The following is a 58,927-nucleotide window of genomic DNA, read 5'->3' on the forward strand; positions in this document are numbered from 1 at the left end:
GCAATTAACAGATTGCCCCTGGAAGTCGGCTTCTTACAGAAACACAGCTACCCTGTCATCAAATGTCGCGGCACGCCACTGCTAGATAGTGTGCCATTTTAACATCAAAACTTGAAGAGTGGTTAATGTGATTTATTTTTTCCAGTGCATAGTAAATATCATCTTCAAATTTTTTAAGATTTTCTTCTCTGTCTGTACTTATATTAGAACTCAAGCTTAATTTTGCGGGTAAGAAGAGTTTTATAAAAAAAGAAAAAAACTAGCAGATGAGCCAGATGTTGCTCGGGCAAAAAGTAACGATAACGAAGATTAAGATTATTAGATTATGACCGATTTTACCCGTTTTCATCAGATGCAAGAATTAGGTCCCCCCTCTTCCGAGACTAATTAGAATTTTTAGATGGGTCTAAAAATATGTTCAATTTTTCGCAAAAAAAAAAAACAAAAAACCGTATCTAAAATAGTACAGTAGAAATGGAGCTATTCAGGGTAATTCTTGACAGTCTCCCTTTCCTCCCCGCAAGAGGAATTTCAAAATATCCTTTCTTAGTGTACAGTACATTCTTATGAGTAGGTTATCCTGTGTACCAAATTTCAATTTTCAACTCGTAACCGTTTGAACTCTGAGCTTATTTTTATTACCCATCTCGATTACATTATAAGATTGTGAATGCTAATAACGAGTAAAATATCCATTAAGTCCGACTACAGTGGAGATATGACACATGATCCCTTTTATGTATCTGCCCTGTCGATCTTTAATTGAGAACCAAAATTTAATAGCATTAATGCCCTTTATACACACGCTACTGTGCCAAATTTTGTTTCTTAAACTTCACTCATTCTGAGATATTGTTTAATAGTTCAGAACAGAATAAAGAAATTAAACAAATTAGACGCCAACGCGCGTGGACTCGCGAATTTTTCCCTTTATTTGACATTTTTTGGGTTTGATTTGCAAAAAACTAGAGATTTGCAAAAAACTCGGAGGGTCAAATGTGACACGATTCAAACACTTTTTCGTTTTTTACATACATAACAAGTTGGGAAAGTAAAAAGGACTCGAAGTCGGGAGGATTTTTGAATACTCCGACTTCGATTTAAACACCAAAACTCCACTCTCCCTGAGATAAACCAAAGTAATTCTAATAGTTTTTCCGTACTATATTTACGTTACTAATAGTGTATTAATTGGTTTACCTGTCATGTCTGTGAATACCAATAGTACTATAGACAATGGACTATATAAATTATTCAAATCTGTTAGCGAAATCTATCAGGGTTTCCGCTAACAGGATCACATGATAAAATGTTTACGTCGCGATTAATCACACGGGTGGAGACTTTCATGTGCCTTATTCGGAATGGGGGGTCGTCTCTCGAAATTTACTATCCAAGAAGTTATCTTCCGAGTAAGTATTCTCGCGATCTAACTCCTTTATTTTGTTCACTTATATTATCAATTAACTTTTATATAAAAGTAAAATTATAAAAAACAATGGAGTCAAACTATTTTACTTCTTACGTAATTGTATAATACACGAAAAAATATATTTTTCTTTCTTCTCTGACTTACGGATATCTTATAACTTCAAAAAAATTGTAAAACATTGCATCAACAATGAATAAAAAACAATTAAAGTTAAAAAAGGTAAAACGGAGATCAACTTGCAAAGAAAACTTATTTACGTTAATAAACCTCCTAAATGCATTTCGCCTATAGAATGCCTCTTCAGTAGATTTAATCATACACAGTTCATGCACCGACAGAAACTTATTAAAAGAAACCACTTATATAATTTACAAAAAATTCCCAGCATTCCGCTGTCAACACTCCCGTATTCAGATTTACATTGTTGTTTTGCATAATTATAGCAAAATGTCCGTTTACTTTTTGTTTTACGTTGTCTTTTTCCCTTAATTCTCTTAATTTGACAATTATTAATAATTGTCCTAAGCGGTAGCATATAATAGACCCTTTCTCCTCCCCAAATAATGTTACGTTAGGTAACTGAGGCCCTAAGCTATAGACTTATATAACATAAGGGCCTAATCTATCTGCTAATCCGTTCTCAAGATTTATTGTTTAAATGAGTTCTTTAATTTAACTCATAGAATTGAAAGTTTATTATACATTTGGTCGTTTGTATACGGTTGCTTGTCAACGGTAAACTTCTCAAACTGTTTTGCAAATTTTGCAGAGTCGTAGCTATTAATAAGAGGTTGTCTCTATAATAGAAGACTGTTTCTCTTGGTGAATGGACATGACGAAAATGGAAGACATTTTAGTCTCTACTGCGTATTTTTTAATGTGTAAAAATCGTCAGCCATTTTAAAAAGATTTAATAGTTTTTATCTTAAAATTTTATAAATATTTACCTTAGTATAAGTCTTCCTTTTGTTGAATCTTCCTTACTATATTCTTTAAAATATTGTAAAAAAGGTAATAAAATTCGTATTGTTGAGGTATTTATTATTCGGCTACAGCTTTAATAATATCATAAAACTAAAAAGATTTATTCGATATTTTAGATGAATGAAGCAAGTTAATATATACTTCATAACATTGATTTATATAAAATCAAAATTAATAATATACAAATTTCAAAGAAAAATGGAAATCTTTAATAATTTTAATAAAGAAATATTTTATATTTGAAATAGATGAAACGTATTCTAAAAATTCAATTTTAACAGTTAACAGCCTATTAATTTTAACTATTAACAGCCCCTGTTCTTCAATATTTATAAAAAAATCAACGGGGAAAAAATGAAGAAAATAAAAATGTTATTAAAGATAACGTTTGTAATTTTCCTGATGTAATCACAAGATCATTCAAGTCTAAACAATGAAAGTCTAACAACAATAAATAATGTCCTTTAACTCTTCAAGGCTGAATAAATTTGGAAATTTAGATATAATATTATTTGATGTTTGTAAATTTTAAATGTGAAAAAATAACGAAAAATGAAATATACATAAAAATTTTAAAATTAACTCACTGTTCCTCTCATTAATTTCAGAATATTATCATATTAAAACTCATCCGACTTCACGAAATATAGGGTGTCTGAAAACGTACTATTTCGGTAACATTAGAATTTCCTTTCTTTTTTTTTTTTCTTTTGCTATGAAGGCATAAGGATATTGTGAGAATCGTAGTCGCGATTTTGCGTAAATTCAAGAAAATTTTAAAGCCTATTTCTCTGTTGCGATTGTTAAGAAAACATCGCAGAAAACGGATTGAAACCTTTACTATCAACAATCGGGAGAGAATTATAACATTTGAGTGTTAAACTAAACAAGCTATTGTTAATTAAAGGAGGAAAAGGTAGACTGTCGAACGAGTAATTAGAAGAAAGGTACTGTACAAGTCTCGAGCCATATATGGACGACATTATAACGTCATTGAGGAAGACCTCTAAACCTCTAACCTCACACCTGCAGATTCGTCACCAAACAGTCGATCACCTGTTCATTTTCCCAGGCTAGATCGGATAAAAAGGAGGCAGGAACTTAAGTCGGGTGGACTTGATCAGGCGCCATTATCCAGGCGAATACCTTCAGCCCGCGTGTTCTCATCGACCGTTCCAGGATGGCGATCACAAGACGAACTCCTTGTTTCGTGAAGTTTTCACGAACGAAAGAGAAAACTTCTGTCTTATCATATCCGAAACAGTCTAAAGAGGAATTTAGAAGACGACCATAGCAGACGACGGCTAGACTCGCCATTATCCAGGCCGAGACAGCGGCACGGTTCGTCCCTCATACTCCAGCACCGAAGCTACCTGGAACCTTTCCTTACCACGTCGCCTCACCGGAAGTAGAAAATTTTATTCCTCGCTTTCAGAGGTATTTAGTTAGAAAGTTTGTAAACTCTCTCTCCGCGTTCGATACTAGTTTATAGGGAACCGGACCGCGCCTCGCAAAGCGACGCATTTACCAGTAACATTTAGTTGTGTATTTTGTAACTCTTGTAACTCTAGATTTAGCTCTTTATATTAAAATTTGTATTTGTTAACTTGGCTACCTGTCGTTATTCAGCCTATCGACTTACTCGCGACCTCCCTACTCGACAAATAGCCTTCATGTTTTGAACTCGGTGAACCGAATCGATCGGACTAATCGCGAGTTAGGACGCGACTTCGAACTATCTTAACTGGTGTCAGCTCCTGACAGGGGACAGAAATCTCTCGACTTCCTTTTCTCCGATCATCCAGCCATCCAAAAGACATAGAGATCGGGTTTTACCAACCCGTGCCGATTAAGTAGTCATTACGGATCGCCCCCTTGGCCCCCGGCTCATCTCACAATATGTACAGTACTTCTAGTACAAATTTGTGTATTTGAAAACGGTAATTGGTTTTACGAATTTTGTGTAACTTACATTAAAGTTTCTGGAATAAAGTTTCCATTACACACCATTATTATCACTGATGATGAACCTGGAAGAACAAGAAAGAACGAGTGTAGTGGTGACATGCAATATAAAAGAAGAAAATGCGAGAAAATTACAGACCTAATGTATTTAATATCAGTGCTGAATAATTTCCAGCTCTGTAGAGACTACAAGCCAACCAATGCCGTATGTTATCGGGCTAGATATCGGTTATATATAGAGTCTATATAGACGATATCTAGCCCAATAACATACGGCATTGGTTGACCTATAGTTTATAATGTATCGGGTTGTAGTATTGTTGTTTGTTTCTCTGTAGAGACATTGATGGGCGACATGTGGAGATTGATAAATAAATAAAACTAAAAGAGAAATCTCTTTGAAATAAATATATTTTTTATTAATAATCTCCATAGCGTTAAAAAGATAAAGAGAAATTTCTCAATGTAAGCATTATTCATCTTTTTAACGTTATGGAGATTAATAAACAAGAAAAATCTATTTATTTATATTATAATATAATAATAATAATTATTATTATTAATAACAATACCATTCTTACACTGGTATAGATGACAAAACTTATTGTTTGATTGTGACTTGCTACAGATGTTATTAACTGCTCAGAGTTATTCAATTATATTCTGAAATGTTTGTTTATCAATTAATACCTTCGATGCTCTTTTGTATCTTAAACAACAGACAATTTTATGCAATAGGGTTTTGGAATTTTAATTTACTTGTTAGAGGAAAAAGTTTTTGAAAATTATAAACCGGTTCGAAAATAGAGTTTAAAAGAAATATGTTTTTAATATTGAAACTCATTCTTGTCATTCGACCTTCGTATTAGCACATAATAGAAAATCTGCTGTGTAAAGATATCTTGAGGTAAGAGTCGTTAAATTTTGATAGATTTAAGATTAGAGTAATTTCGTCAATTCCTGTTATTAATCCAACATATACTCAGCAATGTTAATGGAAAATTCTAATTTACTGCCTTTAAATATGCAACATAAACTTTTTTCGTACACATTTTTCTTCCAGTACCGGCTCTCATAATTATAAATAATTAATATTTAAATTAATAACATATAATTATATTGGCTCTTTTAGATCTTACTGCAGATCCCTTATATAACTGCCTTTTATAAACTTTTGTATGCAATAGCTTTGTAAGTTTGCTCACCATTATGTAGTGTGGTTATTATGTATTCAGTATATACTGCACACACATTGTATATAGTCTATTATGTACTATATACACGTTGATTGTCACATACACACTCGAAAATTAAATTTTAATTTGAAAATTTATGAGTTCCACAATATTGTGACATTCTGACAGGTAATCAGATAATTAAATTAATTACTTAAACTGAAGAGAAGTGAAACCCCCCACTTTCTTTTCTCTTTCCCACTTCGATTTTATGATATCTATGTGAAGATTCGAGCGCGATTCTGCGTAAAATTAAGAAAAATCTTAAGCCTGTTTCTCCGTTGCGATCGTAAGAAAACATCGCGCAGAAAATGGATTGAATATCAACGGTACGATCAACAACTGGCTGAGAAATACAACATCCGAGTCTAAACGATAAACAACACAGTGTTAAAAGAGGAGAAAGTTGATTGTCAAAGTCTAAATAGACAGAAGCGTACAAGTCTCGAACCAAATATAGACATGACAGCTACAGATGGACGACATCATAACGTCAGCAAAGGTAACCCTTCACCTCACACCTGCAGATTCTTCATCCAAACAGTCGATCACCTGACTATTTTTCTCAAGCTAATTTGATGAAAGGTGGGGGAAAACTCAAGTCGGTGTGGACTCTTATCATCAAACGCCACATATACAACAAACTCCACCAAGGCTCCCAACACACCTTCTAGGACGGTAATTACAAGACTGACTCCATGACGCAAGAGAAGACTTCCGTCCCGCCATATTCAGAATAGCCTAAAGCAGACTTTTCCATAGAAGACGATGGCTCGAATCGCCTTAAAGAAAAGAAAACTCTGTCCCCGGCTCAACCTCTACAAAAACAGAGAACTGCATCTTTCTCTGAGGTATTTTTGAATGAACAATTGTAAGCTCTCTCCGGAAACGCGACTCGCGTTACGCATAATAATTCGTCGTGAAAATTAGTAGCTTTTGTTACGTTTAAACTTGTCTACCTGTCGTTAATCGGAAACCTGTCACCCTATTGACTTACTCGCGACCTCCCCACACCACTAATTGCCCTCTAAAACCATCGACAGACAAGGAGATCGGATCGCGCCGATCCGTTGCCGAGTAAGTGTCACTAGGGATCGCCTCAGTGCCCTCCCCCCACTAATCTCACATGACATGTGAGATTCACAATTTTTAGGGTTATTTTAACGCATTTTAATAGAAATTTTAAGTAAACATCTATCGCGATAGGTAGAAAAAACATCGCATCAAACACCGATTAAATGACCACTCTACTACCAACAAATGAATGAGTTGCGAATGAGTTGAAGTTAACAGTCAGTTGCGAAACGATAACATCGGATTATAAAAGAAATGAAAAGCGACTCCATGACGTCAACGAAAGTCGTTGCCGAGCTCGCACACCTGCAAAAGTAACCTTCCTATTCTAAACAACTGATGATCACATGACCAAGTTCACATGAAAATAGTATAAAAGGTGGAGACACCCGAAGTTCCGAGCTTTTGTCCTCAGGAAGTAATATCTTTCATAGTGGCCATTCTAGTCTCCCAGACATCCATCCAACTTACCTGATCCAGTCCCAGGAGAAGACCCGGTGGGAAGACATTCATCGGCTTCGAACTCTCCATACGATAGAACGAACGTCACATCGACCAACAACCAATATTCGAGGTATTAATATATATTTGTAAACTCTCTCTCTCTCTCTCTGCAGTAAAGAAATTAGGCACGCCCACGCAGCATAAGACAAGGAATAGTCGCACCAATATTGTATGGTCCAATGTTTGTATTTTATCGCTATAATTTAGCTATTTTGTATAGTCCTTATGTATAGCATAGATTTACAGCTTATTAAACTTTTGTTATCTGTTAACCAATCAACCTGTCTTATTCGAGTAACTGTCATCTATCGATTTACCCACCACACTCACCACTCGAAGTTAGCCCTCCTACTCATCTAAATTGTCAAAAATCGCAAGTTAGCACGCAAATTAGATTCTTCTGAACCACCCTAACTGGTGTCGGTCCTAACAGGACAGGACATTTTGTTCTAATTCATTTACATTTGTTAAGACAAAAAATAAAGCATTACCTTTTCTTTCGTTTCATTCTTTTAATACTTAATTTTAATAACTAACAGAACTTATTTACTACTGTACAGCCAGACGAAACTCTGACGACTAACAACTTTTTAAGTGTTGCCAGATATAAATGTACAATAATTAATACGCCTCTTACATTTATATTGTAACACAAAAAATGTTAAATACAAGAAAAGTAACAGCTAACTTGACAACTCTATTAACAACTTATCTTAATCTCACACATTTTATATTCTATTCTTTTACATTTAGCATTTCTCTATATTTAATGAATTTGACATTTCCTAATGCCTTTGTAAATATATCAGCAATATTATTTTCTGACTCTACTTTTACAAATTTCAAATTTTCCTTTCTTAACATTCTCATGCACAAAATGATAATGAACTTCAATATGTTCTGAGTTTTTTTTGTAAAGTTTCCATATTTAGCAATGGCTACTACACCTGAGTTGTCTTCATATACCTTAATTGGTTTACAAACTTTAATGAAAATCTCATTTATTAGACGAATTAGAAAATTTATTTCTGATACGGCTTCTGATAATGCAATATACTCGGCAAATGTAGAAGACTTTGTTACACTATTCTGCTTTTTGGATTTCCAAACAATCTAATTATAAATCCTGTGGTAGATTTCCTGTCTAGAATATCTTCTGCCCAGTCAGAATCCACAAAACAACCTAACATACCAGTATTATTATTCTTATAATATTTTAATTTAAGGTCTTGTCAAATACAAGTACTTCATGTTTAAAGTGTTTCTCATCGTAAGAATTTTGAAATCGGCTCAGATACTTTACACCAAAAGATATATCTGGTCTAGTACCAATGTACAGAAGTGCACCTATCAAATTTCTATACTTTACAACCTCATTTAAATTAAACTTTTCCAGTTTTTAATTTATTTCCATAGGTGTCTTATACAATTTTGAATTTTCAATATTATAATGTTTAGCTACAGACTCAATATAAGATTTCTGACTTAAGGTTAAAATATTATCTTGCTCATAGTCATATTCAATATCAATACCAATGTAGTTTTGGTTAATGTTACCTTCGGATCCAAAATGGTGGCCGGGGAAATTTTTCCCTACTTCGGACACTGCGACGGGGAAAAAATTTTTCCCTAGAGTCGAGACGTCGACGACGTGGGGATTTTTTCCCCGTTCGGTTTCTACCCTGCGTTCGACGTTGCCGAGTATCCTGTAACCTCAGAAACGGAGACGGTAGTGTGTAAATTTGCGACGGTAGAGGGAGCCTTTTCGTGACGTTGTGCGAGAGTAAAATCGGCGGGAAATTCGTAGGGGTGTTACGAACGAATATGCAAATGCATGATCTGCGACGTGATTTCTGTTCATTTTTGGGCAATTTTATGCAAATCGACTAGTTTCCTGTTGGAATCGTTTACTGCTGTGTTGCGACGAATTGCGTATTGGATTAATTGCTGTGTTTTTTTTTCGTAACGATATTTCATTTGCACACAAATTGCTATCGGTGAATATTTATTATTATTAATTCCTCCAGTATTATAGTATTGTTATTTCTTTTATTACAATTTAATCCTAAAAGTTAGAGAACCAAGTAATCAGAAATTAAGGAAAGACCGTGTTTTTTTCCTCTCCTTACCTCCCCGCGTTTAGTTTATTGCCAATTGTCCGATAATGACTAGTTTTGCCGATTTGAGTTGCAACGACAAATTTTGGTCGAGATGCACTTCCTGTGATTTCTACAAGTTAATGGAAGACGACTTTTCGGAGCTAGGTTTGCCTCCCCGTATCGATAACGCATCGAATTTTGCTGTAAAATTAAGCATACAGCCGACCGAGTCCGTTTGCATTCATTGCGATGAAGATAAGAAATGCTTCATATGTCAGGTGAACGACAGATCAGAAAACACTGTGAATTGGATCGTTTGTAAATACGTGAATTCCGGCAGTACGATAATAACGGACGAATGGAAAGGATATATGCACATTGACGACATAGAAGGAGTAGCGGTCGAACATAGAACAGTCAACCATTCGAAAAATTTCGTCGACCCCCAAACAGGAGATCATACTCAGAATATCGAACAATCGAAAAGTGAGTAAAAAACTCCTCTTTTTGTTGTTTTTTTATTGTTTATTTCGGTTAAAAAATCCGCGGAGTCTGCAGAGAAATTCAAGATGGCGGCCGGAACCGCGGCCATCTTGAATGCAGGGGAAAATTTTTTCCCCGTCGCAGTCTTCGAAGTAGGGAAAAATTTCCCCGGCCGCCATTTTGGATCCTAGGGTAACATTAACCGTAGTTTTTTTACTCTACCTAAATCCTTCATTCTAAACTTATTAGATAACTTGCTTTTAATATCAACAATAACTTGTTTATCATTACAGCAAACCAAAAGGTCATCAACAAATAATAAAATGTAAATTGTCAAGTCATTCTCCTTTTTAACATACAGGCAATAATCATATTTACTCCTGTAAAAATCAAGAGTAGTCAGAAAGTCATTAAAACATTCATACCATGCAAGAGGACTTTCCCTTAATCCATTTAATGACTTATACAATTTATAAACTCTATCAGTGCCATATTCATAACCAATTGGCTGTTTTACATAAACTTCAGACAAAACTTTACCATTTAGAAATGCTGTTTCTACATCCATTTGATGAATATTTAAAGAATTTTGACAGCAGTAAGACAGTAACAACTTTAAAGTCGGCATTTTAGCAACAGGAGAATAAATGTCATCAATACAATCAGTTTGTTGAAAACCTCTTACCACTAACCTGGCTTTATATTCACTTTCACTCTTCTTTCTGTATATCCATTTCACATCAATTACCCTTTTGTCCTTGGGAGGCTTGCTTACAAGTGTCCATGTATTATTTATCACAAGACTGTCCATCTCAGAATTCATTGCTGCTTTCCATTTCTCTGAATCATCACATGTCATCGCCCCCTGAAAATTTTCTGGAACAGTAGCATCACAGTAATTTACACTTATACTGTAATAACCAAATTTATCATCAAAGCGGAGTGAAAGTTTAATTTGTCTTCCAGATCTTCTTCCTTTCGTTTTTTCTTCATCATCTTTTATGTCATTATTACTATTTTCTTCATGTGTATTGTCTTTTTCCAAGTCTTTTGTCATATCCTTTTCTTTCTGGTTTGTACTAGTAGAATCTTCTCCTTCCTTTTCCTTTGCTTGGTCTGAATCCTTTTGTCTTTCTTCCTTATCTTCATTCTTTCCCTCTTTCTCATTTTTAAATCCACACAAGTTTACATTTTCTTCTATTATGTCACAATGTCTAGCCATTATAACTCTGCTATTCATCAATACTCTATATCCAGTATCTGTATATCTAATCAAAATCCCAACCTCTGCTTTCTTGTCTTATTTAGATTTTCGTTTTTCTTCTGGAATTCTTACAAATACTTTACTTCCATATAATTTTAAATCTTTTACTGATGGCTTCCTTTTGAAAAATAATTCATATGGCGTTTTTCTCTCAATGGTATTAGTTAAGGGACAAACTCCCAAGCACCAATGACCAAAAGAACAAAAAAACGAAAATTTTTAACTTAGTTTGCATCGTTGCCCGATCCTGGAACATCATCCTATGTAAATTAGACAGTGCGGAGCTACACTGGATGAACAATTAAAAGCGGAACAGCCAGGACCAAAAGGAGAGAGAGCTTCAGGTGACCAAGGTGGTAAACGTCAGTGATAAGTTCGAGGAAATTGTGTTTGGCTGTACATTATTTATAGCTTGAGGAGGAGATAAAACGTTTTCTTTATTATGAGAAAGCTGTACAAGATTTTGATATTGTCTGTGGTTTGTGGAAATTATTAGTTTTAAATAAAGTCCTGGTCTGGTACTTGCCTCATTATTATGTAACCTATTGTTGTTTCCGAAAACGGTGAGTTACATAACTGGCGCCCGAACAGGGACCTTATGGGTCATAAGCAAGTTTTTTTTTGAGTTTATTTCAGATCGAACCGTTAGTGTATTTGTTTTGTATGGACGAGAAAATAATGTCTGAGGAAGATTTCATTACTCGTGAAGAGTTCAGGACTTTACAAAACCAGCTGACAACGTTATCGCAGCAAGTCGCTGCACTGACGCAAAGTATGGCAAGTATCTCTTCTGCCTTATCTTTTAAGCAGGCGGAGCCGCCAGCCGAGAACCGACCCGATCCCAGGGAAGTGAGCCAAACCAGTCCGGGGGGAAGCATTCCCAATAGGCCGCCAACAGGTACATCTACTCCCCTCCCACCAGTGACACCAAATACCTCGGTGGTGATTGTCAATGCTCAACCTACGCCATCTAAAACATTTAACGGGACATCTGAATACCCGGCGGCCGACTTTATCCAAGATATGGAACAATATTTTTTCGTTAATCAGGTCTCAGCTAATCGTTGGGTTGATACAGCCGCCTTCTTATTAGAGGGTTCTCCAGCTAAATGGTGGAGAAACGATGGACGGAAAAGAGTAGGTAATAGCTGGCCTCTCTTTTCCCATTTACTTAAAGAATTGTATTCTCCTCTTACAGACGAAGTCGCTCTAGCAAAGAAATTATTCAGCCAATCGTATGATGGTATGTCTGGTGTCGAACAGTACATTTGGGACACTGTTCAGCTGTACCGTGCGTGGAAACCCTACTCCAGGGACGAAGAAATCGTCCAATGTATAACGACTCAAATGCCTTTAAATTTACGTGAGTATCTAGAAATTAGACATTGTTATTCTATTAATGACTTAGTGCGAACTGCCAAGGAGTACGAATTTCGGAGAAAGCCGACCAGTCACCGATCTGCGGAACGAACCGATAATTCGAGAGAAAGTTTACCTGAACGCGCACTAACTCAACCCCTTAGTGCGGAAAGAAAGCCTCAGACGACCCATAGAGTTCCGGTACGATGTTATACTTGTGGAATTACTGGGCATTATTCAAGGAACTGCCCCCAAAATAAGCGAGCCGGATACCAAACAGTTCCGAAAACGTCTGACCCTATACAGGACCAAGGTAAAAGGGGAACCCGGAAGTTAAACTAATACCGAGGCCAAGAAGGGGGGCTTGGTCCTCGAGGTATGAAAAATCCTCTCAACTGGGGCTAATACTAAAAACTAAAACAAACTTACCAGGACTAACATTGATTATTAACGATATAATGACTAGTGCTAGAATTGACACTGGTGCGGACCATTCGTTAATAAGTGCGGACATATGGCGCCAAATTATTCGAAAATCCCCGGGGATAATTCTTCGCCCAGGCCCTGATATTAAATTAGCCATAAAGGGCAGGTATTATAAAACAAAGGGCAGATTTGTGGCCAACCTTCGATTAAATGGCACCTTATTGTCCCATGAACTCGTTGTGATTGACGGACTTTTACTTCCATGCCTGCTCGGAAGAGACTTCCTACAGAAATATAAGGCAGTGTTGGATTTTAGTAACTCAGAAATGGAAATTACTATCCCCGAGACAGCGGTAGGGATTAAATACAACTTAAAGGAATTGCAGACGCCATTGAAAGGAGAAGAGTTAACAAAACTAAAAACTGTTTTGAATAAATTCTCACATATTTTTAGTGACCACCCTGGACTCACCAACTACGTAGAACATGCCATCGAGACGGGGGATGCCCCTCCAGTTTCGAGCAGACCGTATAGGTATTCGCCTGTAAAGCAAAAAGAAATGCAAAGGCAAATAGCAGAAATGCTAAAAGAAGGGATAATCAGACCTTCCAATTCGCCATGGGCGTCGCCTGTAGTGATGGTGAAGAAGAAGACGGGAGACTGGAGACTGTGTGTAGATTATCGTAAGTTAAATAGTATAACAGTAACAGATAGATTTCCTTTACCTATCATTTCAGATTTGTTGAAGTCGCTAAAAAAGGCCAAATTCATTACTACACTGGATTTGTCGTCAGGGTACTGGCAAGTACCGGTAAAAGAGGGCGATAGGGCCAAGACAAGCTTCATTACTAGCGAAGGACTCTACGAGTTTTTAGTAATGCCATTCGGATTAAAAAACGCACCGGCAACTTTTCAACGCCTGATGAATAAAATCCTGAATGGAATGAGGTCCCGCTATTGCGAGGTATATTTAGATGACATAATTATCTACTCGTCTACCTTTTCAGACCACCTTCAACACCTTGAGAACGTTCTGCGGCGACTGTCGGAGGCAGGCCTGACAATCAAACTAACCAAAAGTCATTTTTGTCGACCCGATGTACATTACTTAGGGTTCCATGTAACTGAAAAAGGGTTGTCCACAGACCAAGGTAAGGTGGAAGCAGTCAGACAATTTCCACAACCTAACAACACGAAGCAGCTAAGCACGTTTTTAGGTATGTGTAGTTGGTACAGCCGCTTTATTCCACATTATGCAACTATAGCCGAACCACTGTACTGTCTGCGACGAAAACGTATCAAATGGAATTGGAGTCCCGACTGTGAGAAATCCTTCCAATTATTAAAAGAGCACCTTATAACTGCTCCTGTTTTACAGCTACCTGAACCCAACGTCCCATTTGTACTCTACACCGATGCCAGCACCGTAGGACTTGGAGCTGTCCTCTGTCAAGACCGCCCCATAGCCTATGCAAGCCGAACCCTTCAAAAAGCTGAGAGAAATTATACAACGACTGAATTGGAATGCCTCGCCATCGTGTGGGCTGTGGAAAAGTTCCGCGAATACCTTGATGGGACAGACTTCACGGTAGTTACCGATCACGCAGCTCTGCGATGGCTACAGAGTTCGAAAAACCTTTCAGGTAGCTAATGAGGTGGGCATTACGCCTACAAGAATTTAACTTTTCTATTAGACACAGGGGTGGCAAAGATAACCAGCTTCCGGATGCTTTATCTCGCTTACCACTCGAAGCGGACAATGTAAAGGAAACGGATCTTTCTACGAAGTTACTAACCATCGTAAGTATCACTAATAGAGAGGAAATAATCCAGGCACAGCGAAACGACGCCGAATGGAAGGAGTTGTATAAATACTTACAGGAGGGGGATTTACCCTCAGATCCAAAAATGGCATCCGAATTAATTGGTAAGTCACGACACTATGAAATTATTGATGATTTATTACATTACCATCGTAGGAAAAACGACAGAGGATGCCCGAGACCCGTAATTCCAAAGGCACTCAGGCCAGCAGTATTAAATGAATTACACGATCATCCGACGGCAGGGCACCTCGGATCGAGAAAAACGGTCAAAAAAATCGGGCAAAGATGTTATTGGCCCGGTATGAATAAGGAGATTAAACGATATGTATCCAGCTGCCACACCTGCCAAACTACTAAATGGATGAACAATTAAAAGCGGAACAGCCAGGACCAAAAGGAGAGAGAGCTTCAGGTGACCAAGGTGGTAAACGTCAGTGATAAGTTCGAGGAAATTGTGTTTGGCTGTACACTATTTATAGCTTGAGGAGGAGATAAAACGTTTTCTTTATTATGAGAAAGCTGTACAAGATTTTGATATTGTCTGTGGTTTGTGGAAATTATTAGTTTTAAATAAAGTCCTGGTCTGGTACTTGCCTCATTATTATGTAACCTATTGTTGTTTCCGAAAACGGTGAGTTACATAACTGGCGTGACTTACATTCGTGACTTACCAATTAATTCGGATGCCAGTTTTGGATCTGAGTGTAAATCCCCCTCCTGTAAGTATTTATACAACTCTTTCCATTCGGCCTCGTTTCGCTGTGCCTGGATTATTTCCTCTCTATTAGTTATACTCACGATGGTTAATAACTTCGTAGAAAGATCCGTTTCCTTTACATTGTCCGCTTCGAGTGGTAAGCGAGATAAAGCATCCGGAAGCTGGTTATCTTTGCCACCCCTGTGTCTAATAGAAAAGTTAAATTCTTGTAGGCGTAATGCCCACCTCATTAGCCTACCTGAAAGATTTTTCGAACTCTGTAGCCATCGCAGAGCTGCGTGATCGGTAACTACCGTGAAGTCCGTCCCATCAAGGTATTCGCGGAACTTTTCCACAGCCCAAACGATGGCGAGGCATTCCAATTCGGTTGTTGTATAATTTCTCTCAGCTTTCTGAAGGGTTCGGCTTGCATAGGCTATGGGGCGGTCTTGACAGAGGACAGCTCCAAGTCCTACGGTGCTGGCATCGGTGTAGAGTACAAATGGGACGTTGGGTTCAGGTAGCTGTAAAACAGGAGCAGTTATAAGGTGCTCTTTTAATAATTGGAAGGATTTCTCACAGTCGGGACTCCAATTCCATTTGATACGTTTTCGTCGCAGACAGTACAGTGGTTCGGCTATAGTTGCATAATGTGGAATAAAGCGGCTGTACCAACTACACATACCTAAAAACGTGCTTAGCTGCTTCGTGTTGTTAGGTTGTGGAAATTGTCTGACTGCTTCCACCTTACCTTGGTCTGTGGACAACCCTTTTTCAGTTACATGGAACCCTAAGTAATGTACATCGGGTCGACAAAAATGACTTTTGGTTAGTTTGATTGTCAGGCCTGCCTCCGACAGTCGCCGCAGAACGTTCTCAAGGTGTTGAAGGTGGTCTGAAAAGGTAGACGAGTAGATAATTATGTCATCTAAATATACCTCGCAATAGCGGGACCTCATTCCATTCAGGATTTTATTCATCAGGCGTTGAAAAGTTGCCGGTGCGTTTTTTAATCCGAATGGCATTACTAAAAACTCGTAGAGTCCTTCGCTAGTAATGAAGCTTGTCTTGGCCCTATCGCCCTCTTTTACCGGTACTTGCCAGTACCCTGACGACAAATCCAGTGTAGTAATGAATTTGGCCTTTTTTAGCGACTTCAACAAATCTGAAATGATAGGTAAAGGAAATCTATCTGTTACTGTTATACTATTTAACTTACGATAATCTACACACAGTCTCCAGTCTCCCGTCTTCTTCTTCACCATCACTACAGGCGACGCCCATGGCGAATTGGAAGGTCTGATTATCCCTTCTTTTAGCATTTCTGCTATTTGCCTTTGCATTTCTTTTTGCTTTACAGGCGAATACCTATACGGTCTGCTCGAAACTGGAGGGGCATCCCCCGTCTCGATGGCATGTTCTACGTAGTTGGTGAGTCCAGGGTGGTCACTAAAAATATGTGAGAATTTATTCAAAACAGTTTTTAGTTTTGTTAACTCTTCTCCTTTCAATGGCGTCTGCAATTCCTTTAAGTTGTATTTAATCCCTACCGCTGTCTCGGGGATAGTAATTTCCATTTCTGAGTTACTAAAATCCAACACTGCCTTATATTTCTGTAGGAAGTCTCTTCCGAGCAGGCATGGAAGTAAAAGTCCGTCAATCACAACGAGTTCATGGGACAATAAGGTGCCATTTAATCGAAGGTTGGCCACAAATCTGCCCTTTGTTTTATAATACCTGCCCTTTATGGCTAATTTAATATCAGGGCCTGGGCGAAGAATTATCCCCGGGGATTTTCGAATAATTTGGCGCCATATGTCCGCACTTATTAACGAATGGTCCGCACCAGTGTCAATTCTAGCACTAGTCATTATATCGTTAATAATCAATGTTAGTCCTGGTAAGTTTGTTTTAGTTTTTAGTATTAGCCCCAGTTGAGAGGATTTTTCATACCTCGAGGACCAAGCCCCCCTTCTTGGCCTCGGTATTAGTTTAACTTCCGGGTTCCCCTTTTACCTTGGTCCTGTATAGGGTCAGACGTTTTCGGAACTGTTTGGTATCCGGCTCGCTTATTTTGGGGGCAGTTCCTTGAATAATGCCCAGTAATTCCACAAGTATAACATCGTACCGGAACTCTATGGGTCGTCTGAGGCTTTCTTTCCGCACTAAGGGGTTGAGTTAGTGCGCGTTCAGGTAAACTTTCTCTCGAATTATCGGTTCGTTCCGCAGATCGGTGACTGGTCGGCTTTCTCCGAAATTCGTACTCCTTGGCAGTTCGCACTAAGTCATTAATAGAATAACAATGTCTAATTTCTAGATACTCACGTAAATTTAAAGGCATTTGAGTCGTTATACATTGGACGATTTCTTCGTCCCTGGAGTAGGGTTTCCACGCACGGTACAGCTGAACAGTGTCCCAAATGTACTGTTCGACACCAGACATACCATCATACGATTGGCTGAATAATTTCTTTGCTAGAGCGACTTCGTCTGTAAGAGGAGAATACAATTCTTTAAGTAAATGGGAAAAGAGAGGCCAGCTATTACCTACTCTTTTCCGTCCATCGTTTCTCCACCATTTAGCTGGAGAACCCTCTAATAAGAAGGCGGCTGTATCAACCCAACGATTAGCTGAGACCTGATTAACGAAAAAATATTGTTCCATATCTTGGATAAAGTCGGCCGCCGGGTATTCAGATGTCCCGTTAAATGTTTTAGATGGCGTAGGTTGAGCATTGACAATCACCACCGAGGTATTTGGTGTCACTGGTGGGAGGGGAGTAGATGTACCTGTTGGCGGCCTATTGGGAATGCTTCCCCCCGGACTGGTTTGGCTCACTTCCCTGGGATCGGGTCGGTTCTCGGCTGGCGGCTCCGCCTGCTTAAAAGATAAGGCAGAAGAGATACTTGCCATACTTTGCGTCAGTGCAGCGACTTGCTGCGATAACGTTGTCAGCTGGTTTTGTAAAGTCCTGAACTCTTCACGAGTAATGAAATCTTCCTCAGACATTATTTTCTCGTCCATACAAAACAAATACACTAACGGTTCGATCTGAAATAAACTCAAAAAAAAACTTGCTTATGACCCATAAGGTCCCTGTTCGGGCGCCAGTTATGTAACTCACCGTTTTCGGAAACAACAATAGGTTACATAATAATGAGGCAAGTACCAGACCAGGACTTTATTTAAAACTAATAATTTCCACAAACCACAGACAATATCAAAATCTTGTACAGCTTTCTCATAATAAAGAAAACGTTTTATCTCCTCCTCAAGCTATAAATAATGTACAGCCAAACACAATTTCCTCGAACTTATCACTGACGTTTACCACCTTGGTCACCTGAAGCTCTCTCTCCTTTTGGTCCTGGCTGTTCCGCTTTTAATTGTTCATCCAGTGTAGCTCCGCACTGTCTAATTTACATAGGATGATGTTCCAGGATCGGGCAACGATGCAAACTAAGTTAAAAATTTTCGTTTTTTTGTTCTTTTGGTCATTGGTGCTTGGGAGTTTGTCCGTAACAACAAAAAAAAGGAACCAAGAAAAAGAAAAGAACAAAATAAAAATAACGCCCCAAAACAAGAATTAATGATCGGACATTGACTCCTTTACAAGGTTCTGTTTTTAAGATATGCAGCTGTTTTAATTACCTCTGGCCAAAATCGTCTTTCAATTTTTGCTTCTGATAAAAGACATCACTCCATATCCATTAATGATCGATTGTATCTTTCTGCAGTTTCATTTAGCTTATGCTCATATGCTGGACAAGGTTTTATTATTATTCCCTTTTCCTTTGCAAAATTAAAAATTCTTGCATTTATATACTCCTTCCCATTGTCACATCGCAGTTTCTTTTTTTTTCCATCTTTCCAGTCAAGTTTTGAACATCATTAACATACTGTACTAAGCATTCATATACCTCATCTTTTGTCTGGATACAATAAACTTTAACTAGTTTGCAGTAGTCATCTATGAAGTTTAAGAAATATTTTTTTCCAAGATTTCCTGTAGTTTGATGTGGTCCATTTAAATCTGTATGTACAATCTCTAATAAGTCTTCTGCTCTTCTCCTGTTATTATTAAATAGTAAGTTATGCATTTTGTTTTCAATACATGTAGCACACTTTAAATATCCTGGTTCAATCTCACTGGGTAGTCTGTCTAGTGATTCATATTTACACATCATTTTCAAGTTGTTAAAATTGATATGTCCCAGTGTTCTATGTAGTTTTTCTTTTATAGTCATACTGCTTTTACTCATGTTCGCTTGTGATTTTCTTTCATTGATATAACTTTTCATTTTATATAGTTTATCCTCTTTCATTGCAACAGCTATCAGCTTTCCATATAAGTTGTACATTTTTGAGAATTTTCCTCTTGAAACAATCGAATGTTTAATTGCGATCCTCGAATAACTCAACAGGTTTGCCTTCATATCTTTTACAAAAAAAAAGAAAAAAAAACATTTTTTAATGTAACCTCAGACTTTTGTCCATAAACTGGGAAACAAGTTTTAATATTACCAACTTTTGTAGCTCCTAATAGTCTTTCATCACTAACTTTTACTTTTATAGGTTTCTTCAATGTCTCACAGGTTTCAAAATACTCATCAGTGTTAATGATATGGTCTGTGCAACCACTATCAAGTAACCATTCTATTTTATCTTTATTTGACTTTTCGTTTTTACTTGTTGTATAAGTATTATTCGCAATGGTAGTTTGAAAACTATTTCCTTGATATTCATGTATGCTTTGACGATAATTTCCTCGTCCTCTGTGAAATCTGGCATTGAACAATCCACGTCCTCGATAAACAGAAAAACCACGACCTCGACTACGATTTTCAATTTCAAAACGACAATTTCTTTTTAAATGGCCAGGTTTCCCACAGCTGAAACATTTCAACTTACTCTGAAATGATGACCTGGCTTCAGCTCGAAATACATTTGATCTATCATTTGACTCTTCATTAGAATTTTTCTCTGCACTTTTTAACTTTATTTTGCTTTTCAAATAGTCAACAGTTCTCTTCTTTTGTGGTAAAACATATATTAAATCACCAATATGAGTATACTTCTGTGGTAGTGATTTTAACATGTAGTTTAATTTTCTTTTTGTCCTGATATCACTGCACCCGCCTGCTTTAATTCGTTCACAGCCTTTTCAAACGCGTCGAAGAATAAGCATACATCTGAATAATTTTTCAATTTGATACTTTCAAGGTTATGTCGGCTCACAATTTGTGCAGAGCTGTTGACTTTTTCAGATACATCTCATCAAACTTTTGGATAATTTCGTAAGCCGTATCAAGTTCGCTTATGTATTCTAGCTGTTTGTTAGTTATTCCGCTATAGATATAAGATATAGTCGCCTGGATATCTCGTTCGTCCCATTCGTCATCGTCGGTCTTAATTTTAGCCCTCATTACTACATCTTTACACTTTTTGAACTGTAGAAACTTAAACATATGTAATTTCCAGTTACTGTAGTCTGCTCCGTCAAATATTGGTATTTTAATATCACTGTTCTTCGCCGCTATTACCACGTGTGCTCTTTTTTTGTTGTCCTTTCAATACTTAAACTAATTTAACCCTTTTCACTTCTTGTTTTCTCAACCATGCTCTGCTACCATGTTAAGACAAAGAATAAAGCATTACCCTTTCTTTTGTTTTATTCTTTTAATACTTAACTTTAATAACTAACAGAACTTATTTACAACTTTACAACTAGACGAAACTCTGACGACCAACAACTTTTTAAGTGTTGCCAGATATAAATGTATGATACAATAATTAATAACATTATTTGAAGAATCCAAGCAAAAGTTATTTTAAATTAATTCACGAGATTCCAAATCAAAATGTTTTTCTTCTTCTCGGCTGCCACGGATGCTTTTTAGCAAGTAGTTGAGTAACCATATCAATATATTGCTTCATTTCACGAGAGTATGTCATTGGTTTGCTTCTTTAGCTATTGACCACTTTGAAACACTCCATGTTTGATAAAATGATAACTGGATGACAATCACTCTCCACGTCCAGGTGTCGTTTATATGCAAAGGAATACTCTGATTGGCTACCGTTATAACCGTTTTATGACTTCAGTTTAAAGTTAACTTCTATCATACTTATTAAATTACTACTTAAGCCTGAAGGTCATAAACTATAATTATTGAGTATTTTATAAATATTAAGCTTAACGAATATGTCAATTTGCAAACGTTATACCCTGAATGCTTTACATACTAACGTTATTGTTAATTGCAAAATATTTTCTATAAACTGATATGAATCAATATTAATTTATAATACTTTATTACAGAATAACGATGACGAAGAATATTAAAAGCAGCTTCACCTGTTGGATTTCTCGGATAGGATATCATATCGGTTGTCACCCTCAGCTATACATTTATGTTTTCTTGTTGATAACAATTGTCTTGTCAACTGGATTTTTCAAATTACGTATTGTGCAGAAAACAGAATATCTGTACAGTCCGATTGATGGAAGAGGACAAGCAGAAAGGAATTCTGTCGAATCAATATTTTCTTATAATACAACCACTAACTTTGACTTCAGTAAAGCCTCTCGATTGGACAATATGGGAATGTTTATAGCTGTATCTAAAAACGATTCCCTTTTAAATGATAATGCTATATCAGAGCTGGTAAAATTAGACGACATTATTCGAAATATTAGCATATTTTGGAACAATAGTTTCTTTCGCTATGAAGATCTCTGTCCTCGGAATAAACAGAATCGATGTCCTAGCAATTTCCTTTCTTATTTAATAAGAAAATTTGAAGAATTTAAACGTGGAAGAAGTTTTATGAGGTATTTATTATTAATTTTTTCACACTATACAAAAAATTATTTTATGTAGTGTTTTGTAAGTCAACTTATGTAGTATAGTGTAATTTCTTAATCACCAATTAACTTACAGTCATTTTATGATATTTAATATTTATAAACGTAATTAATTCTTGGCCAACAAAAATGCAAACAAATATACTGAATTACTGTTATTTTCATACTAACATTCATTACATTGATTTAAAATACAATAGTTAATAATAGATTATTTTTTCTCACTTGTAAAGATAAATTCCATACTTTCTAAATTATGTTTTTAGATGTTCGACTTCCTCTAACGTGGATATTTTCAAATTGTTTAAGGTTGAAAACTTACCATTCCAAAGTATGTCACATTCTACATAAATACCTGATTTCTCCCAAATTTATTCTAAAATCCAAATATCCATGCTCCGAAAATTTTCCCATTGACTTAACATGGGGATAGCACTTGGTTCACGATACTTTTCGTCGTAAGTCAAATTTAAAAATTCGGCTCAGTAACGACACAGCATTTTATTACTTTTATTAATGCTCATAATTTCATTCAAATCTGTAAAGTTATTGCTTTAGCAAAACGTGTTTCAGTGATTTGTCAATTTGAGTCGCTGCCAGGGAGGCTATCAATCACGCCACGCTAAAAGCCAGAAAAAGCCATTTAGTCTCTGAAAGAAGCAAGAAGCAAATACTTAAATGTAAAATACATCGAAATAATTCTGTAATTACAGTAAAATTAACTTGTATATTATAATTGATTTCAACGTTTACAATTTATAACATATTTGTTTATTTTGAAATGTTAATATTATATTTTCATTTATTTTTTGTAAAGGTATCCATACGAAAGAAATATGTTTGAACTACGATTACCTGTTATGTATATCGGAGGAGTATCAACAAATGACGATGGTTATGTCCAAGATTTCAAAGCATTCCGTCTGCTTTACTTCTTGGATTGTGACTCAACAGACCAGAAACAGCTGGCTATAAAATGGGAAAACGCATTTTTGAACACGTTATCAGATGTAAAGCTTCAACATATTGAATTGTATATGTTCACTGGACAGACTGTTGATGTAGAAGCGAACAGAAATACCGAGTTAAGTCTTCCACTTTTACTTGTTTCTGGAGTCATTATGACATCATTTTCTTTCGTATCTTGTCTAACGTTCGATGCTGTCAGTAGTAAACCATTGGTTGGAATTGCTGCCTATTTCAGTCCCTTGCTAGGAACAGCAGCTGCCTTCGGCTTACTGTTACACTGTAATGTAGAATATGTTGATATGAACGTTGCTGTTGCCTTCCTGACCATTGGTAAGTAGCCCATTTCCGGTTTCATCAATTGCAAAATTCTCTCTTTCCTTACTAACATTTAAAAATACAATTATATACAGAATTAAACGAGCATGTATTTCATTAATAATGTATGAAATTCAAATATTCTAAAACACTAATAAAGTTGTTATCAATGAAAAATATTAATACAGTATTACTGTAATACAATCGTAAGTTTTATGGTTACAGTATATTGTATTTGTAACGTTATTACTTTCTTGATTTTTATGGAACAGAGAAAAAGTACCGAAAAAGCACATACAGAAATAAATACCTCCGAATGTATGTATCGTATATCGGTTAGTTTGTAACACAGAAAACAGCGATCCATTTTGTGATTTACCGAAATTGGAAGTAACGATACTTTGTGAACTGATGGCATTTACTTACTCAATCTTCTATATAACAACTAGTAAGAACATATAAAATACTGTTGATCATTTCCTTACATATTAGAAGTGTTGTTCTTAATTTGGGAAAGCTTACTTTTAATTAATGGCAAACGATCGTTCATTTACGTAAATATTTCTATTATTATAAGCGACGTTCTCTTCATTTTTTGCGATACTGCGCTTAATTCTTTCAATTTTTACTGCTTTTTTGGAAACTTGTCACCTAGTTTTGAATTTTTGTTTCAGTTTACTGAATTTGTTCTCTGAATTTAAAAAAGTTTTCGTTATTTCCCGATAAGATGTTCTTCTTTTCTTCAATTCTTCGTTTAAATAGAGATAGTGTAATGAAAATTTCTCTTACGAGGTTTCAGCTTAAAACAATTATTATTAGCATTTATAATTTTATAATTATCCCTTTTACTCTCACGCTCACTGCTACCTCCCAAAAACGAGTCTTACCCTTTCTCGTATTCCGATGCCGGAAAATTCGTGGAAGAGCCATTGCCAGTTCTTATATAATAAGATAATATAACTTTATTTTAGAACCATCCAATAAAATTAATCGGGATAAGATTTTACACAATTAAGTTAACCAATAACAAGAACTCTAAGACGTGTTCATTTAGAGTATAACTTGAGAGTTCGATTATGTATGTTTATTGTTATTACGGAACATAAGCGATCTGTCTACAAATATGCCTGCAGTGAGAATTTTTTGTAGGAAACTGATCCTATTTAAATGTTATTCAATCCCGCACAAAATTTTACGATCTAACTCCATTCCTGGGTATGAAAAGTTTGTCGAGTTCAATCGATCTCGTTTTTCTTTGTGTAACCTGAACATAACAGTTTATGATACGAGTTTGGGTCTGGAACTTGCGTAGTTTTTATGAGGAGCTGTCAAGGATGTATTAGTCCCGTCCCTTAAAGTTCGTCGCGCTAATTCCGGACTGGCTGAGCTCATTATGGCCTTATTAGTGTATACTGTATATATCCTTATTATATCCTTACTTAGAATTCTAAGTAAGAGTATACTTAGTTGATTCTTAGTTTATATTCTTAATTGGTGGATGCTTTCATGTGGAACTGCATAGTCAGACAAGCAACGTTTAAGAAGGGACCAGATGTGTTAAATCGGGTTGAGATCAGGCCACTGAAGCAGGCTAATATTTTGATCCCCAAGCCATAACATTGCCATCCTGGATGTAGGTCTGTTTTGGATTATTATCTTTCTGATAAATGAAAGAGCTCCTATCAATGTGGTAATAATCAACAGATTGAAAGAAATAATTAACAAGTAACTCAGTGTAAATAATGCTATCCATTTTATTAGGTATAGAACATAACATTCCAGTCTTAAAATAGGTAATATAGCCCCAGCTTCCACAGACCATAAAACTATCATTACCAAATTTCAATGTCGCTCAGTTATATACTTTATCGTTGTAGTCCATGTTCATTTTCGCCCATCGGAACCAACTCTATTCTATCTAACTATACAAGCCTCTACCAATCTTCTAGGGTCCAGCATTTGGCAAAATTAAGAAGTTTCTGCATGTAATTTGGTAAGTGTAGGTTTCTTGGGCTTAACTTTTGCTTTCAAATTGTTACGTTTTACGCATCTGCGGATAGTTGAAATACATACTTCTATTCCTAAGCCATGTTTCAATTCCCTCTTTACTTGTGTTGATGTATCGTAATGTCCACTCGTCCACTTTCTGTTTTGATGCCCAACATTTTCTTCCTGCCAGCTCTTAAATCGTGATATGGTAGCTTACTATTTTTTATTCTGGATACACTCCAACACCAAATTCTAATGCTGTTTTCTCAACAGATAAAGTTTTTTTCAGTAGGCCACAATACGCAATTTCTTCTGTTGGAATGCTTCATGATGACTTCATGATGACGCATTTGAATATTTATACGCTAATATCTCTTTAATATGCACGAAATTACATTGTTTAACGTTGATGTTATAACAAATTAGTTTATGAGTCAAAATCATTTCTCTTTATGACCTCAAAAAAATTGTATTTTTCATTGTAGTATCACAAGTAACACTACAATGAAAAATACTTATTACAATTATAAATAAATTATTGGATCCCGCAAATCTGAAAAAGGGCGAAAGATGAAAAAATTATTTGTTTAATTTAGTGTTTTCTTTACATGGGTAATTATTTTCTCTCCTGGTAATTTATCGCGCTGCAATTTTAAAAAATTGTAGAGCTATAAATTTCCACTGTCCTCCGTCCGTCCGTCTTTCCTTAATCCCGATAAAAGAGTTAGATAGATGAAAGACGAGACGAGATATGAAAGTAGGGACAAGAGTCCTCGATTACCTATACAAGACCTTCCGACGTAAACCGGAAGTGACGTTATATCAATTCAAATTTTTTCTCCTGAAAGCAGTTAATAGATGACAGGCACGACTCTTTTGTTAAAGGAGAAGTATAATGGACAGGGGCAAGTTAATTTTAGATAGAGATCATTTATTTTAAAATTAAATAAATTACAACTATGATTAAAAATTCCAGTTTTTGCTGCATATTGACGATGTCACAATAAATATGCTCGTTTTTATTTTGTATTCTTTTAATGTGTAATTCTGAAATTTTGTATATACCTAAGTAACAAGTTAATTAAATTTGTTTTTCAAGGTATTGGGATGGACGATTCTTTCGTCTTGTTAGCTGCGTGGAGAAGAACGAATAAAAACTACAGTATCCCACAAAGATTGAGTGAAACCTTTTCAGATGTCTGTATTTCCATAACGATGACTTCATTAACCAATTTTATATCATTCATGTTAGGAGTTATAACTCCTTATAGAAACATTCGTATCTTCAGTATATACAGCGCCATATCCGTGTTATTCGATTATATGTATCAAATATTTTTCTTTGGTGCGGTGATGGCAATCGATGGGTACAGAGAAAAGCATAATCTTCATTCTTTGTTTTTGTATCCAGTTCGAAACAATGTGGCAGGTAAGAATTTAACATTTTATGTCGTCTTTATTAATAATTATTCAACACTCGAAAAATGTTGAATATACATAACATGATACTGTTATGTATATTCATAATATTTATTCATATTTTTCTATAAAAGAAAAATCTTAGAGTTTGTAATATTTCCAAAAATGTCAGAAATTATTATTATTATCAGATGGGTATTCGTTTAAATCTAAACTTTTCTGAGTCCCCGAGTTGACTAAGTTTTACCATTTTACTCGATTCTTGTAAACCTATTTATATTCTATTTTGCCTCTCTTTCCTTGGTAGTGGCGAAAATTTTTAGTATTTAATTTATTAAATTGTACCCAAAGTAGTCATGGAAACTCAACGGTAGCTAATTAGATTAGATGTAGTGACGTCACCACCAAATTCGTAACCACTCAGACACGATGAGCCGACGACTAATTGATGATAAAAGTCACCACTCGTCGCTTACACAGTGTATCCATTAGAAACGCTTTTGGAGACCACGATGACTTTAGGAAAACGCATCGTTGATTCAATGATGCCTTTTTATTCATCGTAATACTACTGTATAAAAATTAAACCTTCAAAGTTCTTTCCAAAGAAGTTTTCTAACAAGTCGAATTGTAGTTCCAGCAACAATTGTAGTTCCAGCAACTTGTTGCTGGAACTACAATTCGACAAAAACAGTACACTACTTTATCAATACATATATTTATTATTCCATTTGTTCTTAAAAAATGCATTTTGCTTGTAAATAGCCCTCTTCTGTTGTAACAAATAAAACTAGAAGAATATCGTCCGTGACTGAAGCGCAGCGACAGTTTGCAAAGTCATGTTATATCATTGGCGACGATTCATCACTCTTTATAAGCAGTCAATTCTTACTTTTATTCTAAAAGTCTTTGTGATTTGTTAGGTAGGGCTTGATTGGTCGTTGATATCATTGTTGGCTATACTTTCTTCCACGGCCAATCAAACGATCAGCAATTATACCTGGGCACACATTGATGCCGAATCTTTCTGGCATTCGTGGAAATGCGTAGCATGCAGGTTTGCTTCATCTAAATGTAGCAGTTTGATATACATACTCTTAACACCTTATTCTTGCCGAGAAATATAAATTTATTTAAAACAAACAAACGTTTTCAGCCTGATTCACAGGCCATCTTCAGGTTTAGAATACATTTGAATTAAAATTCTATCATTGGAACACAAAATTCAAATTCAAAATTAATAAGATACATTTAAACAAAAAATTAAATAGACAACATAAATACCAATAAAACTAAAACATATAATATATAAACATGCAAGAAACGAATATATAAGTATTAATAAATGCAATACTAAGACATTCAATAAAACCGCTATAACGATTGGTTAGAGCCCTTATTAAACTTCCTAACCATGAACTTCCATGCAGAGGGTAGACTTTCTGCGTCCCTCGCATTTAGACAGCCTTCTTGTAATCTACTCCTATAAATCTGCAACTTTTCTGCTGTCAATGCCAAAGATGGAGAAGAAAAAGGGTTTATGATGGTCGCCTCATTCCATTTAACTATAGCTCCTGGCGCTTGCGCCATTTGGGACAAAATTGTTGCATTAGACCCCTTTCTGATGTTATAACTATGCTCCTTGATGTTATAACTATGCTCCTATGCGAGGGACTCAGAAAGTCTACCCTCTGCATGGAAGTTCATGGTTAGGAAGTTTAATAAAGGCTCTAACCAATCGTTATAGCGGTTTTATTGAATGTCTTAGTATTGCATTTATTAATACTTATATATTCGTTTCTTGCATGTTTATATATTATATGTTTTAGTTTTATTGGTATTTATGTTGTCTATTTAATTTTTTGTTTAAATGTATCTTATTAATTTTGAATTTGAATTTTGTGTTCCAATGATAGAATTTTAATTCAAATGTATTTTAAACCTGAAGATGGCCTGTGAATCAGGCTGAAAACGTTTGTTTGTTTTAAATAAATTTATATTTCTCGGCAAGAATAAGGTGTTAAGAGTATGTATATGTATATTTTGCTGAGTGCTTTATGATATTTTGTTATGGCGGCACCGGTGGAACTTTGCAAACGATACAAGAAGGTAGCTTTAAGGTTGGTTAAGGCTAAATGCAAATTAGAGTTTTTAAAGGCTTGTTTAAGGAATAGAGTGTTTCCTATGTCAATCTACCGAATCAGCGTTCCTACCGAATGCGGTTCACTGAAATTCGGGTTTTGTTTGGCTTGCCTCAAGAAGTCTATTCGGATTACGAAGAACAAAAAATTCGGATTATTGAATGATCTCGTTAACCTAGAAAACACCGATATATAACGAAGATCCAGAAAAACTAGTAGATGTTAATAAAAGAGTAGTCGGTCTAGCTGAAACGGTCCAGAAGAATTATACTAATAACTATGTAAAGAAATTGCAATGGATTATGCACAAGCAAAAGGTTAGTAATACAAAGAAAAACCTTGTTACTTTCTGCGCATGGGACCAAATAGAAGTACCAGGAAGGATCAGGAAGCTCCTAGAAAAAGGCCCAAATTTTGTTCCAGTGGAGGCTATGAATTGGGAAACCTCAGTACAGGAAATTGAAAGGGGCATTGTTGGGCTAGACGATTTAGAGAAAGAGTACTTCAGATGGAAAGCAGTCCTTAACGACAGGCAGAGGGACCGAAAGCAAGATATTGGAGGTAGTGATATCCGGCTCACTAAGAATTGGTGAAGGCAGAATGAATTGGTGTTGACTAGGGCCGATAAAAGTAAGCAACTAGTCATCATGAAAAGGCGTACATATAACGAAGCACTAATGGATTATATCGAAAAGACAGAATGTGAAAAGATCAACAGCAATTTTATTGGAAGCTTGGATAGAAAGGTCAGAAAACTAGAGGTCTCTAAACTTTCCAAGGTTTTGCCTTTTCTCAAGAAGTGTAGGAACCCTAGGCCTGGAACACCTAGGTTATTTGCTTTCGCTAAGGTGCATAAAACCGGTAAAGAAATAAGACCTGTAGTAGAGAAATGCAGAGGTCCCACGTTTGTGTTAGAGAAGAAGTTGCATGAGTATTTATCCTCGCAGCTGGACACAGATACTCTAGTTGCACGTGATCCTATGAAAGTGGTTAAAGATCTGCAGAATATAGCGTTAATGGAGGATGAAGTTGCAACTGTTTTCGACTATGAGAGCATGTATCCGTCGGTTAGGATAGAATCGTGTGAGGAGGCGCTATTGGACTTCTTATACTGTAATAACTCAGAATTGCTTAATTATACTGAGGAAGTAGAGAATTTGGCTAGTTTGGTCTGCCGTGAATCTTGCTTCGCTTTTAATGGGCAGGTCTACAGACAGAGAAGAGGGGTCCCTATGGGAAGCCCGCTTTCAGGGATCCTATGTGAATTGGTGGTTCGAAGGCTGGAAAGAAGAGTTTTTCATGATTTTAAGGATGATATCATGTATTTTAGCAGATACGTTGATGACTTATTTATATTATGGAGAAATAACAGCAGAATCAAGGATTTTTTGGATAAGATCAACGATAACAGTGATGGCCTTACTTTAAGATTGGAACAGAAGAGTTCCTTGAATCTGCATTTTCTCGACATTGATATTACATTCAAAAAAGGCCACCTGTCCACTAACGTTTTTATTAAACCATCACACAGCCCTTTGTATATTCCCTCCCAATCTAAGGATCCGTATAAATATAAAATTGCGGCTTTCAGAGCTTTAATAAGAAGAGCGTTTTTGTATTGTGAAAGAGTACAAGACAGAAGGAAAGAAATAAATAGAATAATAGACGTAGCCAAGGCCCTAGGTTACCAAAAAAGTACGATTCTGGGAATAATTAGGAAATATGAAGCCAACATCGAAAAAAGGTTTTTTAAAAATGCTCCCAATAGAAGCGTAAAATTTACGTATAATGAAAGTATGAATGCAGTCATGAAGGAGATTGCACACAAAAAGGCTCGAGAATGCTTTTAAAAAGGGCGCCTAATTTATACAAAATCCTCAGGAATGATAAAGATGGTATAAAATCAGAAGAGAAAGCAGGAGTTTATAAAATTCCGTATGAGAACATGCAATTGGGCGTTAAAAAAGACTACATTGGAGTAACCACTAGAAGTTTAGGGCTTAGAATCAAGGAGCATAGTTATAACATCAGAAAGGGGTCTAATGCAACAATTTTGTCCCAAATGGCGCAAGCGCCAGGAGCTATAGTTAAATGGAATGAGGCGACCATCATAAACCCTTTATCTTCTCCATCTTTGGCATTGACAGCAGAAAAGTTGCAGATTTATAGGAGTAGATTACAAGAAGGCTGTCTAAATGCGAGGGACGCAGAAAGTCTACCCTCTGCATGGAAGTTCATGGTTAGGAAGTTTAATAAGGGCTCTAACCAATCGTTATAGCGGTTTTATTGAATGTCTTAGTATTGCATTTATTAATACTTATATGTTCGTTTCTTGCATGTTTATATATTATATGTTTTAGTTTTATTGGTATTTATGTTGTCTATTTAATTTTCTGTTTAAATGTATCTTATTAATTTTGAATTTGAATTTTGTGTTCCAATGATAGAATTTTAATTCAAATGTATTCTAAACCTGAAGATGGCCTGTGAATCAGGCTGAAAACGTTTGTTTGTTTTAAATAAATTTATATTTCTCGGCAAGAATAAGGTGTTAAGAGTATGTATATGTATATTTTGCTGAGTGCTTTATGATATTTTGTAGCAGTTTGAGTTGAGAGCATCTTTCCCGATAAATTTGGCTTTATATGTCTACAAAATTAGCTGCGTAAAATGGGCACCCGTCCACACAACGGTTAGAAAACATGTACAGAATTCGGCATGTGCGCAAAATTGGCTGAATCCATTGCATGTACAGAATCGAAAGAGAACATTTGACAGAAGTATGAAAGAACGTTAACATTTGCCATTTAATATTTAGTTTTCAATAAGTATACAATTTTCTTAAATTGGCTACGGGTAATTCGTTAATTCAAATAGTATTATTTTTATATAATTTTCTGTTATTACATAAATTCTCTAAATAAGTATCTAATACTAATTTTATACATTCGAATCTAATTACTGAATATTCTACGTGAAAATTCAACATAGACTTTAAAAAACAAACTTAAATAATATGATATATATGTAGGCTATATATGTATTATAGATGATTAGATTAGATAGATTTATTATTACTTTATTACTATTTCATAAATATATTCATACTGAATTTTATTTTTTTATAGAAAGAAAATCTTCAAATATCCAAAATATTCTGAACGTCCTTAAAATAATGTTAAGTATCCCAAAAAAGTTGGGAAATTTTCTATGTAGGAAGATGACTAAAATATTAGTACTATTATCATTCATTTTTCTATTAGCAGGGGCAATTTATAATATTAATTCTATGAAACAAGGCTATGATTTTGTTAATTGTTTTCCGTTCAATTCTTTTGCTCACAAATTTGTAAAAGTTCATTATCAATATTTTACCGATTATCCTTGCAGAGTACAAATAGTGTTTAACCAAACTCTAGATTATTCGAATCCAACCGTTCAAATGGATATAGAAAACATCTTAAAAACATTCGAAAGTGCTCCTTACATGACTGGATCCAATTTTACGGAATGTTGGTTGAGAGAATATTTGTCTTATATTCGTGATTCGAGAATAAACTACTTGATTAAAGATTTTGACGTGAACACAACGCAGGGATTTTTAGAAGGACTGAAAAAAGTGTTTTTAAAATTTCACAATGGAATATTTGAAGGTGATATTGTGTGGAATAAGGAACGTGACCAAATTGTCGCATCCAGATGTTTGCTTACATATCGGAACGTCAGAAGCGGAAGTGACGAAAAATTCTTAATCGAACAATTACGTAAAATTGCAGCTGACAGCAAGTATGATGTGTTTGTTTATAACTTATGGTTTGTGTTTTACGATCAGTACTTAAATATGCCTGAAATTTACTTGAAAGCCATGGGAATCGCTGTTGTGTCGGTATTTGTAATATTCTTAGCATTTATTTCTGACATATCTTACAGCATTGCTGTTTTATTTATGGTTATTTGTATTCAAGTAGAAGCTCTAGGATATGGAAGTGCATGGAATGTCAGTTTAAACCTTTTTTCTGTGATATTTCTAATTATGAGTGCGGGATTTTGTGTTGATTACTCGGTACACATTGCTCACGCTTACAAAAATTGCAAAGAAACAGATCCTAATGAGAAAATAAAAGCATCCTTGCAATGCATAGGATATCCGATTGTTCAAGGATGTTTATCTACTCTCATCGGAGCAATACTTTGTATTTTCGGGCTGTTTTATATGTTGATTCTATTTTTTAAGATAATGGTTTTAGTTATGATATTCTCAATGTTTAATGGTTTAATTGTATTACCCGTTATCCTTAGTATCATTGATTCAATTCACATACCTTGGATGAAGAAACTTAATATTGTCTCTTCCCCTTGAAGTAATTATTATTTTTTGTATTACTGAATTTTTTTTTTAATACGAAGAATAACTATAAAATTTACTGAAACAAAACAGATGTATTCAATTAAAATATAAATGTAAGTAAATAATATAAGTTTTCAAAATAAATATTATTTCATTACCATAGTGTCTAAATGTATGAAATTTGTCACCATTGTAAATAAGTAACTATAAACTTTTCTTTCAGTAATCATTTACTAGTCAAAGCTTCAAGTAGGATTTTTTAATATTCGAGTGCTTGGGACTCTCAAATCCGAAACGAAAACATACAAAAAAACTCATTGCTTAATTAACTGAAAACATTTCATAAAATTATTCAAGCGTAAATAATTTACACTTTTAAAGTAATTGTTTGTATCGTATTTTTACAAGAAAGAATAATTTTTAATAACAGTCAGCCAAACAATTACGTCGCAAAATATTTTCGACATTTCATTTAAGCAGTTTATAATAAAGAGCGTGTGCGGTTCTTAAAAGTTTCTACAACTACATAAATAAAATTGTTGATTTTAGCGCCTTTATAACTACTTAATTTGTGTCAGCAACAGTGGCTAAGCCAAGTGTTATGAAATGGGTGATGTAATCACCTTTTGTAATAATTACACTAATATGTTAAATGTTGCAAACAATTATCGAAGAAAATGTTTAAGTATATTCAACATTTCTTTTTCTTCCTTAATTTTTTCTATACAAGCATCCCTTGATTGACGCGATTCATTAATTCCTCTATGCTACAGCGTATATCAAAATTGCTTTAATCAAATACAGTTGTACCTCGGTATTCGACCGAATAATCACCCGCTAGAACATATTTTCGGTTAATAACATATATTTTCATTTTAATTTTGTCATCCGTAAATAAACTATTTCTGCAAATTAATTTTGTAACTTCTCTCCAGTGACATTATGCGACACATCATTATTAAAGATTACTTTTAGTATATTTTTCCCTGCTGTTATGAGATATCTATTGTGTTTAATTAATGTTATATTTACTCTCACATATTTAAAAAAATATACAAATATTACACTATACAATTCGTACTCGAGAACCCTGATTTCGATTGGTCGTGATCTGACTCTTTCCTCTCCCTTATTGGCTTCCGTTCTGTTGCTAGGCCGTATTTGATCGGACGGGATGGGGTTCTCCCTCACTCCCACGCCTTTTGCAATAGACTACATTTTCTCACACTTTACTAGGCTTACTTGTACAGTACCTGTAGATTTTACTACTTGTTTTCAATTGATTTTCACAAGACATCTACTGTTAGCTAACAACCACATGTGAATCACATGTGTTTACAGAAAAGAATTACATGATTATGGAAAACATAACAATTAAACAAAATTAATTCTGTTTAACACGACCAAAAATAAACAGATTTTACTTTAATTTTAAGTTATTTTTTATGTTAATTTGCATCATAATATATGTTAAATAACATAAACATAAGCGCACATAAACGTAAAGTTCATTTTTTGTGATGAACGTCTTGGCTCTTCTGAAATTCTTGGTTTTTTTTTGCGATAATGTCGCGTAGTTTCATTTTCCTTTTTTTTTTTTGTTTTTCTCTCTTTTCTTAAGCAAATGTCGGTAGCAGAAGATCGCATCCAAAACGCCTCGTTTTGCTTTTGCACTCCTTTCAAAATCTGGATCGTTCACTACAATTTGATCAACGTTTTCGGTTATCCTTACCAAACTTCTACTAAGGAAATCTGTAGAAAAATTCTTTGGGTTCTTCGTTTTCAGAATTTTTATTTCCAGTTCTACACGAATTCCTTGTTCTGCCAGTTCTTGAAGGTCGTCATTAGTAAGGCTCTCATCAGAAACCTGCAGTAACTCCTCAATATCTTGCTCGTCTACATCTAGTCCTGTTGTATCGATAAGGTTGACAATTTGGTCAACCTAACGATACAGCGATAAACTCTTTCTCGTTGAGAATTCTTGGATACCTTTAGCCATAACTTCTTCCACACTCCGTTCATGCATTCATCGGTTAATTCTTGCTATGCGAAGTCGTTATTGGCAATGGCATCCATGATGTTATATTTTTTCCAAAATTGCACTAAATGTAGATTTAGGCTACGACGAATTGCCACCTTTTGCTGATTGGTTCGTGTTGGCGAATAATCGTATTATAAACGAATCAACGAAATGCCACGATAATTTGTTAAATAATAAATATCAAGCAATGGGATCGGTTAGTGTATACGTTAAAAACAATAATCTTTAAAAATTGTAAAATTTTTAAAAATAAACGAGTTTCAAAAAATTAACTCTTTTTTATCCGATTATTTTTCTCTTCTTCGTAATAATGATGAAATTAACTATAATAAAATAATGAAATTAACTATTAATAAACTATAATAATAAAATAATGAAATTAACTATTTAGATGTCACAATCACACGACAAGAAAAAACACTACTATTTCGTAAGTATACAAAGACTTGCAATAATGATAAAGTAATCAACTATAAATCGTACTGTTCTTTAGGTATAAAAAGAAATGTTTTCCTAATGGAACTAAGAAAAATTTTTAACAGAACGACATTGCAGAAGTATATAGAACTTGAAACTGAAAATCTGTTTAAAAAATATATGCTTAACGATTACCCCCAACAAGTAATACGAAAGTGGTACAATAGTTATACCATAAGTAGATATAATGTAAAAAATGAAAAAAGTAATAATCTATACATAAAAATTCCATATATTAAGAAATTTTTTGAAAGATATAAAAATAACTTTAAAAATTGTTCTGTCAACTTAGTGGGTGAGCAGAAAAATAGATTAAGCAAAAGTATTTATGTGGTGAACAGAAACAGGGTAGGACATTCAAGCGACCCTTTGAAAAAAGCAGGAGTCGTCTACAAACTAATATGCACATGTCCAAGAAGTAAGATCTATGTTGGTGAAACAGGAAGACAACTTGAACAACGTGTTAAAGAGCATGAGGCGGCAATTCGTCTGAAAAGAACCGAATCCCCATGGTATCAGCATTGTAAAAATAATAATTGTATCATAAATAGAAGTAATATTAAAATATTGTATAAAATAGATAATATTGTAACAAGACGCATCGCAGAACATTATTGTATCAAAAGTTATGCAAATACCATCAACCTGAATACGGGTTTATCTGTAGATGCATGCTGGGAAAACTTGATAGAGTATAAATGTAACAGTGTTGAAAAAGTGTAATATCCACTGAAGAGGCAAAGAAATTTGTGAAATGCATTTGGATAATTCAGATAATAACGTATGGATAAAGAACAATAAAGTAAGGAATATTTGTTAATTTTCAGTGTCCATCTCAGTTCTTAGCTCATTCGAAATCGGATAAAAAAGAGTTAATTTTTTGAAACTCGTTTATTTTTAAAAATTTTACAATTTTTAAAGATTATTGTTTTTCACGATAATTTGATTCAGCGTAAATTTTGAGCTTTCTTAGGCCATAAATACTCATGCATAAAATTCGGCGTAAAATTTGGCATAAAACAGAAAGCGTAAAAATTTTTCTGAAATTTTGGCTGAAACAGAACTGAAAAAAAGAGTAGAGCATGTCTCTACTTTTTACGCGCGCCAAAATTCCTCCAATAAAGAGAAGTCTTTTCTGTGACGTCAAAGTAGACACGTGGTTTTTATTCTAACAATGGCGGCAATGAGGGTAAACCCTGAAATTGTGACGGTGTCGAAAAAACGAAAAATAAATGAAATAGAGTTTATTGAATCCGTTCGACCACATCAGTGTCATGTATAAAGACACTGTATTTAAACAACGTCTATGGATGGCTATAGGTGCAAGATTTCAAATAACAGGTGGGTCCAGTATAAAGTGACCAGATATGTTAGGTTGAAATGCGGGACGCTTCTGTGTTGTGGGAGCTAAAAATGGGGTGGATCTCCAACATACATATCTCGTATATAATAATAATAACTAATTCATTAATAAATAATTTAGTAGGAAAATATATAAATGCATAAATAAACGTAAAAACACATTTACAGAAAAAATTATAGTAAAAAACATTGTTTTTTTCACAACTTGATGGCGCTGTTTATATATCTGTTATGGTATGCCTAGAACGGCCACTAGAGGCGCCCCTAGATACTATTTAAATTAATAATAAATTCAGTATATCATTATTGCAATAGGAATTTATTATTTATACCACGAAATGACACCATTGCTGCTAGAACACCCACTAGGGGGCGTTCCGGGCTACTAGTACTAAAAGAAAACGACAACTTTGTGCTCTTGACAACTTGCGAACATGTTGAAAATGTTACGCGACCAAATGCAGGACACTTTCCGGGACAGTCCCGCACATCCGGGTCGTCTGGTCACCTTAGTCTAGTAGAATCGATTTATAGGCTTAGTATTTAGATCACACGTTCTTTATTTGAATTCGGAAAATAAGTCTATTAATTTAAATTTTCTATATTATAGCAGAATAAGTGGAGAAATAATGAAAGGTACAGTACAAAGGGATAGATAGCTTATATGAAAAGGAAAAATTAATAAAATTAACACTGTTGGTGGCAGTGGTGTTTCCTATTCGGCCAGAATTTTTAGGTGTGTGTGTTCTGGCATAAAAGCATAAAACAGAAACTGAACTGAAAGCTCATTTCTGATTCAGTTTTCTGCCACAAAATTTTACGCATGTGTGTTCCTGGCCTTAGGCTTTGTTATATCGAATCAGCGTTAAGCGTAATCTTACTGTATGTATAGGAACATCCATTATCGTAATGGAAAATGTATCTACTCTAATACAGATGAAAATAAAAATCAAGAAAAAGAATTTAACCAGCATACTGTACAGGTATGGTGAAGACAGTACAATAGGCAATTACAACTACTATAAAGAAGACAGGGACTATTTATTTTAAAAGATTTTACTGGACTTGTTTAGTATTGTTGTGTTACTGACCGAAAATTTTTCTAAATATCAATCTAGTAAGTAAATAATTTTAAAATATCTACTTACTTCTGGTCGGACCGATTTTAATTTTCAAATATTTATTTGCTCGCTATTGTATATAAAACAATCCAGGCTATTGTATCGTTAAAAATTATTTCTTTATTTTGTACAAAGAAAATAAATATATTGAAGAATATAAGAACATAAAAATTATACTTTAGAAGAAAATCTAGTATCAAAAACGTTCGATTCAGCACGACACAGTCCGACTGAAAATCGTTTCGATTACCGGAGTTCCGATTAACGACTCTCTACTGTATGTGAAAGCTGGAGAGCAAAGTGGTCACCAAATACATCTATCATTGATTAGAATTTGCGTGTGTAACCTCATAGTATAGTATACTCTGTTTTATTGGAAAACGTTGATCAGATTGCATTTATTCCTGCTGAGGAATACAAGAGAATTTCAGCATATCCAGGCAATTATCGCTTCAGTTTTTTCTTGGAAAAAACTAGTTTTAAAACATTGCTAAGTAAAACTTTAGAGTGGCTGTATTAGACTAAAAAACCATCTTTTGATAACTGCTTTGGTTCATTATTTTATTGAACAGTTTAATGAGTCAAAAAATTATAGACACCCTTGTATATATTAGTATATAGTTTAGAATTTTTATTACAAAACTGGAGGAAACAATGTTAAAATTTAATGAAATTAAGAAATTTAATTTATTATATCATATATTTTAACATATATATATATATAACATAGAAATTTTAACATATATACAATAGCGAGGTCTCAACCTTGCTATTGTATATATGTTAAAATTTGCTCATGTGTAGATTGTAATGTTGGTATTTGTCACTATCGAGTCTGTTTTGTATGTCACCATTTGATAAGGGCCAGTAAGGCCGAAATACATTTTGGGATATGTTAATTAAATAGGCTGGGTGTGTAATAGGCCTGTTATTAGTCATAAGTAACTAAGTAGTTTTTGTAACTAAATTTTTCTGTTTTTAATAATTTATTTATTGAGTTTTTAATTTTTATATTTGTTTTAAGTTTTTTGTTCTATTCTATGTTTATTGCAGGGATAATTATTATATTAAAATTTTTTCAAATAAGTCTTTATGATAAACTTTTTGCACATAACCTTTTTTAATGTCTGTTTTATTCATTTATTTATTTATTAAGTACATTTGGAAACGTCAGAGACAATTGTATTTCACCCCCTGATAATAAGAAATAAATGATCCCCAATAAAATAATAACAAAATATAAAAGACATAATGAAAATTATCAACAAAGCAAAACAAAAGTTACATTATATACTATATAAAATAAATTTACATTTTTTTAAAAAAAAAAAAAAAAAGTTAAAATCACGATATAGGTATGGTTCCACAGGCTGTATGTGAGATGCTATACAGTAAAAAAAATCTTTGTGAGAGAGAAAGGCGAAAATATGGGATGAAGAAGCATGATGTATTGCGGGTTCTTACAGTTGGGATGCGAAGACCTAACCAGTAGTTTGAAATTAAACCATTGAAATATTTGAAGCAGAGAATGCGATCAAAATATTTTAAGCGATCAGAAAGATTAGGAAGACCAAGGCGAACTCTTACATCGTGATTGTCAGTAAAGGGTAAATTGCAGAATTTGTGTATCAGAAAATAAACTTTATCTAATTCAGATTGTATTTTTTGAAGCAGATAAGAGGCAGCCACGGCCTAAACGGGTAAACAGTAATCGACTATTGACTGAGAATTAGTAAAGAAAATTGTTCTGAGTACGGCCTTTGAAGAAATATTTTTGCAAAAAGCGCAAGATAAAGCCACGTCTAATGGCAAGGGATTTAATAATATAAGAGATATGATTGTGGAATATTAATTTTTCATCGAATATGATACCAAGGTCGGATGAGACTGAATATAGTTTATTATAGAAGAATCGATAATTTTTTATCGAATATGATACCAAGGTCAGATGAGACTGAACATAGTTTATTATAGAAGAATCGATAAATATGGAAGGGTGGTAGGGATTGCGAAGTAGAGAAAAGCACATAATAACAGTTTTATGGATGTTGATTTTTAGATTATAGCTAGCAAAAGTGGAACGTAAAGAATTGATAATAACCTGAAGGCAGGAGGGATCATTGGATAAAATCTTAATGTCATCGGCGTAGCAATTATTTTAGAGTGTGGATTGATTAGTAATTTATCTATATAAGCTGAGAAAAAAGCATGCTTAATACATAACCTTGAGGTATGCCACAGACGGGGAGAAAGGAAAAAAATCAAAATCACCAATGTGAATCTTACATAGTCTGGATAAATAGTAATTGTTTAACCTACAGTAAGGCCCTTATTAGACTAGGCCACCAGGCGGCGCAGCCGGCTGCGCCACGGTGACGCTGCTCGTCACTGGGCATTGATTGTTAAGAAGATTGTTAAGATTAGGGCAGCCGGTGGCGTCGCCACAAACTGGTTGCTGACTGGCTGCCGTGCCCTGCGACCACGTTGGCAGCCACAGGTGGCGAGAGTCGTGTCGGGGCATTGTGTCATACCGAGACTATTACACTGGGCCACCAGGCGGCGCAGCCAATCCCGCCTACACTCGGTTTTGCCATCACATTGTCAGTCTACTCTGCTCTATTGACGAGAAAACATGTCGGACAACAATTATACATATATGCTCCTCCTTGTACTTTTAATGAAAAGGAGAAGACGAAGGGAGAGAAAGATGCATGTATGTACAGTGCACCGTATGCTATCATTAAGGGAATCTAAAAGGTTGTACTATTTTTACTCTTTTTGATGAACTGTGTGCAGACGACAACAAGTTTTTTAATTACTGTAGTTAAGAATATCAAAGTAGTCCTTCTTTGAATTATTGTCTTTAATAAAGGTTGATATTACCGGGAAAGATACGAAAATGAGAAAGTGCATCAAACCGAGTGACGTGTCACCGACTGAGTCACCGGTGACTCAGCCGGCTGCGCCGCCTGGCGGCCTAGTTTAATAAGGCCCTTAGTGTCTGAAGTAGTAAATTAGGAATAATAGAGTCAAATGCTTGAGAAATGTCAATATAGATTATGTAGGTAGATTTTTTGTTCTCAAAATTTTGCAGAATAGTATAAGTTGTTTCAAGAAGGTTGGTGGTAGTAGAAGGGTTACGGATGCCGCAGTGTTGATGAGGGGAAATCCAGAGGTAATTTGGGTATAGATTTTATTATATAATCAAATTTCAAAAATTTTTAACATGGCTGATAAAATAGTTATTGGTCTAAATCAGCGCTCCCCAACCCCCCCGGGCCTTTTGACGGCCGGATGGCCGAGCGGTCAAGGTGGCAGCCTACCGCTCTGGGGGACCCGGGATCGAATCCGAACGGGTCGAAAATCCCCAGGAATTTTTCGGGGGGTTGTCCGTTCGGATATGTCGGGCCCCGTCCCTCACCACCCGGTCGCCCCATTGTGGGCCTGGCCGAACCCATAATGGGCCTTCTAAAAGAGGCCCTCTTAGTGCCCACAGGGCGGAAAGAGTTAAAAAAAAAAAAAAAAAAAAAAAAAAAAAAAAACCCCGGGCCGCCCAAAGAACATTAAATTATTTCCATTTTATTTACTGTGGTGTATTTCTCTCGGGTTTCGTGCGACTTTCAATGGACGAGAGGTTAACTGGGAGCTGAGAGATGTCACCTAAAATTGCACCAATACCGCGCACGCGCAAAATTCCCCCAGCGGCCCCCTCAGCGGGCCGCGGTAAAATTATCAAACGTTGACCGGTCCGAGGCGATAAAAAGGTTGGGGACCGCTGGTCTAAATAAATTATCTTTTTTGGGGAGAATCTTTATATTAGAAATTAACCGTTGATTTGGAATGTGACTAGAGTTTAATAAACTTGTGAAAAGTTTTGAGAGAATAACAGCTGAAATTTCATTTAGCTTTTTATAAAATTGTGCGGGAATTGAGTCTGGACTATAATTAGAGTTGTTTAGGCTATCTATAGCAGACTTAACATCGGAAAAGTAAATAAAGAAGTTATGTTTACATTGTTGAATAGATAGGGAGTGAAAATTAGCTTCAGGTAAAATGCGAAAGTATCTAGCTAGATTTTATGTTATTAAATATATCATAGATTTTTTCATCCAGAATAGATTTTTGTGTGGAGGTAGTTTTTTTTTGAAAAGTTAGGAATGAAATGCCAGAAGGTACGAGGGTCAGCGGCAAAGTTAGACACAGTTCTGTTAAAATATTCTAAAAAAGCGATACGATGTTCATGGTAATAACGTTGTTGTAGTATTCTGTGTATGTATAAATCACGTGGGTTACCATAATGTTTCCATTTGGTCCATTGTTTTCTGACAGTATTAGATCATTTCTTTAAGTGTAGAGGAAGCCATCTGTTGGCGGAAAAGTTTATTTTTACAGAATTGTAATAGTTTATTAATAGTGGCAGAAAATTATTTGTAAATTTTATCAGTATGTTTCTGAGGAGAAGTAGGAGAGTAGAGGAAGATCAAGTCAAATTAGCAAAGGATTTTTGAGGCCTCTGCTCCGTTGAATGAGGCCCAAATGGGAATATTAATGTGTTTAGCAGATTGCTGTTTATTGGTGTTTAAAAAGACATCTAGACATATTGCATTGTGGTCAGAGTTGAAACCCTGAGCGTAACTGGTAGACATGGCACAATTATAGGTAAAAGCAAGATCAAGAAAGTTATTAATACGAGATGGGAAAAGAATTTCTTGTTTAAGTTGAAAAAAATAGAATATTTCATTAAGAAAAAATTGTTCAGTCGAGTCAAGAGAGGAATAGTATGGGCCATTAGAGTTCCAGGAGATGTTAGGCATATTGAAGTCGCCGCATAAGATAATTTTAAGATTTTGGGAATCAGTAAGAGAGATAAATTATCTATGTAAAATTTTAAAAATGGAATCTCTTTTATTATGGGGGCGTAGATCGAAATGACTATTAGATTATAGACAAAGTTTGACAGCAAAGATGGAATCAAGATATTCGAATACTTTAACAGGTTTGAGCAAGGGGGAAATCAGAGGGATTCCACCACCGCATTGGATATTACGAGATAACGCAATATGTGAATAACCCAAACTATTAATAAAATTCAACACATCTTCAGAGTTTGAGATAAGCCAACTTTCTGTTAATATATATAAATCATAAAAATCATTTAGAATTGAGGCTAGGAACATGCATTTGTTATTAATGGACCTGACAATCTGAGCGGAACGCCAAAGCGGCATATCCAATTCGCGTAAAAAACTTTTGCAATCGATTCCGCCGAAATATCGGCGTCCGGAATGCACTCAGGCCACCTGGAGTACCTATCGATACATGTAACGATGTATCTAAAGCCTTGCGATGGGGGAAGCGGACCCACTATATCTATATGCACGTGCTCGGTACATGAGAGTAACCCGCGTCCGGAGAGTAGCTGGCGAGTCGGGAAAAAGAATATGGCGGACGGCTTGCACGTTTATATACCCGTCGCGCCAGCGCCACCTGGATTTTCAGATGTAGCGCTAGTTACAATTATTCGGCCGCCACAGTGTGAATACACAATTGTAAATTGGATTGAGAGCATCAAAAACGAGACCCCACTTGTTCTTGGCAGCTCTTTGTAGATTGTTGAAGATAACGTTTGTTCTATCTGTAACAAGCTTAATATGCGCCTGCCAGGTAAGTCGTTTGTCCAAAATTATGCTCAAAAATTTGAGCTCTAACGATTTTAACAGATCTCCCTTCCATCTTGTTACACGGAGTCCTTCGATATAAGTCTGTGTTGGGTGGCCTTGAGAAAACAATACCTCTTATTTTTGAGGTATTAAAAACAAGTTTGTTTCACTTGTCCCAGTCACACACCACTAAGAATATTGGAAGCTGCGGTCTCGATGGTCTGCCTGGAGTTCGCAGGAAAGATGATGAGCGCATCATCCGCATAAGTGAAGATGCGGCTATTGAAACCAAAGTCCGTTCTTAAGAAGTTATTAAAAAGAATGTTCCAAAAAAGGGGCCCACAGACAGACCCTTGCGGACAGCCTCTATGAAGTTGGCGGGTAACGTATTGTGGCCCGATGACTAGGTGTGTTGTAAAACCATTTCTTTTTACTGTTGTATTATATGGCTCAATAGTAATTAATCATTTTCTTTACTTTTCGTTTGTTTTGTTCTCTATACAATTCTATGGTGCAAAAGCGCCTAGCATTTCACGGTATACCTTACAAAATGGCTAGCGAGGGCCTCGAATAATGTGAATAGAGACCCAGTAATGTCTAACGTTGTATTAAAAATGTAGAATTGTGATGTAGTTTAAACAACAAACTGATCCTGTTAATTAACATGTAAATGAATATTGAGATTATAGTTAAGTACATCTAGCAGTACAGTAATTGAGATTGTAGTTTGTTTTAATGAGAGTAATGTAGGTTTAATGGGTCAATCAATATGAATTAAAGTTTACATACTCCAAAATAAAGTTAATTATCAAAAAATTAATTTTAATAAAGTAAGTTACCAAAACTTTTATGTTACGGCTACTTTCTTATTTTATACATATTTGAGTAGTTTTGTGCTTAGTAGTTGAATTTTTTATTTGACACGTTTTGATGTAGTGATTGTTTTTTGATTTGTGTTCGTGTATTTTTGTTTAGTGTTTATTTTGTATTTGATATATTTTGTGTTGATTTGTTTACATTCATTTAACATTTTACTTCATATAGATTAGTGTAATGTTGTTTACAGGCGTTTAAATTTAGTCGGGTTGTGTTTCTTAATGTTTAGTTTTTGGAAATTTTTAAAATGACAACAAAATGTATATTGAAGTCAACTGTTAGAACAATTGGAAATAACTGTGTAAAGACCAAAAACCGGATTATAAATTAGGGAGGAAACCTAACAAATTATAGTAATTTATTTTAAATAACGGCTAACGGTGATAATTTTAAATAATTAATCAAAGTGTCTTTTTAGCCGTTCGTAAAGAACGGCTAAAAAGACACTTTGATTAATTTGGAAGATATCGTACGTGTTAGTGAATTGTTGAGAATGTTAGAGTAGAGGAATGTAAATGGTCTGAGGTCATGGGGTGAATTGAAAAATAAAATAAAATTTCAGCATTTTTGTGCATTAATTTCTCATATTATCATAATGCAAATAATTACAGATTTAAAAAGTGCGTAGTAGCCTATTATATTTTCTGTTCCTCTGATACGATATTGAATGTGGTACGACAATACATCCGTTCTACAGAAGATATTTTGATGTGATTTATTAAACAATGTGTCAAGTAAATGATTTTTAAAATTATAACGTTAAAATATTATTAAAATACAAGCATATAAACTAATTCGAATCATCCAAGAACCCGATTATCACTTATTAAAATCCTTAATTATTAACGATATTAAACTAAAAGATGTAGAAATTATTTTACTCATCCTGATTATTCCATCCAGCATCGTTAAGAAAAATGTCAAAGAAAATTCGAAGTTGAAGCTTCCTATACCAGTTAATAATAATAATACTCTTGTAAAAATCTAAAATTAAATTTTTATAAGACGAAGGATGATGACTTCACAATTGACTCTGCTCAAATTATAAATCAATTGATGAGATTAATCTCGGCGATAGTATTCCTTTAACTGTTTTATTTGACTTCGATACTGGCAAGTAGACCTATTTAGAACATTGCTTACATTATCTATTGTTGGCAGAATCCTGCTTCATATATCTATTATATAATTAAGAAGTAGCTTGTTTATCGTTACAGAGGATGCTTTCTTTCATTTTATGTATCTCCTATTGTTATTCAAACACGAAATGTTCCTTATATATTTCGAAATTAAACTACTTTGCACATCAAATTATATTCTACATAAAATATGTTAAGAGAATTAAGACTATCTCTTCAATTGATTTCTGTTTAAATTATTAAACAGTTATCAACGCATTCATTTAATAACTACACAAACAAAAAGAAAGAATTACTTACTATCAAGAGACTTGCCGAATGAAAGTTCTGTAAAAAGTTTCTCAGGAGAAACAACAATGAAAATTTGCAGAGAGGTTTTTCCATTTCGGCCATTAACAATATGAAAAAAGAACAATTGGAAAGTATTGTTAGTTGAGTATGACGTCGCGTGAAATGCGTCACTTATTACGTTGAAATTTCTACGTCAAACCGTTTAAATCATTACTATAAATGTTCAATAAATTTTAAATTTTGTATAATTCAGCACGAATGAAAATTGGATGAGAAATACGAGGGATTATCCGTTAACGACATTTAAATATATTGAGAGTTCGTAAAATCGTAACGAATAGCGTAACGATACTTTTGTGTCCCTTCTGTAAAAAACTTTTAGGGAATTTACTGGTCAAGAAAAGTAAAAACCTAATTTTGTTTCGGAATGTTACGATATTACTGGAAACGTAACAAATTGTTATCCGCGGACTCTTATGGGGTCCGAAAGTTTCCTAGAAATACGTTACGGAAATGACGTTTAAAGTTTCGAAATATTCACGTGACCAAGCGACGTCAAGCGACATCAAGTCACACGTCTGTCGTTCAGTGTTATACCTCACGAAGGAAAGTATTCCTATAGTTTTTTTTTTCTTCTTCTTTTTGTTGAAAGCGTTTTTTATGTGGGTCGTCATCAAATAATTCTCTGCGTCTCGCAAATGATTATCGTATATGTTTCTGTTATTTAAAAAAGCAACATTGTAAACTACTGTTTGTGTGCAACAACCTGATTTTTATATAAATTTTATAAGAAAATATTCGTATGACGCAAACGTTTGTGATATAACGAGCAATTATTTATTATGACATCGTCACAATGCTGGGCTGCAATTTTTGATCATATTTTTAAGTTATTACATTTAAAATATAAGCTTTTCACCTTAAATTAGTACTGTAGAGTTTTGTCCCTGTACCGGTACATCATACTTTTTCGTTAGCAATGGAGTCGTGCTGGTCATCTAACTCCTTTAAGAGGAAAATTTTTCAATTGAAATAACGTGATTTTCGGTTTGCATCGGAAGTTACGTACGTAGTTAATCGAGGCCTCCTTCCCTAAGATTTATACATTTGGTATTGAATTTCATCTAACACCGTTTTAGAGATTAATAAGGAAAGACAGATAGACGACAGACGAACGACAATTTTTTCAAATTGCAGCCCAATTAAAAATGAGGTAAGTTGATCTATTTTATATCTAACCCCTTATTCGTTTTCTGTTTTAAACTGTATGACAGCATTTCCAAACTTCAATAACGCGTACTATGGGAATTTTTATGGGTAGTCCCCCATAAAAATTTTCTATTACCTTATACGTACTGTACGTAGGAATGGAAAGCAACATACATTAATAGAATCATTTAAAAAGACAAAAACTAGCGCTTGACACGAAATCACGAATGAGACGAAAAATCTTAGTAAAACAATGCCAGATAGAGTCACCAAGTAATTAATAAAAAATAAAATCACTTATATAAATATTGAAGTGGCTCTATCATTTTGGGACAAGTTTATTCTATAAGACATTGTTAAAATTCATTTATATTTTTATTTTATTACTGTTCTTTTAATAAAAATATTATTATATGATATCATAATAAACTAACAGTCCCTCCTAATGTTTTGTAATGTGCTTATTATTTTATTGTGCCACTATCATTTACGAACAGATTGTATATATAACTCGTTAAGGCCTATGTCGTGACGAAGAAGAAATTTTGAAATTCGATTTATCATTTATGGGCTGAGTTATTTGACGTGAAAATTTGCCACGCGAAGTCTGTGAGCCGATTGCTGGTTGTAAACTGGTGTCAATCGAGTTTTCGATTGCTGTTTATTTACGTTGATCACCACCACAAATTTTATTTTGATCTTTACGACGGTCATTTAACATGCACAATATCGTGACGAAATCAATTTTTCGAAATTCGCACGCGAGTATACATGTGCCTTTCATTAGTTATTGAAGTTGATAGGTCGCTGGCCGCACATGTCCGTGTTTTTAAACGTTTTTGTCGGTTATAACGTTAGAGCTCACTTTTCTCTCCCCGAAAAATACATAGTTAATCGAGACAAATGTGCAGAAAGGAAAACATTGTATGGTGTTTTCTCTTTCAATCAGCATTGTCCGACAATAAAATAGGTCCGCTAACAACGGTCGGCCAGTGAATTCTCGTAGTGTTTGCCTCGCTTTACTTAAGCCAATAGTTTGCTTAATACAAAACGAAAAAATGTAATTGACTTACTTAGCAGCTTGCTATGAAACGCGCTCAATACCAGCTACATTCAAATAAACCAGAAACGAGTTTCTGAACTCTCCAGGCAATATTAAAAATTTTGGTAGTGCTCTCTGTTATCATATTTTATTAAAAAACATTTTATTTTTTAAATCTTATAAAATGGCAAAATGTTTAATTTTTGGGTATGGTTGGGTTTTATAGAAAATTGTAAATGCCAATAACCAGTAAAATCGTCACGAACTCCGACCCTACTGGAAATACACACGACTCCTACTATCTCCCCCTCCTCTTCGGTCTTTAGTCGCCAAAATTTAATGGCATCAATTTCCCTAACGAGTAAACCCCCCTGCAAAATTTCAGAAATTATTAAGCTTTAAAGACAGGTGAACAAAATTGTGCACCTAACACACACCCACAAATACAAAACTTACCACCGAATTTTTTTGCTTTTCTCGACGTTTCGAGGTGTCCTAAGTCCAAAAATGTAAAAATCTGGGGGTCATTTTTTGACCGATCGCCATATTTTTTCCCGTCTGTATGACAGCCGGAAAAGTAAAAATTACAATTGTAATTGTTTTACTTTTTACATTAGATTTTTATTTATTTTTTACTGTTTTTGAAGTTGTGTTTTATTCTTTAATGTTGATTTTGAATTTTATTTTTATTTTGTTTGTTTTTAAAGGTGGTGGTAATCTCACACCGATTGGTATTACCTATAAAATGTATAAATAAAGAATAGAAGAATATAACAGAACGTATAAATAAATAAACTATCTGTGAAAATATATGTCACTGTCATTGACAGCCTTGGTGTTCATGATAAGCCATACTTAATTAGACTTAGTTTTCTTGTAGAGTATATTTGTGAATGTACAGTACATTTATATGAACTATTTCACTAACTGAAATACAGTAACTTCTACTCAAATTCATTTAATAATAGAGAGGTTGCGGCTGAAGTTCAAACGTTAAACTTGTACGGCAAACAGAAGTACACGTTTGACGTTTGAACTCCAAGTAAAATACGTTGCGGCGCACGTTCACAACGATAGCCCATGAGTCAGTGCGCTATGTTCACGTCGCGCACTGACTCATGGGATATTGTTGAAAAATGGCGGAAACGTTTAACAGCGATGAATGTTACCAGCGAAAGTAAATAAACAAATTAAACTATTTTAAAGTATTTATAGGATGTTTAATAAGACTAAATAATTATTTTTAATTAGCGTCGTGTCTCCTACCGTACGATCGGACGATAGGACTACCTCATACTTTTGTCGAGGGAAGTAGTGGCTTATGTAAATCCGAAAGCAACCCCGGAAATTATTTTTAGAAAATTTACAGACGTATTATGCTGTTGATGGTAGATGCCTGTGGAAGAACAAACCTACTTCTACAGAATTATGATAAGCTATTATGAAGACAAATATATGTGAATTCTATAGGCACTTCACATCACTTGCAAAAAAATTGAATAATTAAATAATTTCTGGATTACAATCGTCTGTTTCTTTAAAAAAGTTATTTATAAATGCTTAAGTAATCATTATTTTGATAAAATACGTCATAATTTAAACCCCAAACCCCCCAAAAAATGAAGAGGTTTAAACCGATCTTCTACTTGCCATGCTAGACGTAGCAAACGCCATTATCAACCTTTTAGAATTGCCAGAAGGCGGCGCCCGAACGTCCGACGTTCACGTTTTGGGCTGGAAACGACGGTCACAACCTCTCTATTATACATTTCTATCACACGTTATCACAGGAGATATTATTTGCTCGTGCAAAACTATACTGTATTACAAAAATTATTCCCGATTTACGTGAAACAATAAAAAGTATAATACTGTATACAATTATAATAAACATGCCTTAAAATATCTTATATCCATCTTTATCTTGAATTTGATCTTGAATTTCAGTGGAAATTTCATGAAGTTTCAATATTTCCCTTTCTCGAATAATCGTCGAATTTTTTTCTAACAATCGACGTGAAAAAATGCTTTTCTCTGTGTATTGTCAGTGAAAGTTATTGTTGATGTCGATTAATTACGTTTGTTGCGCGGTGTTATTCATAAAGATTTCATCTTTAATTTGTTTTTATGTTTTTGTTATTTATTTTATCTAAAATATAATATTGATATAATTTCAACCATAGACATTTTACACTGTAAAAATTGGCTCGTTGATTTATGACCATTTGCAATTTCTTTTAAACACTCTTCAATGAAATCAGTGTACAGGAATTAATTACTAGTAGTAACTTCTGTCTATCCAGGTTATCTATATTTGTAAAATCCGAAATTTGATCGGACCAATCTTGAATGTAAGAGAAACTAAAGGAAAATCTTTTTAAGATTGGAAGAATCTAAGATTTCCTACTTTATGGGACATCTGTGGCATATTTCTCATTACGCCAACTATATCCAGGCCAAGGGTCAAGAGTTTCGGAGGGCACAAAGATTTAAAATAATTGTATTGTAATAACAATAAAATAATGAAAAAATAATTTTGTGTCGAAACAATTCAGAAAGGTATTAGTTATTAAAATATTATTATATATATAATAAAATAGTATTATGCAAATTAAAAGCTTAAGTAGAGACAAAATAAGATATATCAGTTGAGTAATATTGAAGTACAGTAAATCCCACTAACTCGGACAAAGTTTTTTCAAAAAGCTGTACAATAAATTAAAATTTCTTGACAACAGAAAAATTATAATTTACGAGTGTTTTCGATATCAAGAAGTTTTGCGATGCCGTAAATTATATTGCTCTAGTCATTAAGTTACTAAAGATTGTACATTGTTGTATACAGTATTGTCATGTTTTTTAATCTTTTATTATACACGAAATGTACTGTAATAAAAATTCATCGGTATATCCTACTAAAGTAAAAAAACATCGTAATATACAGTAAAACCTAAAACATGAATAAAAGTGAAACCTACCTACACGGGAAAACTTCTTCGAAACGAAGCAATTTTTTGTGTCAAGAAAGAACTAGTTTAAAACGGAAACCTGCCAAACCGAAGAAAAAAAAAACATTCGGTACCGTGTGATCCGGTTTACGCAGGTTTTACTGTATATCCAGCCGTGGATCCAGAAGTCTTTCACAGGAGGCGAAAAAAAGATCATTTTTTATCGCCCGGTGCTTCTGATTTATTTATTCGTATTGAATAATGAAAAAATCAAAAAGCAACACGCTGGGTACAATCTAATCCATCCAATACAAGTGAGCCATAGAAGGGTTTGAAAATTTTTAGTTTTAATGTTTAAACGCTGAGTTTTTGAATTATTGGAATATTTGAAACTTGGGAGGCGATCGCCCCCCTGAATCCGCGCCTGTGTATATTCCACCTCCTCGTTTACCACGTCGTCAGAAAAACATTCCGCTAACTCAGACTTTCGTACATTGAGATAATCCTCATTCCGTATTAATCGAAAGGCATATTTATCCTCATATCAGCTATATACTCGTATGTTTGGCATGTCAACTTATCAATTGTCGGGAAACTTGTAAATAACTTAAATCACTTACCTTCTCCGCGAACAGAAATTGTAATCAGTATTATTATATCATTGTATATTTACATTCTCTGCGTATTAAAATCGTAATTAGTTTTTAATATTATTGTAACCTTGCAGTGATTAAGGCAGGGGTCCCCAACCTTTTTGTACCTAAGAGCACATTCTAGAATACCGGCCGGACGGCGGGCACCATTTATTTTTTCAAGGTAAATTTATACTTGGACATAGTTAATAATACATACATATAATGTACAGAAAACATTTAATTCCAAAAATGTACGAGATAAAACGTAATAAAACGTACACAAGACTATTAACAATAATTTTTACAAAACAAGTAATTACTAAACAATGCATACAAAATCTAGAGTATAAAAATTCCTTATAAAGAATATAAATCTGAAAGTAAATGTGATTTTTGGCATTGCATTTCATTGGCCATTGCTTCGTAATTAGGAGTATGATGATATTCTTGCTCGTAAACAATCGTCAAGGTGTTCATCTGTAAGTCGTGATCTGTACTTTGAATTTATGATATTCAGAACGGACCGGTTTATTTCATTTCAGGTATGAGAAATTTGGTTGATGAAGATTTGGCGGAGGGGAAAAAGAGATCGGTCGCATTTCGCTTTGTGCTTTTATCTGTGTTGGACGCTATTTCTACTTTTGAGTGGTTAATCATTAAAAATGAAAAAAACTTTTACATAGCATTTTATTGAAAACCGAAATATTTTTATTTTTATCGTGGTCGCACAGCGGCGGGCACACGTGAAACGATCGGCGGGCGCTATGGTGCCCGCGGGCATAGGGTTGGGGACCACTGGATTAAGGTAATTAGCGAGGTGGAGGCTGAAGTTTTAAACGCGAAAACGTGTACGTCGGACGTTCAGCGCCGCTTTCTTGTAAGCCTAGAAGTTTGACAATGGCGTTTGGAAAGTCAGTGGAATCATGCTCGACATTTCAAACACCATTGTCAAATTTCTAGGCTTACAAGAAAGCGGTGCTCAACGTCCGACGTACACGTTTTCGCGTTTAAAACTTTGGCCTCCACTTCGCTATTAACTACCTACCCAATAAGTGATGGGTTTTGCATACTACTGTAACCGGAACTTTTTTTGTAATTGATAATATTGTATAACGGTTTTGTCAACTATTGTAATTTTGGTTATTAATAATTTCCGATGCAGCACTCTGAGGTCCTAAGATCTTTTTTCATCTTTACTTTTCCCCCTTTTCCTTTATACTTCTCCCCTCAGAACCTTTCCTTCAACCTTTTCTTCACCTCTTTTTTCTTCCTAGTGGGCTAAGTTTGCAAAAGCAGGCAGCCCCCTCTTTCTTTATTAAAGTATTTCGTATTAGTCCGAGTTAGCGGGAGTTTACTACATGAATATATTTTGCACGAACAGAATGGGAGAAGAGCAATGCCTTTTTTCCTTTCTATCTTTAAATCTATAACTATACTTCTGGAATTAAAATTATAAAATAGAATCATTAAGTGTCAAAGTGGCACAATTACTTTTAGGTCCCTGAATATAGTGGGACTAGGAGCACCATATTTCCAAATTTACCATTGGGAACACTGTACATTGGAGCAGAGTGGCATTTAAACTGGACCAAACCCAAAATAATTAAATTTTTATAGTTTCTTTGGATATGCAATTTTGAATGTGTTGATTATAAATTTAGAATATATGAGACAGGAGTATCTGGCGCAAAAGAAGAGCGATCTGATTAAATCAATTTTGCTCCGTAGAAATACTTGGAGGTCCAATTTCACAGAAGACCAGAGACATAGGTCAAAGCCAATGGACGTTAATCCGGTTTTAATTCTCGAAATATTGCTATACAAACAAACTTTTTTGCAGCACAATCCGGTACAAACATAGAACAATCGAATCTCATAAGTTTTTAGTTGGTACAAACACTTTGGATTCCAACTTTACGAGCAATTATCAAAGGCATTGTGGACATCAACAGCCTGTGTGTAAAGCAGTTAGTGGGTCTCATTTTTGCTTTTAACGCATTAGATAACAGGGTTTTAGTAGTGTCATCAGAAAACGTGTATATACATTTTATTTTCCCGGCTGTTGTACAGGGTATCCATAGAAAGTCCGTGTGCAATTTAAAGTATTTATAACTTCATTAGTATTTGTGATAGAGAAATCATGTAGAATGTATTGGAAATAAGAAAATCTATATATTTTTAATTGTTTTATTGTATTTTATTAAGTTTCCACATGACCACCATTAGAAATACAGTACGAAGGGTAACATGATTTCGTAGTTCTCTAAAAATCATTAGTTATTTTAGCTTTCAAGTCTTCTAACGATAGAGGTTTGATTGCAAAAAACTTGATTTGGTTGCATACAACGAGGTTTTTACATGTCCCCACAAAAAAATTTTATGGAGTCAAGTCTGGCGTACGTGGAGGCCAAGAAAATGGTTCACCTCTTACAATTCTAATTCTAAAACTAGGTACTGTACATTAAGCTTTCTAATATTTTTTACACATTTTTTCTATCACAAATACTAATAAAGTTATAATTTTTTAAAATTGAGCACGGACTTTATGGACTCCCTGTATATAAGAGAGTGAAAGCACGGCGATTGCTCAAAAACTGACCTTTCAGATTTTTACATTTTTGGACTCAAAGGACCTTGAAACATAAAAAAATGAAACAACATGGATTTTTTTTCCTGTATCTTGTTAACCCACTTTCAAGCTTAATAATTCGGTTTGCTTTTGTCCAGAATTTATGAAATTTTGCAAGGAGATTTGTGAATTAGGAGAATTAATGGTATTAAATTTTAGTGGTTAAAGGTCAATGGAGTGGAACCATGTGTCGTATCCCGAATGAGTCGGACTGGATGAAGATTTTACTCGTTATTAGCATTTAAAATTTTTTTTATAAAACTCATCCCTACCCTCAAAATTAAGCTTTTTGCAATTTTATAATACAGAATGTTTAAAAAAAATCCTCCGATTTTAAATGATTATATTATGAAAAGTAATGAAGATACACACTTAAAATTAATTTTATATTACAGGGCTAATCTTCAAGTCTTTTCACACATTATATCATAGGTGCTCAATATGCTATCCCCCTTTGGATGCATGGCATATGTCCAAACGGTAGTGATATTCGTCGCAAACTTTTGGGAGCATGTCTGGATTCACTGCTGTCGCCGCAGACAAAGATGTTTTCTGATTAAAACAGACTACATGAGACGAAACTTAGGTTATTCTCTTAAAAACTGCCGTATACGTTTAATGAAAAAATCTGCCATTGCGATTTGGTTGTCTAAATTGTTATGTGTATGTTTTTTATTTTCTAATGTCTTTACAGATTGTAATTTCAAAATGTCTCGGGTAACGTTGTCTCTTAATAAATAAAAATTTTAATAATCTAATTTATAAAAGAGTACTTATTTAGTTAAAGAGAAATTAGATGGTAATATTTGGAAAAGTACATACAAAAATCGATATGATTAAGAACATATTCAACATAATTAAAAATTATAAATGCTTTGTTCGAAATTATTAGTTAAAAGCGAAGATAAATTCAATTTATGGACAGACATCGTGCTTAAAAGTGAATTTTTTCATAAAAAAACAATATTATAAGATTATGAAATGGAATTATGAATAAAATAAAACATAGGAGAACTTAAAATTTTATATTCTCCCACTGAGAAAAGTGCTATTATTAGTAGTAATTGAACGTTCTGTAATATGCATAAGTATATATAGCCTAAAATACATTATTGTATGCATTAATTATAAATTCATTACTCACATTACATACGCAACCAAAATATTATCTGGATAACATTACCCCTTTTTTGGAAAGGATACTTAGAATAGTTATAAAGAAAAGACAGAGTTTAAGACTAAAACTTCCTCTCTCACACAGCCAATTATAAGTGGAGGATACGTAATGTTTGCTAGGGAACTATTCGGCATTTTTTTCCTTAATCGGCGCAACTTTAAAATTCCGTACATATTTGAAATCAAAACACAATCGGTAACTTTAGCTATTTTAGAACTACTTTAAGCATTGAGGTAAGCCTAACATAAAAGCTAAAAACTTATATGCACATACATAAACAATAAATAAATTTTGGTCGTTTTATGGAGTATATGCAATTCACAAACGTTTATTATTTTCTAAACAAATTACAACATATTAAGTTCTTATTGTCTATATGTCTTATTGTCTTATAACTATTTCATTCTTAACTAATAATTCCGTTTAAAGAGACATGATGATCGCTCGAGACGTAAACAAATAATTAGCCAATCATCGACTGGCTTGTGACATATACACTGTCTCTCAGAGACGACAGGCAATGACCAGAACACGGTCTCTGGTTTTTATAGAATTGGTCTCTAGATTGTCTCGAATATTTTTCCCTTCGCTTCCGGGACTGAAGATTTATGGACAATCTGTTATAATATAACAATTTGTGAGATACTGTTATATATGTATCAGGAGTAACGGCAGTGACTGCCCGCCATGTAAAAAATTCACTGACTGAGTATACAAGAATCAGAGTTGTCGATTTTCGGGGGTCGATTTCCCCGCTCCTCAAACATCTGAAGTAATTCCAAATATCTCGTTCGAAAGAAAATTGTTTTTTTAGGTTGTGTGCAAAATTTCAAGATTTTCTGTAAGCGAGATCTTTGCGTGTATTATTCTTTTCTACGTTTTGCTTCCAAGCGCCAAGCCTAACTTTACCAAAGAAAAACTGTTAAGAAAAATGTTGACCGTCGTCTAAGTGGTCATAAATTTTTACTTGCAAAATTTTTTACATCACAAAATTTCGGTTGTAAAGTATGTAGGCCTACGCCAGATTTTTATTAAACTTGTAAACACAACGTATCTATCGAGAAATCTACAATATAATTCTAAAACTTTTCGTTTTCATTTATGATCCGTGGCTTTTCTTTACACAACAAATTGAAGACTCGTCGCTCGTAGAGAAAACGAAACAAAATAGACGTAATATTAAAATCTACGTCGAAAAAATGCTTAAAAATGAATTTTATATTATTAATTATTTTAAGAAGACAAATAGTTTAATTTTTTGAGTAGGAATGATTTTTTTTAAAAATTGCAAATGCCAATAATGAGTAAACTTTTCATTACGTCTCCACTCCACTCCAGATATGACATATGACTCCCCCTCTATCTCCCCACTTCCTCCAACTTAACCACCAAAATTTAATAGAATCAATGTTCTTTAATACAAGTCCCATGCTAAATTTCTTCTCAATCTTTAACCTGTTTTGAGATATTAAACGAAGTAGACGCCGAATTACACACAGATACATGCATACATATCTACAAAACTACTTTTTAAATACGTTTTTAGGTTCAGTAGGGGGAGATTTGCAAATAACTCGGAGAGTCAATTTTGACCCGATTCCAATACTCTCCTTTATGCGGGAAAGTAAATAATAATAATAATAATAATAATAATTTATTGATGCAAAAATGTAGTACAATAACAGAATTTTTAGGATAACAAGTAATAAAAAACTGAACACCCCACTAATCTCAACTAATATTAAACTCCAATAATAATCTCCACTCTGCTAATATTTGAACGCTCCACTGACTGTACCGATTAAAGGGTATATTAACCAATAAATATCTCTTCTTATCAATTCCATTCACTTTCACTAATCTATACACTTACACGTGAATTAATTTTGTTTAAGTTAAAAAATATAGAGCAGAAAATGGAAAAATTCAAGGACGATATTAAATGTATATAATTCTATCAACAAAATAGCATTTTACACTTAAAATTACATATAAATTAGCGCATATATCATTAATATTAATTAATTCTCTAACGTTTTAAAACAGAGAAATTATAATTGAGGTATAAGGAAAGGAAATATTGTAATTGATTAAACACTTTCCGTTTCCTCAGTTTGACACCATTCTCTTTCTAGTTCAGAGAAAAATATAAAAATAGTGTTTCATTGAGTAGAGAAAAAATATAATTTAAAAAATAAATAAATAAATCAGAAAATTATCGCCTCGGGTATACACAATATAATTAAGAAAATGAACAATTGTATAACCTAAAATTCTACTTTTTTTTTTTTTTTTTTTTTAATGAAGATATGACAATAAAATTATACACTCATTTAGTAAAATAATATAAAAATATTTAATATTAAAAAAAGTTATTTTTATTTAAATACTCGTTATATATAGGTATATATTACAAATGATAACACAGTTAATTTGTTATATTTATATATTATCTTTTTAATACATTAAATTACCATCCAAATCCAAACCCGTGATGGTGAATTGCGGGATAAGCTGGTTTTTTAACAGTAACATGTTTGTACAGTGGAATATGTTTGTACAGGGAAACGTGTTTGTATGCGGGAACGTGATGTTTATACAGTGACACGTGCTTATGCACCGGAATGTGATGATGCTTGAACACAACAGGCACGTGATGATGCTTGTACGCTGTCACGTGATGAACAACTGGTCTATATTATAAAAAAAATTCGTAATTAGATTACTTATTAACTATGATTTACAGAAAAAAAATTCTAATTATTATTTTAAATATAAAAATTAAGCTTGTCTTCCTTCTTGTGAAAAAACAAGCATTAATTACTTTTTCATATACTAATTTCGCAATCATTTTCAACATAAATGATTGCGATATAATTATTCTTCGAAATTAATTAATTTTAGGAACTGCTAATCAAATT

The 58,927-nt window shown here is 34.3% G+C and overlaps 1 protein-coding gene across 1 annotated transcript; it reads left to right on the forward strand.

Annotated features, from left to right (window-relative positions):
* The first annotated feature begins 5,241 nt into the window (after nt 1-5,241).
* LOC136979239 (patched domain-containing protein 3-like) lies at nt 5,242-33,411 on the forward strand. Its single transcript, XM_067275181.1, has 5 exons — nt 5,242-5,288; nt 21,673-22,185; nt 23,036-23,517; nt 26,591-26,920; nt 32,180-33,411. The coding sequence occupies exons 2-5, from the start codon at nt 21,680-21,682 to the stop codon at nt 33,409-33,411; spliced, it is 2,550 nt and encodes an 849-aa protein (XP_067131282.1). The 5' UTR covers nt 5,242-5,288; nt 21,673-21,679.
* The last annotated feature ends 25,516 nt before the right edge of the window (nt 33,412-58,927 follow it).

Source organism: Centruroides vittatus, unplaced genomic scaffold, assembly GCF_030686945.1.
Source record: "Centruroides vittatus isolate TY-2023 unplaced genomic scaffold, ASM3068694v2 contig_6, whole genome shotgun sequence".
NCBI classification, from domain to species: Eukaryota; Metazoa; Arthropoda; class Arachnida; order Scorpiones; family Buthidae; genus Centruroides; species Centruroides vittatus.

Excerpts from the sequence above, each read along its gene's own strand:
- LOC136979239 (XM_067275181.1), top strand. The coding sequence starts at position 21,680 with ATGACGAAGAATATTAAAAGCAGCTTCACCTGTTGGATTTCTCGGATA. Across the intron at positions 22,186-23,035 it reads CGTGGAAGAAGTTTTATGAG|GTATCCATACGAAAGAAATA; the intron begins GTATTTATTATT and ends TTTTTTGTAAAG. Across the intron at positions 23,518-26,590 it reads TGTTGCCTTCCTGACCATTG|GTATTGGGATGGACGATTCT; the intron begins GTAAGTAGCCCA and ends TTGTTTTTCAAG.